Genomic DNA, 70,812 nt, shown 5'->3' on the forward strand with positions numbered 1-70,812 from the left:
AAAAAAATCATTTAATGTCTCAAGAGACATTGTTCACCATGGTAATTGTTTGAATACGAGGCAAGTGATGTTCGTGACGTAATTTATGAAAAGGTCTATCACGCCCACACTACCCCCCTCGAGAAGGCGGACGACTGAAGAGCGTACGTCATCAGAAAGGAAAATTGTAACAACAAAAATGAACAATTAGATTTACAATTATAAAATCAATTATAACACACTACCCATCAGGGAATTCCAAAGTTAAAAATCTGTTCAAATAATTATAAGCAAAAACTGTCAATATCTTTATATTGGATTTGATATGATGAAAAAAATGGATGACAAAACAGGATTGATCTGATTTTTTCGCCTATTTTGTAGATTCATATATTTTATGTCAAGTCTTGTGAAATTTATTTCACTTTCCACTTGATGTATTTAACAAAGTATCGATCAAGTTTTTGGTAGATGTGATATTTTCATTGTCAGAAAAATTACAAAGAAAAGGTAAGTACTAGGGTTTTTCTTTGAAATGAATTCCTTTGATTTATACTGTTGGTATAGTATGACGAGAAGTCATCAAATTCAGGCCATTAATAGGGACCACAATGGAAACTGTTTCATCAATCATCTGAAAAAGTAGCTCATTTCAAGACATTAAAAGAAAGAAAATGAGATGTTTTTCGTGGACAAAACCAACCGAAGACCGTTTTTGAGAAACCTTTAAACTGCTGAAAATTGGACATCTTCATTTGAACAGTACAAAACTTTCTCTAGTGATTAATTTTATGATAGAATCATCGAAATAATATCATGTATGTATGTTGTGTTTTCGATATACCACGGCCACAATATTAGGATTTTGTTTCTGATCGAAAGCGAGCTCGATATTTATCGTTTGTCTCAATAAAGAATCCAAAAAAAATTACTAAGCTCGTTAAACTTAGTTTTCAGACATCGTTCAAAGAAAAGCACTTAAAATATATTGGATTTACGAATTTTTGACCTCAAAAAGATGCGATTAACCTAAAATTTCCTCAACTTTCTCTTTTGGAATCTTTATTTCGTGAGAAGCTTGTGTGTTTTGCTTCGTCAGGTCTCGTGCAGGTTTGCAAAACTTTGTTATGATAACAGAACAGAGGCGTCTACAAAATGAAGAGGTCCTGGTTGGTCTACTGAATTTATGTAGATTTTTTTGACACTAGATCTTTTAGTAGATAGATAGAGCTCGGCTTATGTGAAAAATATCAGTATAATCCTGATTACAATACGTAATAATCAATAAAAATTAGGAAGTTGGGACATAAGTGAAACCTAGAAGATTAACCAAGAAGTCTTTGGTTCAACAATTAGCTTTTGGAAATATTTTTGACATATTGACAAGTATGGCTGCAAAGTCAATTAGTGACAAACCAGTTCACACACAGCGTTGTTTGGGCGTTGATTCAACGTTTTATGGATGGTAAATGAACGTTGAAAAAGCTCGAAAGACGATTACTGATAGATTCAAATATAATTGGATACAAATTATACAGTTTTGACCATTTAAAGTGGATTTAGAATTATAGGCAATCACTTTTTTTATCTATTTCTGATCACCCAAAAAAGTATGGTAATTTTATGATAGAAGTGGTGGAACATATTTAGACTTATGGCGACTTTTACTAGGCTGGTAGCTTTCTAGTCTGAGTGCTTATGAAACTTGGTGTGATTTGTTCATCCAAAATAAAAATTTGGTTTCAGCTCAAGGTTCTTTATTCAAAATGGTCTTTCCTGTGAAAGATAAAACTAGTTACCTGATTTTCAGGAGGCGACAAAGCTGTTCAAAAATCATGAAATTTCAATTTTCTTTTTTAGGGTTGTATTGGGACGTCATCCGAATTACGTCGAATACATGATGGCAAAATTTCGTGAATCGGCTTACGTCAATGATTTCGTTATGTTCCGTAACGCATGTGAAGAGCGTAAGCTGAAGTATACGTTATCACATATCGAACGTTTAAAGTCTACATACAACAAACAACAAGATAAAGAGAAATTATTTTTCGCCGTCCAACATCTCTCTGTACCGTCACAACGTAAACAAAAACCCGTTGCTATAGGTGATCAATCGGCTGCCGTTAAAAAAGTCAAAGTAAGATCTCTATCGGCGCCGTCATTATTGGATGAAGTTACGGCAGACGAAAATAATGATGTTACCGTGACGACAGATGAGGAAGCAACAGAATCAAAAGACGATGGAAAATTGTTAAATAAACGCAGAAGTATGACTGTTTCTGATATGAAACCAATGTCATGCGAAATTCAAGTGTATCCCACAAGGAGTAGACTGGACTCACCAAAATCACAATCTAAACGAACCAGTATTTGTTCATTAAACTTAGAGTCTAGTAAAGGAAATATTGATAAAACAAGCAGTTCAAATTTTCAAAATGGCGACACTACAGAAGCAAAATTTGAGAAAAAAAGTTTGTTAACTGTTGAGCGAGTTTCGAAATTCAATAAGAAGGAACCAATCAAGAGAGGTTGCTCATCCAACTCCACACGGAGTAGTTTTTCCGAGACCAGTCGATTTAGTATGATTTCCAACGCTACACGGACATATTTGGAAGATAAAGAACGAAAAGAAAAAGAATTATTAAGTGAACTAATAAATAAACGGAAATCAAAGGAAACCGATGAAACCCATAAAAACCCGAAATCGGGATTATCACAACTTCCATCTAAAGAAGAATGGGAACGACAAATCAATTGTATGAAACGAGCCAATCAGGATTTGACACGTCGACAACAACAAGAGATCGAACGTAAAGCGCGCGATCGTTGGCGACAATCGTTTGAGAATATGAAAATGAATCGATTAGCTGTCTACCAGTCTAAGATTTATAAATCTGGCGCGGAAGAAAGTAATACAACTTTTGTGAAATTTTTACCGAAAAGCCAACAAGCTTTTTATATCAAGGACGTACAATTTGCCCAGAAATTTTTGTAATTTGTTTTGTTTATATGTCAAAGTCTAAGTGCGAACCTAATATGATTCACTTTGTATGTGTAAATGCATTGTTCTGAATCGAGTTCCATGGTTAAACAAAAGTTAACCGAATTCTTTTTTCATTGGTTTTGCTATTGGTATTTAACGATATTCCATAAGTCACCCCCAAACCCATTTTTAAAAGAGATCATAAAAAATTTTCTAGGCATACCTTTATAGCCTTCTGAATAAGCTTTTGCGATATCAGAAAATTTGGATTGGTAATTTTTATAATCATCCAACTGCTTTGCAGTGATTGGTTTATTAGCTGAAAAGAAAAATATGCAAAAAAATTAATGGCTTGGGGACACGAGAAGTTTTTTTCGCGCTGGTGCAATGTATTATAATGTGCTCCATCCCACCAACACAAGAAAAAAGTGCATGTCCCATGGTTTCTTTTTTTTTGTTTCATGGGACAGTGCTGATTTTGTTCCTGGGACAAAGGAGCAAAATTGATTCGAATCAATTTTGCTCCATTGTCCCAAGGACAAAAGTGAGAGAAGTACAAATGTTATTAAAAGAAAAGTGGGGTGGAGACACGAGAAAGCGTTTCAATTTGGTGGGATGAAGCATGTTGCATTGCACCAACGCGAAAAAAACTTCTCGTGTCCCCAAGCCTTTAGGCTTTGGTAATTTTCTGAGAACGAATTGGAATCATGATATTTTTTATGCGAAGAATTTTTTAAGAAAACAAAAGGTAAGCCCTACAAACGAAATAAGTACACGCCAATGGTCAGCAAATGCCTGTAAATTAATCTGCTGACTTTAAACTCCTTGGAGCCAATACATGAAGTACACATTTTCTATATTCAACTCCAATTTTCGATTCAGGTTACTTTAGCATTCTAGCTCATTTTCTAAAAAAAATTGCTTTGACCATCCCAGATATTATTTATGCTAATTAGGTAAAGGGCTATCGTTTGTCATGTTTAGATTACCTAAAAACCTTTTAATTTACGATACGAGATAGCGAAAAAATGACTAATTTCAGGGCTGGAGCCTTGGCAAGTTGGTAGCTTATAAAGAAAAAATATGTGCACACTCTTCATCTATAAGAACAATGAAGCTGTTGGGCAAATTTAAGAACCAAATGGACAGGTGCCGCCTCTGTCTCCATATAACCACGCTACTTCGAGATGCCTTGGAGTTTTTACAAGATACTTCACTAATTGGTCATTTAAAGTGATAGAGATGACGCGTTCTTTAGAAAAAGTAATAAGATTCTTTTATTACATATTAACGACCAACCAAATCAAATAAGAGCTTATAAAAACTCCAGCTTGTCCCACTACTTGAGAAAGGGAGAGTTTTTAAATATGAAAGCGTATTCTTACATTTTGGATAGAATCTTGATTTCTTGGAAATTTCTGCATAACTTTGCATGTCACCACCTAGATAATGCGCACTTCCTATAAAATGAAGTATATAAAGTTACAAAATTTGGTGAAAATGTTCAGCCTCAATGTTGAATTGAGGCCCTTGAGACTTTTAAGAGGTATAATGAATAAAAAAATTTATCACATTAACGTTTTCCATAGTGAAAAACAGACAGTACCCTAGTGTATAATCTACCCTACTAGAATTTGATTTCTGAATTTGACCAATATACCTGATTTCAATATCTTCTAATTTTATTCAAGATTTTCGAATTAAGCGAATGGGGAAGGACGCAAGGCCACGTCCATTCTGTCAGTAATGACGTCCATTAGCATTAGCAATTTTCCATATTAGAAAGATTGTCTTACTAGAATCTCTCATCTCAGTGATAGTCAAGGAAAGTTTCTACATGTAGATTACGGGGGTTAAAATAAAATACTGAAATCAATCGTACCTGCGTGAGATAGGTGAAGTAATGACAAAGAACTCAATGCCAGTAGAACCAACATGTTTTTCTCGTAAAAAAACTCCTCAAATGCTCAATTTGATTTAATTAAAAAAATTTTGAGATGTTAAATTTTCTAATCTTTAAATTCTGCTAATTTTGATTTCCGACATGCTAAATGTGCGCGCTCTATTGTTTACAAATTTCAAATGAAGATGGTCGTTCCGGTTGGTTGATTTTCATGTTAATTATTTTGTTTATTATCAGTTTTAGTTTGCTTTGTTTTGTCAAACAACAACACCGTTTTGTTGTTTTGTTTGAAACAGTTTGATCGTATCTACTGTTAATTATTCAGTTTATATCTGCTAGGTTATCATTGAGTTCAAAACCCGAAGGGCTACGTTCTTTATGAGAACATCCAAAAATTTGAAGCCTTTGGATTTATCGATTTGCAAGGCTAAAAATATAATATAATATAATATAATATAATTATAACATGTTCTTATATTCACCATTTTGTGAGCATTTTTGCCCATTTTCCTAAGAAATTGGAAGATGTTCTTAACTGGTTCTTAACATTTTTACCATCAAAGCCTTATGTTCTCATATTGTTTGTTCTTATAAAAAAACCGTGTAAATTGGAATCTTCAATCTTTCCTGAACAAGAAAGAGTGAAACCTGAAAATCTTTGTCACACTTGGAATTACTGATTGAATCTAGCGCATTGTTTATCATTATTCATAGAATTATGTTGCACAGGTCTATTGGCCTCTACGAAATAATGTTGCTGAGATTTCTAACATACACGCTTTTTTTATACCGGGTGCGCCACAAAAAAGTTTCTCTCTTTGAAACCAATTTTCTCGAAATCTAAAAATTTTAAAAGAACCATTCCCATTTCATTGGAAAGAAGAAAGATAAACTTAAATTTTGTTGGGTCATTTATTAAATTCGATTCATTAGATCAAAAGGTATGCTTAATTGAATGAAAAAGTTACTTTCAGAAAGTGCTCGAAATCGTTAAAAATCGACCTATCAACTTTTTATTTTAAAATTGGCAATCACAATAGCCTTTGCATGATTAAGAGCATTTTTCAGTAACTAAACACATAAATTTTGAAACTGAAGGGTCAAGAGCGTTTAAAATCTACAACAAAATTACTTTAATTTACTTTTACCGAAATTTTCCTCATATTTTTGGTTCTAGACTGGATAAAGTCTACGTAAGGCTGGATTTACCTCGAAACCCGTTTTTGATGTATTTTCATGAATTTTACCAGATTCTTTTGCCTTTTTCGATGAATTTTCTTCATTTCATTGAAATTCAACCTTCCTTTATTCAACAATAGGTCATTTAGACAGCTAATTATCATCTTTAATGACCGAAATGAAAATACTGATATATCATGTAATGATGCTTCTGTTTGATTTAAGTCTATCTTTCTTCTTTTCAATGAAATAGAAATGGTTCTTTTAAAATTTTTAGATTTCGAGAAAATTAGTTTCAAAGAGAGAAACTTTTTTTGTGGCGCACCCGGTATAAGAATGGTGTTTTTCATTTCATCATGGATATTCTTAACTTTTTGGCAAAAATCATCCAAAAATATTCTTACGGTATTCTTAGGTTAAGATCGAAATTGGCAACCTACAGAAATGCATTAAAAATGACATTCTTAGGTTCAGTTGCTAAATTCCATGATGGTGATATTCTTAGCATTATTCTTAATTTTTTGGCCATTTTCATCATGGACATTCTTATAAAGTGTATTCTTATATAAAAAAAAGCGTGTATACAGGTTGTCCGGAAAAAAAGTTCGAACATGATTCTGATTAGAAGGTTGTTGCGTGTGTCTAACAAAATGTAAGAAAGTATATACCAACACAATTGTTGTTTTTACAACATTCATTATGATTAAAAAGAATTAACTTTCTTTACAATTTTCACGACGTTAAAGTTATTGAGAATTGTTTTTTTTTGTAAAAGTTATTCATGAATGATATCTCGTGAAAATTAATACGACACAGGGAGAAACTTTGATAAACATTGCAAATTTAGTGAAACACACANGAGTGTAAGAGTTGTGAAAGAATAGTTTTCTTCAAAAGAAAATTTTCAAATTGAAAATAAATCAGCAATCCACAATTCATTCAATTCAAAACAAAAACATTTACCTGGAAGAAGAAAAAGAAAGAAGAAAGAAAAATAATAAAGGAAATCTATTTAAAATGAATCGAAAAATAAGCCAAGTCATTCAAAGGAAAAAATCTGTATTCGGGAACGGACGGAATAATTTAGCGCACGCGCAAACTAAAATGGTGATTTCAATTTTATCAACGAATGCTGCAGTAAATAATAATATGCAAACTATTGCGTTTCGTTATGGTGAACAAAAGTACGCATGCGCACTGGATGAGAATTGTCCAATGAGATTTAACGATATGGAAACACAGTCTCGACATCATGCACAAATACATTCGTCCGAAAAACCTTTTGTGTGTCCGATTTGTTTTCATGGAAGGAAAAACAATATATTGGTTTCTTTTGAAACACTAGCAGACTTGCGAAGACATGAAAGAAAAGTTCATGAGGTGGTTAAAAATAAACGAGACAGTTAACAATATGGTTGCACAAATAGAATCGATTTAAAGGTATTACTTTTAAATGAGAGTGAATATCGTTTGCTTACTCATCAATTTTAATTCACAAGCCTTTTGATATTGAATTGACACAGGTGTGAAGTAAGATTGGTCAGAAAGACATATTTTTGCTTATATCAGCACAATATAACAAAAGGCAGACACTCTCCTGATATGAAACATGTGCCTGATGTGAAACGGGAACACTTATGCAAAAATAAAACCTTTAATAATACGGTGTATAGGAAGAATCTGTTTACTTATTGGTATAATGTATTACCGACCATGTTATTATTTATATCAACAGTAAATACGAGCAACCGTGAACAATCTTAAAATTACATTACTGTAAGAGTATTAATTTTGTTGGTTAACCAAAATGAGAATGGTTTTAATTTACCGAATAGGGAAAATGTAGACACAAATGTAAAACACATGAAAACTGCTACCGTCGTTTTAAGATTCCCACTTCCGTACTAAGATTCTTGTCACTTTTCCGGAATCTTTCCGCTGTTTTGAGCGGTATAACCGGCATGGGATTGGAAAAGGTTTGTTTCTAAATGTACGGAAAATCTTGTGTTTACTGACGAAACTTCCTAATTTCCCGAAGCTTATTTTTCAATTTCAACTACCCGAAGTCCTTGTCTTCTTTCTGGTAGTAAAGTGGCAAAGGAATCTTAGTGTGAAAATGGGAATCTTATACAAAACGACGGTATAAAGTACAGTATAATATGAATAATTATTATGAGCACGATGAACATAATACCTGTAATGGGCCTGTAACCTCTTTCGATCTACGGGCAGTTATTGCACTGCACAAGGTGTACACACACGGGACACACACTGTGAGAGTAGATTTTTCCAACCAATTACAAGTAAACTTGATTTCAATTTTCATGAATGGATTGAAAGAGTCTGGATACATCTTACTTTTGTTGGCAATGATTTCTAGCTTCGTTTTCATCTCGTTGTTTCGTCATTGTTGTACCCAGAGAACCACTTCTTGATATTGAAAAACAAAATGATGAAAACAGCAATACTCATAATTCTGCTTGATTCCGTGAAAGAAGAAATTGAAACATGAAATTTGAATATAATATATACACACACCTTGACGTTGGTCCTTCCGCCAGCTTAATATTTTTCATAAAGCGATTTTTTGACATTTTGACGATCGTTTTACCTATAACTTGTTGTTTGTTTAATTAGACTTAAAGGGACATAACAGTACTTGCGAAATTTGTAAACAAACTGTATGTAGCGGATAAAAAATCAAAACTAATGTCACATGTCAAAATAAAAAATCAAACCAAATATGGCTAATTTTGATTGTTCAATTGTTTTACATAAGTTTGTTTTGGACACGTGATTTTAATTGTTCTTTTTAATGACACGTGGTTCGCGCAATGTTTATATTTTACTACTTTAATGTCCCTTTAATCTTCGTCTTATATTATGATTATTCATCATAAATTGAATTCTGAGTAACTGATGGACACGACGTTTCATAATATTAGAGAGGATCTTTTATACATACCTTATATTATAACTTTACAATATATTAGTATCTTCAGTCCGAAAAAGTGGTTTCCGTTGTCCGGATTGATGGTAACTCAGTATACCCTAAAAAATATCTGTGCTAACTTTCAGTTTGATGGCAATTCTGTCCAGGTCTCAGGCTAATTCTACCTGACTATTATAAATTTACAATATATTAGTATTTTCAGGAGTGCTCCGAGTTAAGTCAAAGTTTAGCCATACGAAATTTGAAATCGATAGCACGATTAGACGTCAATATTTGAAACTTATGGAAGCTTTGTTTGGACCGACCGGTATAAATAACTGTAGTTTATATTATTCCTTGAATCCAAAATGTTACAACGATTAAATGTGAGATTGTAATGTTGATGATAACATTGATATACTCGTTATCAAAGTGAGTGACCAGAAAACGACAATGACTAGCATAAGTTGAACATTTATGAAGTCTCACGTTTATAAGCAAATCAAAGCTGAAATGTTTGAGAAAAACTAAACATTGCCTTAATAAAGTGTGACTGAGTTCTTCTAAAAAAAAGAATGTATTAAAGAGTGTGTTCATGGTGATATTTAAGAATATACTACAGTAAGACATTGCCATCGTAAATAAAGTCAATGGATGAGATGAGAAGAGAAAAGACAAAGACAATCTAGCTTTATTACGATAATGTTAGATCTTCTGATTTCTGACAAAGTTTTTCAATAAGCAATTTTGGGTCTGACTCACAAACAATAATGTCCATAGCTTCTTTATAAATGAATCCTTCGTTCTTTGAATGGTCAATCTGGAAGTAATAAATGTACGGTTAAGATTATAAAAGGTTTGCAATTGCATTGATCAACCCTCGTACATATGCAGCACAAAAAATGGGGGGGGGGGGGGGTGAAGATTGAAGAGGCCCAACTTCAAACTGTCAAATCTGAAAAACGCAAGAAGTTAATTGAGTACCGTTTAAAAGAGGACGAAATCTCTATCGTAACGAGATAGGCCTATTAGCCCATTAAGTGCCAGCATTGCTATCATATGAAATCGCTTAATATTTTTTGTCCTGTACGAGTAGGTCTGGACCTAGAAGCGCTACAATCCATGGCGCCCGTTTTTTGAGTAGATCGAGATTAGCATTTGATTGTAAGCATATTTGAGATAAAAAATCTTTGGAAGTGGGGGAGTGGTGGCATTTAATGGGTTAAGGGTGTTACACCCACACTTATTTTTCCGCCCGGAAGGAACAATATCAGTGGTGAATTGGGAAAGAAATTCACTTTTTTTTAATGTTTACTTACAAATTCTAAGAGCTTATCATAATATCCGTTAACATTTAAAATTCCAATTGGCTTTTTGTGAATCCCAAGATGGCGCCTGAAAAAAATAAATTTATTTTATATCAATATTTCACATTTTGCTGAATTAATTTCGTGTGCAGCTTTTTAGCTCCCCTTCATTCGTCCCGAAAACTTTTGTTAATCCAATTAAAATGTGCTTCAGCTCAAAATACCTAGGTTGTCTACCGTATTGAACAAGACACAAGATTTCAACCAGTATTTTACACTTTTTTGATGGCCAAATAACCAAAGAACAAGTTAAAAATATTTTAAGGCCTTGTACGGACTCAAAAAAAACCAATTTCTGAGCACAAAATGCTCACAAAATGGTAAAATTAAGAACATCATTATAAACATTTTTAGCTTTTAAAACTCAAAACTTCTTATGTTCTTATAAAAAAACGTGCGTGTTTAAAATAAGGAGCAGTTCTACTTTAATATCTCAAAGAAAATGATATATAGACACGGATCAAACAAGCTAGATGCTGAATGACCCAACCTGATGATGAAAATTAGATAGCAATAAGGAGAAAAATGTAAACCATTAGTTAGAAAATATAGCGTCTAGTGAAATTGCATAACGCATTAAATTTTATCATTGATTGTTGATTGGGGGAGAGGGAAGGGGAGTAGGGAAAAAAATAGAAAGTTCCGGTTGCAAAAATCAGTTTTATTGACAATTGAATCATGCTTGATGGTGGGCATTATTATCAATAATGTTTTTGTGTGAAAAAAAAGAAACAAGCGATACTTTTATGGACCTACCTGGTTGTGCATTTAACACATATATAATTGATATCTACGTGAGCGTGACCATTAAACAATAATTCAGAACACAAATAGTGACGATCTATTAAAATTAGTCGTTTGTTTCTTATAAAAAAACGTTTAGAAACCAAAATTTCATGCCCTTGAAATATTCTTTCTTATCGGCGATCCAAAAAATATCTGCAGTCTGATTGGTTAAAAAGAGTACAATATATCTTGTATTTTACATGTAAAAATATAAATTGACAAAAAGATGTTGTTGCATTGTAGCGGTAGCAGCAATCTAACGTCACTTTGCTACAAAAGTGCCCTGCGTTTTTTTCCAAAACAAAAAGCGCATTTTTTGGGTCACCGATAAACCAGTTATCAGACATTTGCTCGTACAATATGGAAATATTTCACTCATTCCAGATTTTCCGTATATTTTCCTCGCCTAAAGGCTCGTAAAATATTGTACGGGAAAATCGCGGAACTCGTAAAATATTTCCCATATTGTACTCGCAAATGTCTGATAACTATTACATATTCAAGACTTCGTGTTAATGATCCCGCTTTTTAGCCGTTTTTTGGCCCAAATTTGCCCCAAAGTTTTTTTTTCGAAAATCGGGCTCCGTCACATTTGAGGGTTTATAGTTAATCTTTGTGCAAAAAATCATAAAGAATCAAAGAGCCAATCTCGAGAAAAGCTAATACCTAACTATTGATAATGTGCTTATAAATAAATATCAATTTTGGCCAGTTTTTCTATAAAAACACGCCAAGCAACCAAAACGTCATGTCTAAACACACACATTCTTCAAAAGTAAGCCCTCATGAGCAAATAAAACATCTATCTCATAAAAAAATTGAGTAATTGAACTAAGAACATTGATGTATGCGTAATAATAGTGATTCTTATAGATAAACATGCGTTTTTTGAGCCAACAAAATTTTTTTGAAAAATCTGCTTGAGCCATATAATGGTACCCTACTTTCATGCAAAAAATCAGAAAAAGTTAATGATCCAATTTTTCACATAGTCCAAAAAAAACCGTTTTTTAGCTCTTTTTCGGCCCAAATTTGCCTAAAAGTTTTTTTTGCTGAAAATCGGGCGCCGTCACATTCGACGGTTTATGGTCATGCACCTTTGTGCCAAAAATCAGAAAAAACTAATGAGCCAATCTCGAGAAAAGCTGGTAACGAACGCACTAACTAACTAACTAACATGGGTTAATTTATAGGACCTCCACCGGGGTAGGTCCAAAAACTATGAGGAAAAAGTCCAATGAAAATCTGAAAAAAACGACGATTTCCGGCATATTTCTGGCATTTTCGGCCGGAAAAAAAATTTGCTCAAAAATCCGAATAGGCCATGTTTTGGGCATTGCTAATACGCATCTTTGTGCAAAAAATCTGAAAAAACTAATGATGTAATCTCGAGAAAGTGCCAAAAAAAACGGTTATTCCGGCATATTTCCGACATTCTCTGCGGGAAAATCTTTTCTTCGAAAATTGAGCTCCTTCACATTTTGGGAATCACCATTTAGCATCACTGTGCAAAAAAATCGGAAAAAACTAGGGATGAAAATTCGAGAAAATGTCAAAAAACCGGTTTTTTCGGCATATTTCCGGCATTTTCGGCAGGAAAAAAATGTTTTTCGAAAATCGGGCTCCGTCACATTTTAGGTATTGTCATTTTGCATCAGTGTGCAAAATTTCATTAAAAAATATAAAGTCCGGCGAAAATAGGTTGTTCCGGCGATTTTTAAATAGTTCCGGCTTCAAAAATCAATTTCATTGAAAATTTAAACATGCTTGATGGTGGGCATTGCTATTAATAATATTTTTGAATGAAAAAGCAACCAATTATAAGGAAAAAGTCCAATGAAAATCCAGAAAAACGGCGATTTCCGGCATATTTCCGGCATTTTCGGCCGGAAAAAATTTTTTCTCAAAAATCGGACTCGGCCATGTTTTGGGCATTGTTAATACGCATCTTTGAGCGAAAAATCAGAAAAAAACTAAGGATAAAATCTCGAGAAAAGCTGGTAACAGACTGACGGACGGACGGAAAGGTTAAATTAAAGGACCTCCGAGGTAGGTCCAAAAAGATTATGGCGTAGCCAAGTGAATCGAGGAAGAAAGTGAAAGTAAGTTGGACAGATTGAAAAGAAATCTATACTGTATTGGAAGTGAAGAAAAGTAACATACCAAGTGATGATCTCAAAAAGTTCTTCAAGTGTACCATAACCACCCGGTAGAGCGACAAATGCATCTGCCTGTAAAAAGAGATGAGTTGAATGATAATCGGATAGTGTCAAACAGAACAGGGATAACATCTTAGTAATTTTTTTTCTTATGTTTTGATTCAGAAGATCCTGAGGTAGAAAATTTGTAGATGCAAAGTCTCTTAACCCGTCGAGCATCTTGGGGGAGGGCAAAGAGGTCTCCTCGCACTTTAAGGGCATATTGGGAATATCAGCACTTGATCTTACCCTTTCAGCCATTGCAGCCTTTCTTGCATGCATTGTATCAATAACAATGATTTCACCATACCCCTCAATGGGACCTTCAAAACGTTCTAAAATGTTAAACAATCAATTATTTAACCAATTGAACAAATTTTCAAATATTTTTTGATTTTCAGAAAATTAAGAAAAAATGCTTATCAAGCGGGGTAAAAAAGTGGGCGGCATCTCGGTACTCCAAGTTGCCGGTACATGATAGAACATGTTGCCAGCTGCATTTAAAGGTTTTTATTACTTTTACATAAGTGTTCCCGTTTCATACCAGAAACATATTTCATATCAGGACAGTGTCTTCCTATTGTTATATTGTGCTAATATAAACAAAAAATGTTTTTCTTTTCCTCTTTCAGACCAATCTTGCTTCATATCCAGGTCAATCCAATGCGAAAAAACTAAAATAATTAAAATTGATGAGCAGACGATATCACTCTCATTTAAAAACAAAACCTCATAGATCATAAATATAGCTAAATTTTCAAATACTTGTTTAGTACAAACTTCAAGAATAGGTAAAAAACTCCTGCTTTGAGGTTATGTAAATTCACCTGTGAAAAACTTGGGTATAATCCCAGTGACTTGTCGACCACCATCGTGAACAGCTTTTGCAACACAACCCATCAGACCAGTTTTTCCTGAACCATAAATCAAATCAAGTTCTTTTTCAACCATTACTCCACCAAATTCTAAACAGTAGTTGAAATAAAAAAACATAAGCACATGTCCTTCTTTATATTCAGATACAGTTGAAACTCTCTAATTCGACGTTCTACTATTCGACAGGCTCCCTTATTCGATGAAATTTAAAGTACCCGTCAACAAATAACTCTCATAAACGACGCTCCCTTATTCGATAAGCTCACTTATTCGATGAAAATCCAATTCCCCTTGAAGATCGAATTAGAGAGCGTCAACTGTACCTCATATGGTGTTTTTTTTAATACATCAGAATAAAAATTGTGTTAACGATATTAATTTCATAAAGATACCAATCACAAACTTTGACAACTAAGCCTTGACGACCAGGGTTTACTACTATCATCTCCAATAAAAATTATCTCATCTTTACCGGGAAGGAATCATACTTACTAAAGGGAAAGAAGCCATAGAAATAAATGTTTATCTTACAGTATCAACAGTCAAAAGGTACAGACTTAGCCCTAGAAATCAGAGCCGGAAAATATCTAATATTAGGATACACGTTTTTTTCTAAAATTTTAGAAGCCTTCAAATGTTCTTAACCTTGTGACTTTTAAGCCTAAAAATGTTCTTAACATGTTCTTATTTTCACCATTCTTTGAGCAATTTTGTCCATTTTCATAAGAAATTGGGTATTTGAGAGTCCCCAAAGCCTTATAATGTTCTTAACTTATACTTAACATTTTGGCCATCGAAGCCTTATGTTCTTCTATAGTTTGTACTTATAAAAAAACGTGTAATCAAACAGCGAGACATACCAGCAGCTGCATCAAGGTAAACTTGGTTGATTTGACTACATGATCCACAATAAACCAGTATGTTCTTCATTCTGTTTCTTTTTAGTATTTGGTTTTTCAAATATACAATAATTTCTTTATTTTCATTTCTGTAATGATATCGAAAGAAAATACGATAAATTGCATGACAACACTTGGAAGTTCGAGAAATTTTAAATTCAATGTCAATTTTAAATGGAAAACATAAAAAAAGATCTCAGCTACAGATTCAAAAGATTTGACTTTTCTGTATTTCGAATCGTCAAATATTGAATCTTTGCTTTTAATCATTGATCAGTAAATTATCCAAAAAGGTGTAACGAAGCAAAAATAATAATCTTCTTAATTCATGAATAGAAAATACATTACAAAGCCTTAGTGTCTTCAAATAAATTCAAAGTAAAAGTTATATACAACTGAAAATATCTAAACCTATAAAAAATGCTGATAAAAATTATCGACCGCCGGAGGCGGTTTCTTTCATAGTGGTACGCTAATCTCGTTTTGCCTTGGCTCGTTACTTTGTCTGCCATTTACTTTCGGTTTTTTTAACTAGATAACCCAGGTGTTTCTCTTTTTTTCCCTGAATATGTCTTTGATTCGGAATTGAATAATCGAGACATGAAAAATGACTATATTGTAATCTGTTTTCAATGAATAATCTAAAATGTACTGGAGATGACATGTAGGCGTTAATAATGTGCGCGCGCTCTTTCGCGAGCGTGATGCGTGATGGAAGGCGGTCGTTTCAGTGTGGTTTAGATCCACACTGTGACCTAGTCTTTGATTCTCCACTTCTACAAAAATATAATACAAATATTTAAATGCCTTTTCTGTCATAAGTTTTTTGCAAATATCCTGCGAATGACGTTTACCCTTTAAGATATGAAGGACCCAGTGTTTTTGTTAATCAATTTCCATCAAAAACGCCTTTGGTTTCTAGTTTCTTCATGATAGTATTTAATTGTTCTTGTTCCTCTTGGCGATCTTCTATTAACCATTTCAGAACCATTGGTGTGAAATACGAAATTATGATATCCACTCCTACAAGAAGTAAAAATAGAGATTTAGCGATATTGGCGAGAGCAATGGAAACACTACAACCGTATTTACTTTATAAGCCTTATGCTAGGTCAGGAGGTACACATCGTTTCTTTAAACTTAATAAGTTAAGAACAAGGTGTCATGTGTATTTTAAAATAAGTGATTGTTTAATTTCCAAATTCGTTCATCTGTTTGGAGGGGAGTGAATAGATTGAGACATTTTTCAATTAAGTTTGGCGTTCACATATTTGGCTAACCCATAATCAGTTTTGGGGAAAATTTAGTCCCCTGCTAGTGATAAACTAACATAAACTAGAAACAGGGTTGCCGGCAACCAATATCTGTAGGGCGGGAGGGAGGTAAAAAATTTCTGAGACTTGAACACCGCCATCTTAAACCTTGTTTGTGCTTTGAGAGTATAGCCAATATCGCACGGAACCAAGTGAGAAGTAAGGCTACTTGCAGGCGTGACGCCCCTGTAGTACCGCAGGCGGAATAAGTGATTTAGACGATTTAAAATTAAACTACGATTTAACTACTTATTGTTAAATAAACATTTAATTTCCAAATTCGTTCATCTGTTTGGAGGGGAGTGAATAGATTGAGACATTTTTCAATTAAGTTTGGCGTTCACATATTTGGCTAACCCATAATCAGTTTTGGGGAAAATTTAGTCCCAACCGAAGGTATCCCCAAAACAAGACAATGGTTGCAGACTGACCAGACAACATAACAATAAAAAGGAGGAAATAACCAATAAAAAATAAACAGTTAAATATGATAAATCCTAAATATGATGAAATCTAAATTAATTAAACGACTATATACAACTATCTAGCCACTGGTAGTTCTATTGATATTCTTACTTGCCCATAACCTAGTACCATAAAAATGAAGCAGTTACAGAAAAAGAAAAACACAAAAAAAAAAATTTGTGCCTGCATCACGCCACCAAAGCACTGAGCGTTGTGAGAGGTAGTGACGAAAACTTGCCCTGTACCACGTGAGCCAAGCAACTACCTGTCATAGTCTATTAGAAAACGAACTCAGCCTGCGATACAATACAAACTATGATGATCTTGCCAGCTTTCCAGCCCACCATATTGAGGACTGAAACCCAACTACCACTTAGCTATCTGGGAACCAGGTACCCCTAAATTCCCTTAAAATTTCAATTAAATAATTCCAGTCTAAAGTAATACAATGAATGTAACTTAACTATAAAGCTTAGAAAAATCCCTAGGAAACGATAAAACCTACATCACACAATACACTCACACATCGATCTCAGAGTCACTTTTAGGGTTGAAACCAGACCGCCGTCAAGGTTTCTGAGAGAACCGAACCGCCGTTCGAAATTCCCTCAAAGAAGTGACTCCCCTTGAGTAGGACCCGACCTGAGACACTTTTAGGGTTGAAACCAGACCGCCGTCAAGGTTTCTGAGAGAACCGAACCGCCGTTCGAAATTCCCTCAAAGAAGTGACTCCCCTTGAGTAGGACCCGACCTGAGACACTTGTAGGGTTGAAACCAGACCGCCGTCAAGGTTTCTGAGAGAACCGAACCGCCGTTCGAAATTCCCTCAAAGAAGTGACTCCCCTTGAGTAGAACCCGACCTGAGACACTTTTAGGGTTGAAACCAGACCGCCGTCAAGGTTTCTGAGAGAACCGAACCGCCGTTCGAAATTCCCTCAAAGAAGTGACTCCCCTTGAGTAGGACCCGACCCGAGACACTTTTAGGGTTGAAACCAGACCGCCGTCAAGGTTTCTGAGAGAACCGAACCCGCCGTTCGAAATTCCCTCAAAGAAGTGACTCCCCTTGAGTAGGACCCGACCTGAGACACTTTTAGGGTTGAAACCAAGCCGCCGTCGAGGTAACCAGACCACCGTCAAGGTTACCAGACGGCCGTCGAAGTTTCTGAGAGAACCGAACCGCCGTTCGAAATTCCCTCAAGAAGTGACTCCCCTTAACTAGGACCCGACCTGAGACACTTTTAGGGTTGAAACCAAGCCGCCGTCGAGGTAACCAGACCACCGTCGAGGTTACCAGACGGCCGTCGAAGTTTCTGAGAGAACCGAACCGCCGTTCGAAATTCCCTCAAGAAGTGACTCCCCTTAACTAGGACCCGACCTGGGACATAAACACACATAACACACTCACAAAGCTCTCGTATTTATTGTAACATCTGGAGTGCCACTGGCCTAGCCTTTGAATTAACCAAGAACTTATTTCATCATTTTCCAAGATTCAATTTTACTGCAGAAAGAAGACTGATTTTGCAGGATGCGTAAATAAACGGAACTTTCCCTTAAACTTTCATTTTATGCCTGTTAATTTTGGTCGATGTTCTGTGTATACTTTGGTCTGGGATATTTCCAGAAAATTGTTAGCTCATCTTCTATGCCCAAGCTTTAAGTTGTCACCCTTAAAAACAAAAAACACTGATTTCCTAGTTTTCCATATGTTATTCTACTTGAGTTGTATTGGCTTTTGTCAATCTTCTGCCTTGACTCGCCTTCTGTACATTTAAACCAGCCTCTTCTGAAGAAGAAAAATCTAGTTGATCAACAAATACTCTAGATACACCCCAATTCATTACTTGTCTGTATAAAATTTTGATTACTTGTTGTTGACCCTTTATGTAAACTGCCTCTTCATTCTAGCCTCTAGATAGAAATTCATGACTATGCTTTACACTCAGTCAATATAGTTAGTTATAAATATAAATCAGAAACCAGCTAACATATAATCAAATAACTATAATAGTATATTATAAGTATAGTTTAACCTCTTAATGACCTTAATCCAAACCAAAAGGGGGCCTCAGTGCAAGATTATATTGTAAAATAGATGTAAAGGAGAGTATTTGAGCTCTGCCTGAGCCATGAATTCTTATCCTCTTGTCGAATCTCATAATAATATCCACCCATCTGAATTGAAGTTTCAAACATGTGTTTTTTTTTTTATGAGTACTTTGAAATATCTATTTCTCCTTACACAGGAACATTTGTCAAAATGTCAAAGTGAGCTTGCCATGCAATATTTGAGAATAAGTTAAGTGGTCAGGTGTGATAAGTTTAAGTTAGACCAAACAACCATGTAGTTCATCAGTTCCGTCTTCAAGACAACTATTTCTAAGTATACTCTCTTGAAACACCACCCCAGCGGCAATCACCTTGGCCAACATCCCAGCATATCCAGCGGCAATCACCTTGGCCAACATTCCAGCATATCCAGCGGCAATCACCTTGGCCAACATCCCAGCATATCCAGCGGCAATCACCTTGGCCAACATCTCAGCATCTCCAGCGACAATCTCCTAGGCCAACATCCCACCACGCCCAGCAGCGACAATCTCCCTAGCCATTTCAGCATGTCATTTGGCATCTCATTGGTTGGTGTCTCATGTTTTTCTAACAAAATTCCTTCTTTGACAAAAAATCCGTTACAACAGGACACCACAAAGCTCATACTCAACTCATTTCAACATGAATACGAGATTGTTAAAGCCCATTATACTGCACTACAAAACAGTGTCTTATTTTGCAAAGTAAACGGTCCAATGCACAAAATACTTTACTCTCTACGAACTTCCATGCTCAAAGTATCCACTGCTCTCAATAACATGATGTTTTCGAATCGATAGCGAAGGATATAATACGATTCTTGAGGCAGAATAAAAAATTTCTGAGACTTGAACACCGCCATCTTAAACCTTGTTTGTGCTTTGAGAGTATAGCCAATATCGCACGGAACCAAGTGAGAAGTAAGGCTACTTGCAGGCGTGACGCCCCTGTAGTACCGCAGGCGGAATAAGTGATTTAGACGATTTAAAATTAAACTACGATTTAACTACTTATTGTTAAATAAACAATATCTTGTTTTTTATTTTCCGAATCGAGCTCGGGGTAAATTTGCTGGATCACGCAATTTTGGGATAATTCATTTTTAAATAATGTAATTTGGTTTTTATAGGCTAACAACGGTCCTCTCGTCTTCTAACAATAGGTCATTGAAACGTGTCATTAATACCTTGAGGGAACTTATTTTGGCGGGAACTAATTTTGACGAGCGGCCAAAATCCTGAACATTTTTAATTTTGGCGAAAACTTATTTTGGCAATTGATGATTTTTTTTTAAATTTGGCGGGAACTAATTTTGGCGAATGACAGCATAATTCTGTTCTATTTTGCCTTATTTTGCAAACTCAAGAAGTTATTTAGGCAAAATACCAAAAAAATTAATTTTGCCGAGAACTTATTTTGGCGAGTGAGCAAAATATTTAATTTTAACGGGAACCAATTTTGGCCAATCCGTCTAAATTCGCCGAATGCGCCGAATTCGCCAAAATTAGTTCCCTTGGGGGAAGGTAGTACCGAATTTCGAGATAAATAAATAAAATGCCTATACCAGCTCTTTGCATACAAGTAAAATTTTCGTAGACCAATTTTTTCATTTGAAAGATTCCTTTCTCGACAGCTGCGTGCATCATTGCGTATTCACCAGATACCTCAAAAATGAAAGTGACATTACAAATCAATTATAAACACAAACTAGTTTACCCAATAAAAATCTGTTTGTTTATCGAAACCCGATAGACACTACGATGCTGGAAACAACATACATACACGTTTTTATAAGGACTAATTGTATGAGAACATAACGCTTCGACGGCCAAAATATTAAGAAAAAGTTAATGACTTGACATTTAAGGTTTCGGGGCCTCTAGAAGACCAAATTTCTAAGGAAACCACAAAAATATTCACAAAATGGTGAACAATTAAAACATTTTAATCAAGCCTAAAAACTAGAAAAAAGTTAAGAACATCCGAAAGTTGAAATGCTGTTGGATCTTCTTATAAAAAACTTGTAGTTATAAACCAGTAGCTTTGTTTGAATAAATAAAACAAGGATTCTTACCTGGTATGCAGCGATTGGATGGTGAGGGTGCTGTGGTAACAAGAAAGAAAACAATAGAAAGTAGTCTATTAAATACCAGACTTTGAATTGAGCCTTACTTAACATTCAGACCTATTGAAAAAGACAAATTGTAGTTTATACAATCTGATATTGGGCTATTCCAGAAATAGTCAGTACTCCCTATGTTGAGGAGGTGAGACGTCCAGGGGCCACCTTGAAAATGAAAAATCCATGGTGTACAATTAAAATGAAGTGGAAAATCAGTAAAACGGGGTGGTCCAAAAAATACGAAAGAAAATCCTAGGGGTGTCCTGAAAAATTGAAAAAAATCCAGGGTGGTCGTATTATCAATATAACACCGTTGTTACTGTAATCCAGGGTGGTCGTACTATCATTATAACACCGTTGTTACTGTAATCCAGGGTGGTCGTACTATCATTATAACACCGTTGTTACTGTAATCCAGGGTGGTCGTACTATCCTTATAACACCGTTGTTACTGTAATCCAGGGTGGTCGTACTATCATTATAACACCGTTGTTACTGTAATCCAGGGTCGTCGTACTATCATTATAACACCGTTTTGTTACTGTACTACAGGGTCGTCGTATTATCATTATAACACCGTTGTTACTGTACTACAGGGTCGTCGTACTATCATTATAACACCGTTGTTACTGTACTACAGGGTCGTCGTACTATCATTATAACACCGTTGTTACTGTACTACAGGGTCCGTACTATCATTATAACACCGTTGTTACTGTACTACAGGGTCGTCGTACTATCATTATAACACCGTTGTTACTGTACTACAGGGTCGTCGTACTATCATTATAACACCGTTGTTACTGTACTACAGGGTCGTCGTACATCATTATAACACCGTTGTTACTGTACTAGGGTCGTCGTACTATCATTATAACACCGTTGTTACTGTACTACAGGGTCGTCGTACTATCATTATAACACCGTTGTTACTGTACTACAGGGTCGTCGTACTATCATTATAACACCGTTGTTACTGTACTACAGGGTCGTCGTACTATCATTATAACACCGTTGTTACTGTACTACAGGGTGGTCGTACTATCATTATAACACCGTTGTTACTGTACTACAGGGTGGTCGTACTATCATTATAACACCGTTGTTACTGTACTACACAGACTATACAGAGGTTCTAAATTTCGAACGGAGATCCTATAATGATAAACAGAATAGCAGAGGGCCTATGAGATTAAAGGCTTACTGATAAAACATGCAAAAAGATTCCTTGTTTCACTTACCTTCTGTTTAATATCACGGACAATATCTAAATACATCATGGACGGTTTGACCATTACAATATCCGCATTCTCTACTATGTCACGATCCTATAAAAAAAGAAAAACAATAAATCTTGCCATAAGAACCCAAACAACAGCGAGTTTATGTATTTGCACTTTCGAGGAACCTAAAGTTATGGACACCTGAAGTCTTCAAAATTTTGGATGTTATTATAAAAAAACACGCTTAAATACGTAATTACGATTTTCATGGTATTATTGTTGTTTGATTCTTGATTCTTTTAAAGCTACTTTGAATATTAGTCAATTCATGATAATGCACCATTGCAATATCTTCAACGGACTCTACAGCTGATTGGTTGAAAGTGACGTATTGACTGTTTTTACGTCACTTACAACCAATCAGCTATTGGCGGTCCGTGATGTAATGTCAGAAGACATTGCAATTGTGCATATCATGAATAGTTAAATGGACTTACAACAGCTCTGTTTGCCAGACCAGAAGAAGCAGGGGGTAATTGACATCCATCACGATTGCCAGTTATCGGTGTCGAATCGCAAGCACCTCTGTCAAATTATGTAAAAAATGATAAAACCTTACAAATACGGAAACTGAGAAATTAAAAATCCTTTCCTTTCTACTTTCCCACGAAAGATGCAACGGATACTAAGGTTTGGTCCCGGCTATCAATATTATCTTTAATCTTTATAAAATGGGATAAAAATAACGGACTGAAACTCAATGAAGATCGATATTCCCATATTTTTTATGGTTTGGGATTTCAATTCTTTTGTTTTCAGAAGTCAGAAAATTCAACGGTGAAAGGAAAAATAGTAAATAATATTTTGCAGTGAGTATTGATTTATTTGATTATTTTCAGTGGAGACAAAACTTGGAGGATAATTTTCCACCGGCGGAGATATTTTGGCCAATATCCAGTCGGAAGGGGTCCCAGTGGGTCTGTGGGAAGGGGATGTTTAATGAGATAAAAAGATACCTGAATGGGCCATACATACAAGATGAGAACTTTGCAGAATAACTCATTATTGCACACTAGGGGAAAAAGAATAAGAAAAGTAAAAACAAATTGAATGAAAGAGAGATAAATTTCTTGTTACTTGTGTAACTCTTGAGACAGTAAAAATGTAGAACAAATTATCAGCTTAACCCTTTCCGTGCCCATGTCAAGTATATTTGACCTTTCCGGAAATTTCGACAGGCCCATGTCAAGTATATTTGACATTGCGAAATGTTTTTTAGAATCAATTGAGTAGCCGCACAAGTCATGTCCGGTATATTTGACATTAGGCCTGGCGGTTAACAACTAGTGAGGACAAATATACATGCCATCAGCTGCTCAAAATACTTTTTCATTTTCTCCCGCCGAAAACAACTGCATCGCATCGAAAATTTTTGTCGATTTGTTTTGCCATTTTTCCCCGTGGGCACGGAAAGGGTTAAGTGCAATCTAAAGGGTGAGTGTTACTAAATCAAAGACATGATATTTTGAGAAAGCGTAATTGTCAAACAGCGCCTCCTCCCCCGTTCAATACTGCAAAAGTATTCACTCAACCTTGACCGGGGAAAGGGGGGAGTGCAAAAGTTTGAAAAAGCAGTAATTATGGCAATCTTTTCAATATTTCAGTCCTTGATCGTAGAAATGACTTATGGGTTCTACATAGATAGTTGTTTGTATGAACCAATTGTGTTACCTTTCCACGTAGACATTTATCTTCAAGCACTTTGTCAATAGCACCTACGCGACCGTCATTCATGTCTGATGGTGCAACAATGTCAGCACCTAGAGAGAAAAAAAAGCTTAAAATTCTCTTGCTTTGATTTTACTTGCCTGCAGGAAATTTTACTTGAAGAACAAATGCATAGGTTTTTTGGTGAAGAGAGCTGATTTATGATATTCATGACGTGATGTTTTCTACGGAAAGACCCTGGTTTTTGTAAGTAGTGGCAAATTTTATACGGTTTTTGACAGTAGTGGCAAATTTTATACGACTTTTGTGTAGTTTAAATTTGCCACTACTGGCTAAAACCGGGGTATTGCCGTAGAAAACATTACGTCATGAATATCATGAATTACATGCTCTACATGGTTAAAGGTTGACGATCTCCTACAATTTGCTAAGACAGCATTTTTAAACAAAAGAAAGGAGAACTTTGAAAAATTCTTTTGTTTATAATAAACTTGGAAGAATATTTGGAAGTACAAAGGTCCTAGTTTCATGCGGAAAAAAGCTAAAAAGAATATACCGTGTTTAGCGTAAACCAAAGCTAAATTTGAGATGAATTGAAGTGTGCTTTTAGAATCGACAGCTTGCGAGTTTACATATAACGTCATCTTTTCTGTCTTTGAAAGAGTTTCATCTTTTTTATCATAGTTCGGTCTACGAACTGGTTCATCTGTTAATGTAACTAAAAGAGAAAGGTTGAACAAATAAAGGGAGTACGTTTTAAAAAAAAGGGTCATACCAGTCAAACATCTTGATTTACAAAGGGGATATTCCAGAAAAAAATGAATATGGGGGTGAAGGATATAACATTTTTTGGGAATTTATCCCCCGGACAAGCACATGTTGACCCCCGGACATTCAAAATTACCCCTAAACAGAGAAAGTTTGTCCCTAAAACAAGGCAAATTTTGCAGATTTTTTACTACCCCCAGGACAAAATATTCAATATCATATCCTCCACCCCCTCCCCATGTATAAAGAAGGGAAGAGCCCAATGTTTAAGTTAGTAAAATCTTTCTAATGTAATGGAAATACCCGAAAAAAGGCAGGATTCGACCGCTGTCTGTTAAAAAAGAAACATGATGGTCGAACTCGAAATCCAGCTTTGTTTCAGGTGCTACTGTAATAAAATATGACGTCATCTTGACTTACACATATCAAGAATTGAGAAGACCATTCTGGACAGGCTGATTTACACCTATAGATGGAATTTGTAACACAGAGGATTCTAAGGACTGTGTGTTTTCAGGAAATTTAATCATAAAATACAGTGGTATCTTTTTAACTTGAACCTCTGTAACTCGAATGTCTCCTTAACTCGAACAAATTTGTGTTCCCAGTGTATTAAGTAAAATAATCGTTTTAGAGAACGCTACGATCTTTTGAATAACTAATTACTCCAGCAGAATTTTTTAAGATGATAACGTCATAAATATAATTGATTTGTCTTTTATAACACAGCTGTTACCTAGGTATAAGATAATTTATCCCGTTTTACTGGCTGGAGTACCTTATCAGAGAAAACTTCGTCGGGGAAAATTTTCGTCGGGGAAAAATATTCGTCACTTGGCCAAAATTTCGTCACTTTTCCCCGACGAAGTTTTCCCCGATAGGTAATTTGTTTTTCAATAGACCGTCGCGTTCTGCCAAACGACTATAGACTACAAACAAAGGTATAACACTTACAACAAAGCCCAGACTCTACGAATCCACACAGACAAACGTCGCATGCTACAGTCACGTGACGGAAATGTTTCTTAATCAGCATGATAGCGTCAACTGCAGGATTTTCATCGGTATAATGTAAATGATAAAACACGTCAGTGTCATTCCTCTAGAAAAGAAATATCGCAATAACAGTGAGTTCGACTGACAATCCCTGCATTAATAACACGCATGCGTAATTTGTCGTTCTTTCGTTCTTTTAAACCACGTGTAGTTAATTCCCGTGATAAACAAAGAGGAATGAATCCGGTGTTACAGTAACTTTCGATCGGGGTTGTGGACGGCAAAATTTGTCGTTCTTTTTGTCTATTTTTAGTAATGCAAGATTTGTTTGTCTAATGTTTCTATGGACTGAAACCCAAGCTCTAGTTACTTAAAAGAAACAAAAACTTCACATTTTTAGATCAACAAAAGGCCCATTTGTACACAGTAGTCCAGAATACTCACTTTCTATAAAAACAATATAAGACAATAAGGCTTCGATGACCAAAATATTAAGAATAAGTTAAGAACGTTTTAAGGCTTTATGGACTATAAAACACCCAATTTCTTTAGGAGTTGCACAAAAATACTCACAAAGTGGTGAAATTCAGAACATTTTAAGAACATTTTAAGAACAATTTTAGGCTGAGATCTCAAAAAAATTACATCCGAAGGATTCAAAAATTTTTGATGTTCTTATAAAAAATAACGTGCACTCATGAGATCGAATACACTAACTGGGAAAGTTTGTTTAGTATACGATTCAATAGACCTTATCGGAGTTTTTGATTTTTCTAAAAAAGCAATGCATTGTGGGATTGTTTCGAGTGTATTACAATAGAATTCCCTTCAGGAATTCCTCTGAGAGATTTCTATTGTAATACACTCGCAACAATCCCACGATGCATCATATTTTTAGAAAAATAAAAAACTCCGATAAGGTCTATTCAAACTTATTCTACCTTCTCGACGTCTGTTGGGAATAATATAATTGATTTGAGTCCATTTTCAACCATAGGTTTCAAGTAAGCAAGCAACTTGTTTTTACCAACTCTGAAACAAACACAATACGATAAGATAGATGATAACTCAACTCATGTTAAGACTGCTCTGTTTTTTTCCAAATCTTGTCCAAGTCCAAGTAAAGAAAGTTGCGATCCATTACTTTCAAACCGTAGATGCAAGAAGACTATTTTTCTGCAGACGATTTTGAGAAGAAAACAATTTGTTTTTGAAGTTTGAGTTCGTTATGATTTGAGTGGTTTCGTACCTTCAAAATCTTTGGCGGTCTAGCACTACACACGTCTAGATGAATATGGGTTCAACATCAAATTCAAAATCAAATCCATTCAAATACCTTGATTCAAGACAAAACATTCATATTCATGAATTATAGCAAAAGTTACGCAGCAAGTCTTCATCAAGTATGATCTTAGTATAAATTGGGGACGATAAAATTATACTACCTACTTATATTGTCCTGGCAAAGTGGTGATTTCCTCCAATAGATCAGCCTCTGTACTAAAAACAAAAAAATATTTTTTGTGAACGAAAATGATGATCCATTATGTTGAGAGACCACATCCACTAAGCCTTTTAAAGAAATTCTTACGATTATTTCCACGAGTTCAACGGGGACGAGATGGAGTTTTTACAAGTTCTTATTTGATTTGGTTGGTCGCTAACCAGTAATAAAACAATTTTGTTACTTTTTCTAAAAAGAACGTGCCATTTTTATTACTTCAAATGACCAATTAATAAAGTATCTTATAAAACTCCATCTCATCTGGTTCAACGGTCAGTCGGCTTAGCTTTATTTGAGCAGAACAGAGCATAAGAAGGAAAGATGATTCGAACCACGATCCCCTAGTTTTAGGCGCTGGCGCCTCTTTGTTGACTTGTGAATCAATAGATTTAGAAAATTCTGAGGCGGATTAGGAAAATCAATGTGATGTTCTGTAGAAATTAGAAAGATAAGGCAAGTGGAGAGCTCCTAGTCTTTTTTCATTTATCTGCAGTGGACACTCGCTAATTCGAACTTCTTCTGTTCTAATCTTTCTATAATTCGAGCCTATTTTCATTCCCCATCAAGGCGATCCCTTTCGTAAATTGCTTTATTCATGACATGCATCATTGCAATGTCTTCAACGGACCCAACAGCTGATTGGTTGTAAGTGACGTAAAATCAGGCAACAGGTCATTTGCAACCAATCAGCTATTGGGTCAGTGATGTAATGTCAGAAGGACTTGCAATGGTGCATATCATGAATTTATTTAGAATCTTTCCGTAATTCAAAATAAGGAGATTTCCCGTTCGAGTTCTAAATATCGAGAGCTATCTGCATATCAATACATGGAATTGAAGATATAAAATATTTTTTAGAAAAAATAAGAAATTTCGTACCTCACAAAAACAGGGTACATCATACAATCAGGGGTAATGTTCTGACCACGCCCTTGCCATTTTCTCAATGTGTTGTCATGGAAACCGCCCTGCAGTCTTCTTACGTATTCATTAGACATCTTCAATCGATTTTGTTTTTAGTTTTATTTATGCTGAAAACAGGGTACAAGTAAAAAATGTTAACTGAACCACAAGCTTTTCTTAATAAAAACAATTTTATAAGAACATGATGCTAAAATTTGATCAAAACAGACAACTAAGTTAATGTTGGTTTCAACTTAAAGTCACTTCAATTCTTAAGTTAAATAAAAATTCAAAACAAAAAATTTCTGATAGTGATTAAATGCGTTATATTATGTCTTTCGATTGAATAAGTGTTTTCGGATTTTTTCATCAAAGTGAGGATGCTCTAAGATCTTAAAGAACCACTCAATTCGAATTCTATCAAAATTTACAGGCTCTTTTGTCTCGGATGCAGATTATTTTTTAAGACAGATTTTATATAACTTATAACAATTGCTATCCAATTCTATAATGAAATTTCTTACAGCCAGAAAAAAATATAAGTAATATTTTAATCAATCAAAATCAAAATCTAATGTTTGAACAGATAAATTCAGAAATGAATTTTAAAGATATTATTTTATAATGTGTATCATAGAGAATGTATTATTTACAATAATTAAAAGTAATTTATAAGGAAAACACAATAACAAAATAATTAAAAGTGAAATTGGCCAAGGTAAACAAAAACATTGAACCAACCTTGACATTATATCTTTTTAATTGAAAGGCTTTTATAGTTACTCGTACAGACTCGTAGTATGTGAAATGACTCAACAAATGGTTGAGACGGTCATCGATGAATTATTCTGAGAAGTTTTGGAGTTCCAATTGCCAAGAAGAACTAAAAAAATAATAAAATCTTACTGAAAACAACGAAGCTTAATTTTTACTTCAAAAAATTAAAACCGTCAATTAGAAAATACAAATTTAATGACACAAATCAAAAAGTCAACTCTTAAAGAAATTAAAAGAATATTTACAACAATATTTTACAACACTGAGACATGATGTTATATTACTTTCAGATATCATACATAATTATTTTAGATAAAAATCAAATAAATCGTAATAATTCATTTATAACAGAATAATTATCATAAAAGAGATCATTCCAATGAAATTAATACAGTATCACTAGTATTACCACTTGGAAACATTCAACTTATATATTCCCTAAAAATGAAAGAAATCACCTTTTACCTTCAAAAATATTGAAAGAATAAGAAGAAAGAATTTCACTGGACATCTTTGTTCTAAATCTTTCATCAAACTGATAAAGCAAATTAAAAAATGATTTTTTTTCAGTCAAAGTTTAATCTCACTTGATTTAGTGTATATACTCTTTATACCCTTATAACTATTATTTCATTTTAGGTATATCGCCAACTTGGAAAACAATAAATTATCCGTCCTTAATACTCGATACCATCATCAACATCATCAGCCTCGTTTTCAACTTGTAGATAATCATTATCCGGTAAATTATCACCGATCTCTACATTATGTATAATCCTTGCCGAATCTGATTGAAAACGTGATAAAAATGCTGATTTAATTTGACCCCAGGTCAACAATTTTTGAATCTCACCGTAAACTGCAAATGCTATAGCATTCATTGCTCCCACTAGTGGAGACATGATTACGCTGAAGATGAGTAAGGGGTAGGAGGGTAGCAGATGTGGATGTACTGCATCATCAATACGGTAGATCAGGGTCGGGATACCAGAAAGGAGGTAGATCAAGGGGAATGCAGCTAGAGGTTTCACCTCCCGAGCCAGCATCTGCTTATCATGTTCCTCTTCCTGATTAAAGGTGCCAGTCCAGCGTTCCTTACGTTTGAAAACGGACACAACGATGTAAATGTAGGCAACAAACATGGCAAAAATGGTGACAAAGATGGGGATATACCAAGTACCAAATCGTAAATAAGTTGCATCCCTTTTAATCCAGCACCAGACACCAGCTGGTCCATAACTATTGTGAAGGAACGGTAAACAGGCCCATAACAAAGGCAGGCCCCAACATACCAAATGGAATAATTTCTCGTAGCGAGCACTTTCCATTCCCTTTAGAACCATGATTAAATTAACAGTCATTGCCACTACCCAGAGAAGGGTAGCCCATCCAAAATACTGCATGATAAATGCTTGGAATTCACAAAGAAAATTATCTGTGTAGATATCACCAATGAGGAAAGATACACACTGTAAAGCTGCAGATACACTAAGGAATAAAATGAGCCTTTGTACAAAATATTTATACATGCGAAATAACCAGATCACCAATATGACAAATAAACATCCAATCAATGATATGGCAGAAAATGAGCGTTGTAATCCAAGAATCACTTCACACCTGCCAGGTTTATCAGGCCATAGTGGACATTCAACTGTAAAATTTGCTTTATTTATAATTGCCATCTTCATTTTATATTTTCTTTTTCTGTAAAAATAAAAGAAACATATTATGAAGTTAATGAAAATATATAAAGATATATCATAGATCATTTAAGAATTTCTAATGGATTTCCAATGGCTTAAACCTAGGGAAGGGGAACAACAGTTACTTCCAAGCCTGAAGGGCTAGACACAAAACTCCTGGATGGGAAATGAAGCCACTTATTACTCATCCAAAACACGTGACCCGCGTGGTTTTAACACAATTGCTAGATTGAAAGTAAAACATATCACCAGATTTCGAAAAATATGCCATGTGAAAACAAAGAAATTGCTAGATTCAATGGGCTGTTTCATTAAAAAACTATACAGGGTGTGGACGAACCTTTTCAAGTCAAAAAAAATTTTTTTTTTATGTGTGGATACCCCCTGGAAAATGGTAAAATTTCCTAAATTACCCTTGGAAAAGTTCTTTTCATACTTTAAAGTGAGGATGGACAAACTTAAATCAGTCTTTTACCCCCTGGAAATTTTAGAATAACTTTTTACCTCCTTTGAAAAATGGAAAAACACCCCCTGGAAATTTTTCTTGGATTACCCTCTGGAAATGTTCGTCCACTCCCCCCCCCTGTATGAATATAAAATGGAATAGCCCAATCCGTCACTAAAAATGCGTGCAAATCTTAAAGTTTCACTTTTTTCTTGCTTGAGAAAGGTTGAAGATTCATCTCTAGCCCTTTCGGGGCTTTAAACTCAATGGGGACATACAGCAAACAGGCAAAGTAGCAACAACACTGTTTTAAAATTGTTTTAGTAAAAAAAGTTATACAATTCTTAAAATAACACAAAATAAATGGGCACAAAAACATATAAAATATTGTTATAAAATATTTATAAAAAGGGATAAAAATACTTTAAAAATGAATACTAAAAAGTAACTAAAAAATTGATGTAAATAATATAAAAAATTCCTTTCCAGCAATTAAATGATACTGCATTAATCCCAATCAACTTAAAAAATTTAGCTTTATGCTACTTTGTAGTTTGTCAGTATAAGGTTGAAAATTTCAACAAGCACAATCACTACAACATTACCACAATAGGATAACTATTTAAAAACATTGGTCATCAGCAACTTGACAATTAGATGGAACCAATGTCAATTGAATATTATACATGGTCTGGAAGTCCCGGCTCAGAGGTTGGCCGATTTTTTATTTTGGTCACATGATTAATTTGTATGTGCAGATTGATGTATAATTCTAGTGACTATGATGGAACAGTCAAGAATACTTGCATAGTCATTGATATCTAACTTTCACCATCTACAACCTCATAGTTATGGACAATCCTAGTTGTTTCACCAGTGCAACAAAGAATATTCCTGAGTGCCGCTATTGAACATGAATCTTTCAACGTATCCTCAATAATACAGAAAGCAAAAGCATTGAAGGCACCAAGGAGTGGAGATGCAATGACACTCAAAACCATTAAAGTGTAATCAGGAACATCATCTGGGTGAACTGCATCATCTATCCGGTAAATCAACATTGGTAGATTCAATAGAAAATAGATGATTGGATACGCAATCAAGGGCCTTACTTCTGATTGGTGTCTGCTGCGGCTTTGTTGCTGCTCAAAGAAAGAACCACCCTCAGTGTAGGTGTATTCCTGCTCATATGAGGAAGAACAGCAAATCATGTAAAAACACATAGCCAACATTACAAAGATCACCAGCATTAAAGGGACATACCAGACACCAAACCGTACTGATGTGTGTTCCCGCTTGATCCAACACCAGCTTCCGGCTTGTCCATAAAAATGACCGAAAAATGGGATAACGCTCCAGAATAATGAAGTCAACCACACAAAAAGGTGAACTTTCTTTTCGTATTTTTGTAACTGGTATCCATGCATGACTAAAAAGATATTACCAGTGACAACGCAAACCCATAATAATTCAGTCCATGACATAAATTGATTCAGAAATCCTTGGAATATACAACTGCCAGGGCTAATTTTATCCACATGAACAAAGTATAATGCAGTATTCACCAGACTGCAACAACAAAGATATAAAATTAAACGTTGCACGAACAGTTTGTAGAGTTTGAACATAATTATCATGACTAGTAAACATAGTAAACATATGAATGATATGCTACTAAACAGGTATTGTAGTATGACTATGGTCTTGCATCTTGATGGGTTATCAGGCCAGAAGAAACAGTATGTTGAATTTTTCAACATCGTTGTAGAATCTTTAAATTATGCTGCTATCTTTATTTTTTTTAACTATATATAAGCCCTTAAAAACAAAATTGTATAATTTAGATCATTTTAATCAATGCAGATTCAATATTTATAAAAGGAAACAAACTTAAGTAATCCTTGCGATGCAATAAAACAAAAATGAAACATTTCACGGCTATTTATTTTCTTTTTTGATTGGTTTCAAAATAATTATAAAAATAATTGCTCTTAGATTCACACAAAATTACCTGCGATATAAAAATAAAGTACACATTCTATTTATCCAGAACTCTTTTAAAGATTACATATAAATGATCAAAATTTTACATTACATACATACATTTTACTAACAGCATTTTGGTGAAAACTTTGAATTATATACCAGAATATGGATCAGTGCTTTGTTGAAGAAGCTATTAAAAATATTATCTTTGAATTGAGACTAATTAAGAATAAAACTGACATACAAACTAGTACAAATTTTTAAAAGTGCATTCAATTCAAACGTTTAACTAAGTATAAAAGCTCTACTTAATATCCATTCAAATTGAAATTTTGTATTACTCAGACTTTGACCATGTATTCGCGATTACCTGATTGATCAAAAAGTTTATTTTGAAACACAAGAGGTCCTTTTCTCATGACGTTGGGGGACCTTGCAGCATCTTCATAATAGCTTGGCAGGTCAAAACCTCTGGTCACTTTGTATTTTTTACCAAAAATCTTTGTATGGAGAGCAGATTTGAACTTCCTGAATGTTAAGGCTCTGAATGTTCCATGGAAAAGGGCATAGGCTAAAGCATTGCAGGTGCCTATGGATGGACCAAGGATAACAGCCACTAGAACCAGAATAAATCTTTGTGAATCATCAGGATAGAAAGTCTCACGAATTCTCATAATGAAAATTGGTATGGTGAATAATATATAAATAAATGGAAATCCAATAAGGGGTTTAACTTCTTGTTTGTTTAAGCGCTTCTCTTCAGATTTATCAATACTATAAACGGTTGATGCTGACCGACTGACTTTCTTGTTATGGAAGAATATGTAGCAATAAACAACAATCATCAGCATGCAGACCAATAATAATGGAATATACCACACAGTGAATTTGAGTATTGGATGCTGGATAGTAATCCAACACCATATTTCAGTTTTTCCAAAATCACCGATAACTGCTGGTATAATGGTCCAAAATGCGGAATTCAACCAAACAAATAGGTGGTACCATCTTTCAGATTTCTCAGTATTCAATTGGCGTAAGATGAAAACCATGTTAATGGTAGTGCATATAACCCAGGAAAGAGTAGCCCAAGAAAAATAATGCATCGATAAAGCTTGCACAAAACAAAATGCATTATTATGATTAGTGTTGATATTACCTAAAAGAAATGTGATGCAAAGAACTGCAGAGCATAAAGAAATGTAAAGGATTAGTCTTTGAAGGAAAGAATGATATAATTTGAAGACCCAGATAATGAGTATAATGAACAAGGAAATAACAAGAAATAGACTTGCAGAAGAGATTTGGGCTATTTGTACGATCTTGCAATAGGCTTCATGTTCTGGCCATAAGAAACAACCACTGATATCTTTGTTGAGAGTTTCATTTCCATCATACTCTTGGGCCTAAATAATAAAAAAAACAATCCTGTAACTTTTTATAACTCTTAGTGGCCAAAAAATATCAGCAATTTCATTGGTTAAAAGGGTACAATGTATCCTGTATAATTTGAATGTAAAATGCTAATTGACGTGATAGCACTTTTTCTAATGTCCTTTTACTATAAAAAGGTATGTTGGTAAATAGTATTATGCAAGAGAATCTCGAAACTTATCGCAAAATCATTCCTTGTATTGCACTGCCAAGTGTCTGTTACCTATATATAAGTATTCATCAGCCTCTTTCTTAGGCATATTTACAAACATCTTTTTAAACCATTAATGATAGTCCACTAGCATCATATGAAATCGCTTAAATTACTTAATTTTTAGATTGCATTAGACGACTGTAGTTGAACAAACAAATGACTGAAAATGAAGGGTAATATGATGCATTTCTACCCTAGGGAGGGTAGGCTAATTTTCAATAATTTTTTGCGAATATGGATGGCTAAATTGGTTTTGAATAAATGTCTTTTCTAAAATACGACAATATTATACACAAACATTTTTAAAATTTACTGTATTCATGATATTACACACTGTCAAATTTCAAAAAGTAATAAAAAGGCGTCCTAAAATTTCAAGCATTGTCCTTTGTAAAGGGATGTAATATTTTGAGTAATGCTTTGTCGTACATGACTAGCATAAAACCAGCAAATGGTACATATAGTAGTCCTATACCAAGTATAACTCTTGTACTCCCTATCATATTATGCTTTGCATAATCTAAAGGCATTTCTGCAAGCACAGCACCTGTAGAAGCTGCCATGGCCCATTTGAACTGCGATGAGGTAGATTTTGGATCACGACAACCAAAATATACTCCAAATAATGTTGCTGCATATGGCACAGTTGACCCTGCTGATAAAACACGTTTCAACCCTGGTTCAACAACTCCAGAACGTACAAAGTCCAAAGGATATAAAGTCACAGATGCAGCCAGGCCTGCTAAACTGCCTGTCAAAACTGGATAGAACATGTTCAGTTTTTTGTCCACTGTTTGATTACCAATTCTCTCATGCCTTGGTGTTTGGCTGAGACCAAGACTTTGAACAGCAATAGAGAAAATACTATCATTAAATTTAAGTTTATTGTTGTTGTCAGGTATATCATCTTTGGTTTTTTGCTGACATAGCCAGACAGCACCACCTGTCATAATCATATGATAAACAAATGCAGTGACATAGTCTGCACAGAACATTCTAACTGTAATTATTTGATCCTAATTGATCTTGACTAAGAGAAAATATTTATTTTTGGGATACATTAACCAGAGGACTATGCAAAGTTTCATCTTTGTGCTAACTTTAGGCATGAGAGAAACTGGGTGTGCCACAAACTTAAATTTAAAACTTAAATTTTGATGGGTCATTTATTCAATTCGGTTAAATTAGATGATAAAAAGTTATGCTCAAAAGAATGAAAATGAAGGAAAAAACTTTAATCTGTCAATATCGAAGAGTATGCATAGGTATTATAGATTGAGGACACTGTAAAATTCCACACATTTCCTCATCAGAAACTTTTGAATTTATATCTGCTATTATTACTACAACATAACCAAACAGGTTATGTGTCGGAATTCCTATGGGAGTTCTTCTCCAAGATTTGTAAAATAGTTGCAAAAAAACTTTCCCGGGGTTTGAGGAAAAAACAGAACTGCCATATCATTTCTTTTTTATTTAGTCATTTAAATTTGCTCTATAAAAAGATTTAAAAAATGGATAAATTAATAATATTCAATATACCACTCTCAGAAAAACAAACACTTAGATAATGAATAAGAGAGGTGCGCTTAGCTAAGCCGTGCTCGCGGCCGATAAATTTATGTTTACTTATCTTGTATATTTTAGTGGTATTTATCCAATGAAAAGGATCTTGACAAAATATGCACTGCGCTGACAAAATATGCACGACATTGATTATGACATCATTAAATATGTCAATGTCGATTCAACGCCCGTTAAAGAAAATAATTTGTAGATAGTTCTTTTTATCTTGAAATTTAGAAATACGAACAAAAAAAGAATCAAATTTAATATTTTGTTTCCTATCTAGATTATATTAGTGTTAGAATATGGTAAATTTATACGAAAAATATTTCGCGATGGCGGTACGCCAATTGCGCCCACGGGAAAGTTCCAACTTTTAATTATCGGGAAATTAGGGAAACCGGTTCACCCCGTGGATAAAAAACACACGGAATGAAACCTGACAGAACGTTTTCAACCAGATTTATTCAGATAAAGCTATAAAGGTTCATTACTTATGGATTTTAAAACATACATAACCAAAAACGAAAGTTGTTGGGAAGGAAAGGTTAAACGCAAAAGGTTTGGTTGTGTTGATCAGGTATGTTTTTATTCTATCCGAACTAATGTTTTAAAAGACCAAGGAGGCCTTGACTGCTCTAAAGAAGGGTGTCGATATTAGATGAGGGATGTCAATATTCAGTTAGTCACACTAGGAAATAAAGCTTTCAGAAAAAACAACATGTCATTTACAGGATGTATTTGGAACAACAAGGATGAGAGTTATTTGAATCAAGTTCGCAAGAGAATTAATTAAAACTTGAAACAAAATAAAAAATGCATCAGCTAAAATCAACCAACCAAAATTTGTCATTCAATTCCCGAGATCCAGCACTTCGATTTTTAAGGCCTTGTTTATATGCTGAAGTAAAAACAATTCCACACATGTAAATGGGTCAGTGTTTGAGGTCCGGGGAAATAGCCTATCCGGCAGTGCGCGAATCTAGGTGGGTTCTGTCTCCCCCGTAGATCTTTTTTTTGGAAAGTTGATCTTCAAATTAGTTCTCACTGTTGGCTTGGCTCAAATTTTTTCATTTATGGCTCAAGTTTTAGGTTATTTCTCATGGTTTTTGAGAATATTAAAATTTCATTAAAAAGCGCCTATTTTTTCTTGAATCCCTTGAGAAGTTTTGCGGCACATTTTTTTGCTTGAGAGTCAGGTAAACGATATAGCGCTTTCGCAGCATTAATCTTTTATATGCATTTTGGCGGGACGCTAGTGTGACTAACTAATATTAGACCAACTTACGGTGGTACCCATAGTTGCCAACATATGAGAATGGAAATGCGACACAACGAGCGAGCGAAACGAGCGAGAAAAATTGAGCTGGGGGTTTGGGGGCGCTCTAAAAAGGGGCCTGAAATGACGTAGGAATGGCAAAAACAATAAAAAATTAGAAATAAAGCAAAATTTTCAACCAGCCTCGTACAGGAAAATCCTTTTCCCATGCTTGATCAAAGCTGGTCAATCTTTTTGCTTTCTTATTCGCTTCAGTCGTCATTTTAGAAATAAGCGATCAAAGAAAGAAACAATGTTGTGGAGCAATACCGTCTTTAGCCGCGAATCACGCGCATTAGCCTCAAAAAATATTAGGTGTACTGGACATGGTCCATGTCAGTTACATCAAAATGCCTCAAAAATGTCAATATGAAAATTGCATAATCAGAGAACGTATGTCTTGCTTATTATAAAAAGGCCGAGACAAACTTTCAATAATTGGATTGTAACATCGAGTTAAGTCTCTTTGTTAAGTCACCAGGGGGTAAATAAAACAGACCTTGATACATTTATCGTTCGTTTCAACTCGACGATTCATTTAAAACTCAGCCTCCTAAATATTTGGGGTAGGTAAAATATGTACAAAGAAATTCATACTTTTCCAACCCGGCGAATCTTTAAAAAAGAAGCGAACAATAAAATATAATTACCCTTTCCAAATAAACCTCTTCGGTGGCGAGCGTAGCAGAGCGTAGTCTACTCTGACGTAATTGTAAAATTTATGTGATGGGAGTTTGACATATGCTTGTACTCTCTGTGTATTTACATTCGTTGTAATGTAATGTTGTTTGTGGAATTATGAAGTTCTCTGGAATTTCGATTGCATTTATTCAGGTTGATTTTTTAAGACTTCTAATGGTACTTTTTCTAACGAGTTTGATTACTCTGTTCTCACACTTATGTCTTATTTTTTCGCGTCCTTTTCCGTGATTACTTTTATTTATATTTTTAAAGACAGGTAAGAAGGCATATTGATGTAACTGCATGTAGTACTATTACATCGCTGTCCAACGTGAGTGAGGTTGTGCTTGTGGAAACATATTTTTAGTAGTATTTCTATATTTTTTCCAAGAGTTCTACGAATTTATGAGTTTTCTCGAAAATGCGGGACATCTAAGGTATGCGGGTGGACATACTCGGGACAAAGAGCTTAAATGCGGGACTGTCCCGCTCAATGCGGGACGGTTGGCAACTATTAGTGAGGATATTATCGCGATTCTCAGATTTATGGAAAACACCAGCTTTTTGCTGATTTTTGCCTCAATTGCCCAAAACCCGTAACCTTTTTAGCTTGAGGGAAGAAAAAAATTAGAGTTTTTGGGTTTGTCAAAAAAACGCCTAGTCAAAATTACTTCATCTTCGCAGGATCCATTCCCAACCTCGAAATACATCTTTTTGTCTAGGGTTTTTTTTGGCAAGTTCTTCCTTCAAAGAATATTAATCACTTCCGTTTTCCCCTGAAGACTGCGCTCTCTAGGCGGGCGGCCATTTTATAATGACGTATAAGGTAGCGTAATTCATGCTAAAATAATAATAATCTTTTTGTTTTTATTTTCAGGTATGTCGCCAAACATTGACGTCATCGTGTATGGATTTAGCATGAACAATAGGACCAACAGACTCGACAAAAGGAACAAACAATAAGACGACCCGAGAATCTTACGATGAGGGCGTTTTGTCTCCGTCTGATATCACGCCCACAGACAGTCAGGCACATCCTGGCAAATGAACGGGGTATTTTTCACTTGTGACCATTGGCAAATGAACGGGGTCGAAAACGAAAGTGACGTAATAGCGCCGAATACCCAGTTTAATTTAACCGGGTTGGAAATATTTTGCTTCATTTCAAAGAACTGCATAGATGAAATTTTTTTCCATGGGTCAATTTTGTCTTCGAAGATTGAAGAAACTTTTAATGAAAAAATAAAGTTCCCAGTTTTCTTCCTTTTTTCCCTTTTTCAGTTTGAAGTTCATTTTTATTCATTTTCACGCTTTTAGCCTGAGACGTCCTATCTCATTTAGACTGGGTGACGCTGGGTGACGAATACCCCATGCAAATGCTCACCCCGTTCATTTGCCAGGATCTGCCTGACTGACAGAAGACGCTGTTTAAAAAGCGGGGGTAAAAATAGTAAGTAATAGCTTTTGTAAGTGTTTATTTCGCGAAATATATAACCATTTTCTAATATGGTCTACAAATTAGCATTTTTAGAATTTTAATAATGAAAACTTGAATATATAATGAAGTTGAAGAAAAAAACAAACCATTTCAATTTTTTTATACGTTTCACCCCCGGAAAAATTATGTATTACTTATTACGTAACTTTACATTTCCAGACTCGCTAACTCCCAGAGGAATTCCGATTGTAAACCCGATTGGTTAATTTCGGAACATCTTCATCATAATGGCAGATAATTTAGAAGTGTCTAGTGGAAAGGTTGTTTGAATTTTTTGATGTCAGTATTAATTTTGTTGGTTGATGGCTTGTTGAATCTGGCAAGAAAAAAGTAAACAGGTATAGCTTTTTCTAACCAAGTCCAAGGATCTGAAGGATTCGAGCCACACTGACTATGGACATGGGTACCCGACTTCATGGTAGTTAAAAATTTGTATTGAAATTTTGCTGCTTTGATTGGTCAGTCATTAGTGATGGCTATGCAAGTTTCCTTCCACATAATATTCTATTTACATGGCCTGAAAAAAACCAAACATTTCCAGTGTTCAAAAAGTAGCAAAACATTCTCTTTTGTTTCAGAGCCCGCCAAAAACTTTTATATAGGATTTTTGCCTCTGAAAACCTAGCCTGAAAACTCCTCCAAACATACCAGGCTTGTTTGGGACTTTAAAATGTTCAAAATTGCCAAGTGGCCTGAAAAAGTCCTAACAGCAGCAGGGGGGTCTGCTGATTAAAATAAAGGACGTATTAAAGGTTTAGCTAAATAATAATAGAAGAATAATACATACGTACCAGTGACATTATTTAAATTCACTGAGCATAAATGTTAACATAGAAATCATGATAACTATCAAAGTGATAAAATAAGATGACTTATTTTGACATAAAGTATACCTCTTGTTAAAAAACATGATGTAGCAATATATTACTGTCAGAATGCAACACAATTCCTAAATAAATAAACAAAAATCAACGCAGAAAATACAGAAAACTCGTTTCCATTCGCTAAATTTTGCACACAACAACGGCTACCATTTCGATATTATCTTCCGGTTTTATATAATCCGAACCCAAACTTTCCCGATTTCGGGATTTTCCCGCGTGATTGCTCCACAACAACTTTAAAAACAAAAAAGTCTCTGACGAAAATCTCCCATAGCGAGCCTCCTTGGACTCAAGTCTGCTTGATGTCTCTGTGATGCTTGAATTTACTTTTTTCGCGTTTTAGTTATTCGGGAGTCTTATTTTTTTACACAGCGAGTGATTGAATGTATTGAGGAATTATTCTGGCATCACACATTCGTACTACTTGTATGTAGCCATACTTTACTTTTTGCGTTCAGCCAGCCTCCTTATGCGTCTCTACCTCCGCCCCCCACCGCCCTTGAGGATCATATTTCGTTCAAGGATAAGAAGTTTAGGAAGGTTGGAATAATGGAGACTGATTTTTTCTGATATTTTCAACTTATTACATTTTAATTTCATATCACTTAAAAAATAATTGGCTCATCTGAGATTTCTCTCAAAAAGTTCTCTATCAAAACTTCTAAATGAGATTAATTATATTTTTGGTGAGTATGTTAAAAACATTACTCTTATGTTAATGAAATTTTGAAATATGTTATAAAGATATGAAAAGGGCACAAAACTTGGATAAGAGACATTGTAAATTTAAGTAATAATTAAAGAAAATAATTAAGTTTATATAGACAAGGAAAATATTCTATATAAGTACCCGAAGAATATAAATTTTGATTGAAATTTAAATTGAATATATACATGGACAGACCTGAAAGATTCAAGAACCTCACGAAAAATTTGATGAAAAGATCTTTGCTCTTATGTTTTGAAAAATGGACTTGACATTATCTTCTCTAAGAAGCAGCGCCACTGAAGAATTATTTGACACAATGGATAATTTTCCTTCAAATACCATCAGCATTGGTCGGAAGCAGAGAATCCACAGACTTGTAGACGAGGATGACAAAACATTTCGAGAGAAGTCGTTATCAACAAAAATTCATGATAAATACGTTCTGGGAAGTTTCAAACTAAGTATACCATTAGATGATGAAATATCAAGATTTTTGAAATTCTCACCACAAGAAAAATTGGAGATATCAAACAAAAGATTAACACAAAAACAATGGGTTTTAATTTTCACTGTTTTAAAAGAAGCTGATTTCTTGGTTGATATAAATTTATCATATTGCAATTTGAAATTGAATGCGTTAATATCATTATCAGTTTTACTACAGGATTCAGTAAATATCAAGAAGTTGGATTTATCTGGTATTGACATAAATCTAGTCAGCGCGAAAATATTCAACCGCCTGGAGGACACATATCTGGTTTCAGTATGTTTAGCCAATTGCAGGCTCGATGATAAAGACGTCAACAGTTTGTTGACATTCACCAAGGATAATGCAATATTGAAGAATTTAGATTTAAGTTCCAATATGATTGAGGGTAAACAAAGGATATTACGTGATCTGTTGTTTGAGAATACTATTCTGGAGACATTAGATTTGAGCTGGAATCATATTCGGAAAATTGGTTGTTCTTCATTAGTACTGGGCCTTATTAAGAACAATTCGTTATTGACTTTGAATCTATCTTTCAATGGTATCTCTGATGATGGTATTAAAGAGATAACACGTATGTTGGAGGTAAATCAAACATTAGAGTCACTAAACTTAAGAGATAACCGAATAACAAATCAAGGAGCTGAACGATTAGGATATGGGTTATCTGTCAATAACACTTTGAGGAAATTAGATATTAGTGGAAACATGATAACTGCTGTTGGAATGCAATATATTTTAGTTGGTGTTATCAAATCTGGCAATCTACAAGAGTTGCATATGAAGCAAATCTCACCAGATACAGTCTGTATGAGAGCTATAAACCATTTACAGAAAGTCAGTAAAGACATATTGTTGACTTATGGTGTACCTATTTTATTACACAGTAAACTGTTTTTAAAGAATGAAGATGTGGTTATTCGTGAAGAGATTTTTACCGAGATTCGGAATTATTTGTTTACGCAACGTCTGCGGATGCTTGATCTGTTCAATATGTGGGATAAAAAGAAAACAGGTGCCTTGGATATGTTGAGCATTGGTGAAGGATTACAGGCTTGTGGTATACCAGTCACGAAGGCTATCTTAGAGAAATTGTTTGGTCTTTTGGATCATGATGAGAATAGGACTATCAGCTATTCCGAATTCACCAATATTGCTAAATTGACTGACTGAGAATATGTATGAGAAATTTACGACGTTAAATAAGCGCAAAACCTAAGTTTTAACATCAGGAAGGTGTGTGCCAAATTTCAGCTCCGTAAACCAATTATTCCGCTCTCTACGCTGCCCCAAAGTTTGTGGACAAACAAACTCACAAACAAACATTCTGAGATTCTAGCTCAACTGAAGTTGAGAATATACATTTTATAAGAATTGTCAATGTCATTTTTTAGTCTTTGGAGAATTTTTTTCTAATATTAAGGTAATCAACTAAGAAAATTTGTATGATGCTGAAACACATTTCTTCCAAGATTTTATATCGGAAATGGCTCAAAAGTAATTAGGTTTATAATAGTCTATCAAGTGACATTAAGTGGCTTTTATGAGTGGGTGGTTTGATCGATTGCAATTTGAGCCATTTCGGAAAGAAGAATTTTACCCCAAACTCGAACCCAGTCTTTTTGTTCGCTTTTTTGTGGTTCTAATAGCACTCAAGAAAGGTTGTATCATGTCCATCAGTTTTTTGAGTTTAAAGCTTAAAATGTTCATAAAATGTTCTTACTTTCACCATTTTGTAAGTATTTTTACCCATTTTCCTAAGAAATTGGATGTTTTCGAGTCTGCAAACCCTTAAAACTTTTCTGACTTGTTCTTAATATTTTGGTCAACGAAAGCTTATGTTCTTATTTAGTTTGTTCTTATAAAAAAACGTATACCCCATGCGTAGGAGGTCGTGATGCATTGCAGGTGGGTATTTTCAGTATTCCTATTCACGAAAATGAAAAAGATTCCCAATATCTAAAATCACACAAATTCACTTTTATAAATCACTAGAGTGAAAAGCAGTCCCGGTGGAAGCGGAGAGACTGGCGAGAATTCAGCCTCAGTACTTTCGAGCAAATAAATTTTTTTTCTCAAATTCCTAGCGAGTTTCATCTCATTTTGTGCCTTCAGCCTCCCCCACTTTTACGGTTGTTCCGCCGGGCCTCAACAGAGATCGGGATTGTCCCAAAATTTAAAGAAGGGAGCTTTTGCTTATCTTTTTATATGTTGGGTTAGATTTTAGTGGGAGAAGGGGTTTTCAAATCAACAAAAGTAACTCAATGAGATACTGCTGTGAAAAACACCTTCTTAAGACAATAAGAATAAAAAAACTTTCTCATTCCTTTTCAAGACAATATCAATAAAATTCTTATTTCGTACACAGAGAAATCATGAATTTTAAATGAAAGTGAAGGACTGGCGAGAGATTATCACGGAGAAGTTGAACTGAAATATTCTAGAAAATAATAATAAAATGGAAACTGAAATAGCAAGAAGTTATTTGCTTTTGAGCGAGAAAAACACGCTAAGGAGAGGGTAAAGAAAATTTATCTTTTCCGTTTGTGATTATTCAGGGGTGAGTGAGTTTTATAAGCTCTTAAAGGTTTTGTTTAAAAAAAGAGTGATATCGTTTGCCTACTCATCAATTCTAATGGGATTCTAATTCACAAGCTTTTTCATGTTGGATTGACACGGATGTGGAGCAAGATTGTTCAGAAAGAGGAATAGAAAAACATTTCTTTGCTTATATCAGCATAATATAACAATAGGCAGACACTGTTATAGTATGAAATATGTGTCTGATATGAAACTTATGTAAAAATAAAACCTTTAAGTCGTTAACAGAAACATAATTTGAAAAAATAATTTGTAATTCACATTTTCAGTGAGTTTCAACTTTTTGACATGCCATGTGGTCGCCCTACTTTAAACTTAATTGTTATGTGCCTTTAAGATACGCGATTTTGTGTAAGAACATCCAAATCTTTTATAACACCCCTGTCTCACAGCCCCGGTGGAAGCTTTTTCCTCAGTCGGGATAAAAATCCCTATTTAAATCCCAATGGGGATAGAAATTCTTTTGTATCAATCCAATGGGGATGGTTTTGGAGTGCAATTTTTATACATGAAATTTCGAGTGGAGATGAAATCAAAGTCATTTTTCCCTGTCATTTTCAAGGGTACTTTTCCACCGAGGACGAAACTGTTGCTAAATCTACCATTGGGGGACCCCGCGGGTTTGTGACACAGGGGTGTTTTTGTAGCCTTCGGATAACTTTTTGCGTCTGAAGAATTTAAAGATTTAAAAAAAAATTGTTTCTTAATTTCACCATTTTTTGTGAGAACGTTTCTACAATTTTCTAAGAAATTTTTAATGTTCTTATAGCTTGTTTCTAATAATATGGCCATCGAAACCTTATGTTCATATATAGTTTGTTCTTATTAATAAAAATGTTTACCATAAGCTCGCCAGGACAAAATAACAGCTAGTGCCCGAGGGTTTTCCACGATGGTAAGTGGGCGTGGTGGGTATTTACCGTATTTGGGATCAATTTCCCGGGTCGGCAATTATTTAAGAGTGTAATTGTCTTGTCAGTGTAAGAAATGAGTGAGAATACAGCTAGGACACATTCTGATACACTTGCTTTCTTGCTATCTCTATAAAGGGCTACATAAACTACTCAATATAGGTTGATAATATATTGCTGAGTGCCGGCAATATATTGAAAAGGTGTCAGCAATATATTGTCAGCTCGATTTGCAATATTCTAATAATATAGGGGGATTGTTTACAGAAAGAAAATTCCTTTTTAAAATAGAGCACTTGTTATTTTCTTCGTACATTACGATCCGCAAACTATACTGTCGAATATTGCTCACCTATATATTGTGTAGTCTAATTAGCCCTTAAGATACTTTAGAATCTCTCAAGAGAGCAGAAAAACCGTTCGAAATGCAAAGATGTTCGATTTTTGATGATTTGTGTTTGATTTAATTCTTTTCGTGCACCTGGTATCACTGCTGCCACAGCGTCTTCAAGAATAATAAACAGTCGAAACAATAGAAAATAAACAAAAAACATTTTCAAATTGTTTGTTTAAACATGTTTCGAATTTCTTCTGTTCGAATGTGAGAAATATCTTACATTCCCAAGTATATGAGTATATTAAAAATTTGTCGATTCAGAAGCTTACATTTCATTAAAAATCGTATATCATTATAACTTAAATTCTTGAATTATTGATTCTAGGGAGTTCAGTTCTATACCTTAAAATAATATTTCAAATCAGATCTAATATTGATGCGTCTGTTGATACATTGCATAGCGGCTAGCTAGTTTTGTTTTCACAAACATTCAAAAGCCTCCAATTCAGTATGATTTTGAATGCAGCTTTCGAAGAACTCTCCACCTCTGGGTGGAATTCAGCCAGTACGGGAGTCGAAGTTTTAAGCAGGAAATTATAACGTTGTTGGTTACAATTGACTAAACTGGCTATGTTAAAATCAAAGATACTGAAGGTTAAAATCTATGTATATTAGAATGTTTTCATATAAATGTGAAGGAGGGTGACCAAATTAAACAAAAAGACGCTGTGATTTTGTTCGAATAAACGCGACCACAATACTGTGCTATTGGACTCCCTCAAATTCCATAATATGATAGATTTTGAAGGGCATCATTCGTCTCAGGTGAAGAGACAATTTTGTGATTAAACCAGTCAGAAAAATTGTGATATTACGTGTGTAAATACAATAGTCATGTTGGAGGGTACTGAAATACCGTTTTGACTTATTCTACTGAGAGTTATTTACATTTCAATTTTTGAAGTCATAAAAGAATCTCAAATTGGTAAGGTTTCTTTTTCTTTTTTAAGGGAGACACTTTACTTCTAGCATCTAGGGCATCTTTATCACGGGGTTACTTCTCACTTTCCTTAAAACTGTATTTAATACTTTGTAACACAATTCTTCAAGAATTAGATTTCTTATTCTTAAATTTTAATCTTCAATTACAATCCAATTAGTATTATAAAGTAGATATAGAGGTATCATAGTGGATGGATACGATGGCCCAGAAGGGCCAAAACAGTTCTTATAAATTTGTGAACTAGAACTGTCTAGGGTCAATGGCCCAGAAGGCTCAAGTGACACTGCGCACTTCTGACTTTTTGTCAGGGCGGAAATTTCCAAGCGAGCGGCCCGCGCGATGAAATTTTTTTCGGTCTTTAAAATGAATGTCGAGTTACGCAAAATGAGTTAACATTTCTGAGTTGCTCATATCAAGAGTTCCATTTAAAATTTCTGAGTTAAGATCTGGTCAGCAAAATCCCCCCCCCCCCAGTGGCATAAATCGGGGAAGCTAAAAGTGAACAAATATCAACTTTGTTTTTTTTTGCCTCCACGCCGCTAGCATTTTCCGCCATTGGACCACCCTAGTGCATGAAAACTAGAAAGTGTGTGGGTGTGTTTTGATTTTTCTGCTGTGAACGCCAGAATCGAGAATCTGAGAATCTACAGGAAGGAAAATAACTCGAAAATTTAAAAGAAACGAAACCGAGTAAAAAAACGAGAAATGATTCGAAAATTTAAATTAGTTAAGATACCATCAGAGATAACTCGAGATTTTAAATTCACGGGAAAAAAACGACCTACAAAATTGAGAATGACGTCATATAGAAGGTACAAAATGACGTCAAAATTTCCGAAAAATGACGTCATAACTCGGTTTTTTCGTAACTTGGTTTTTTTTAACTCGAGAAAAATAGCTCGGGATTTCCGAGCCTCTTTGTTATTATCATTAACTCATTTATTACAACTCGGTATCTATTTTGTTGACCAGAACGGCTATCTTTCGAGGGGGACTTTTGCGTCTCTAAAATATTTTTAGAAGTGCGTAGTGTCGTCACAAAAAAACTCGGAAGTGCGCAGTGTCTTGTGAGCCTTCTGGGCCATGACCCTAGACAGTTCTAGTTCACAAATTTTATAAGAACTGGAAGTGCGTGGTGAGCCTTAGGGGCCATCGTAGATGGAGGCTTGTCGTATCTTGGATCGCGAGATTTACGTTTGGCTACGTTTCAAGAGATTCTTCTCCCATCCCAACATCGCTTTATTTCACTCACAATTTTATTAACGCAACACTAAGTTTACTCTATGAATTTGATTGGATGTTGAAGGTTTAATTATCACACTACATTTTTATAATACATCCAATTTTTGAAGCCTTCGGATGTTCTTAACGTTTTGAGTTTTAAGCCTAAAAATGTTCTTAACATGTTCTTATTTTGACCAATTATTGAGTATTTTTGCTCATCTTCCTAAGAAATTGGGTGTTTTAGAGTCTGCAAAGCTTTAAAATGTTCTTAACTTGTTCTTAACATTTTGGCCGTGGAAGTCTTATGTTCTTATAAAGTTTATAAAGTTTTTATAAAAACCAGGCCGCCAGCATCCTTCAGATTTTTTGTTATAAGGATGCGAATCGGCGTCACGACCGCTTATTTTTGCCAAGCAAGTTTTTTTAAATGACAGAAATTGTTGACCTCCTTAAACTTTCAGGAAGAAGCATATCACACGTTTTTTATAAGAACAAACTATTTTAAACATAAGGTTTCGATGGGCAAAATATTAAGAACAAGTTAAGAACATTTAAAGGGTTTATAGGCTCTAAAACACCCAATTTCTTAGTGAAATGGACAAAGATTCTTAAAAAATGGCGAAAATCAGAACATATTAAGAACATTTTTAGACTTAAAACTTAAAAAGTTAAGAACATTCGAACGTAAATCTTCAGAGATGCGCGAAGCCTACCAGGAGGCTTCCTGTTGAAGCTCGCTTGTTCTTATTTCAAAAGCAAAATTATTTTAGATTTAATTGCAATCACCTTTAGTGTGCTCATAATTAAGGCAGTTTTTAATTAAGAAAAAATAATGACTCAAAATAAGTTGCCAAGTAAGCAAATGGCAATTTTGCTGAATATCATTATGTAGCATTTTTTCCTCGACAATTTGCCTTTTATTTTGCTTAAATGTAAACACGTTTTTTTTATTAGAACACCTAAAATTTGGCTGAGCCTGGATGTGCTTATTTTTTTAGCAATTTTCAGCCTAAAATGTTCTTAAATGCGTTCTTAATTTTTCAGACTACTCTAAATCGACTAACAAGGAAAGTTCATTTACTCTAAAGCTCTTTTATCAGGGTTTGTTTTATAAACAAGAGGCTTGAAAATAACTTAGGGTTTGGAAAAATTTGACCAACATGGATTCTTTGCCGGGATCGGGTTTTGACTGGTAAAATATTTCTTAAAATGGGCTCTTCCAGAAAAAATCCGTTCATGGGGGGTGGAGGATGAATTGTCCAGGGGTATTGAAAAAATACCAAAAAATTGCAATGTCCAGGGGGTAAATTCCAATGTCCAGGGGTATTTTTTTGTGTCCACGGGGTTGATTTGATGTTTGTCCAGGGGTATAACCCATGTCCAGGGGGTTAAAAATCAAAATGTCCAGGGGTAATTCATGAAAAAAATAATATATCCTCCACCCCCCATGAACGGATTTTTTCTGGAAGAGCCCAATTAATATATTGGGCAAAGTAAAAATTGGACTGGAAAAAAATCGAAGATAGATATTATGTAGTGGTTCGGTTATGATGCAAAAAGGTTTTGAAATAAAATATTTAAACGGACATTGGTGTGAACTCTGATACTTGTTAAAACACTTCAATGTAAACTCGAAAGGGCTGTTATTATATTATGCATCTGCGAGTAACATACATGATCTTTCTCTAATGGAGGGCATTTTTTCATACTTTTTTATGTCAGCAAGTTTTTTAAATGTATAATATAATAAAATCCATAAAAATGATCCGGCGATTCTTTCAGTATTGTTTGAATTCTTTATTTCAGAAAAAATCAGACGACCAGCAGGATGGAGAACGAAGATGCATTTAAGGCATTCCGACGGGCGGTACAAAACGCCCACCACAAAGAAGACCCAATGTTTATCCCTATACAAAGTCCGCCCTTTAGTAGAATTCCACTAAATGAAGAAACGCCACCACGCCCTCATTTCTTGCACTTAGTACTCGTGCTTAACTACAGAGACGTTTTAAAGATTTTAACATTTTTGTTGGTCATGTTATCTTTAATTCCGCTAATAATGCGTTTCCGTAAGCGACTCAGACATGAGCGTATGTATAAAGTACGAAAAGCCATACAAACAATATTCGCTTTCTTGAATGTTATATGGATCATTGGGTGCGTTTGTTTACTGATAATGAGTGCTCATATTTTCTTATCAAATTACCAAGACAAAGTTGAGAGAATCGAGAAAACATTTCCGTGGTATATTATAACGATCATTTTATGTTGTATAATCGAGATTGTTGAATCCATTTTTGGTCTCAGTGAGCCAGTTATAACTGTACTATCAACAGAGAAAACAGTGATTGATCTGAAACACGGAAACAAATGTAGCCCCTTGACCAGAGCTGACGGTAACAATAATGGATGCAATAAGAAAGCAGATGATGAGAAATTGTTATTGGCTTAATTGCGTGGTAACATGTGAAGAACCTATCATTTGCGGACACTCCCTCGTTAACGGACACTAGATCCGGACAATCTTTCACTTCAAGGAAGAAAATTTTCATTAACAGATATATACGCGTTCTTTCATTTGGTTATTTGAGTTGTGTAGTTATTGGCGAGCCATCATTCTTAGCAGAATACTTTTCTTAAAGCCTCAATTAGTCTTAATGCTGTAATAGGCTCATTTGCAGATTGCATTTTGTTGTCTGGGAGAAGGGAGATTTATTCCTTTGAAATTTCATAAATCGATACTTAGCAATAGTGCTTAGGGATGAAATTATAACTTTTTCCAGAGTCGCCTGTGTATTAATACTGGAGCACTTTTTAAAGTGTTTGGGTAAACACACTAATATACCCCTATCAACCCTAAGTGGTACAGTCGTCTTTCGAGGGGATTGGTAATGAATTTACAGGGAAAATTTGCGACTTTTAGCCATTAGCTCAACCAAGTTGACATTGACACTTATCACTTGTAAGGAAGGGTATTTTACATTTTCCACAAGAATGGAACTCTTTTCTTTACCACTTTTGCCAGTATAATAAACAAGTTCGAGCAAATAAAACCTTCGAAGAACGGTAACGGTAACGGTATAAGTTTGCCCGAATCTACGGTTAATTTCAGATGAACTTGGGGTTTTTATTTTGACTCATTTACTAGGTAGGTAAAAACAACCCTGCTAATGTATCGTACTGTCTGGCGTGAAAACCAGAGAAATACTTATGTTTCCCAGTGTGGAAATCAGCGAATTCTTAGCAATTAACACAGTTTTTGACACCAGAGATGCCCAAGGATGGAAAAGCCAATTTGGTTCTTAACATAATCAAAAGACTTTCAGTCTCATTGAAAGTCTTATTGATTTCTTAGCTTTTATTACTTTTTTTTACGTTCTAAATCTATAATTTGTAATTAATTTGTATATAGATTTTTTCCAAATAAGATAAAAATATTAAATAAGTCCAGTCTTATCAAAAGAGACCTGTAAGACAAAACTTTCCTTGAGATCATTGAAATCGCGTATAATAAAAGATTGAAACGGTCATCGTAAAGTCTACGTTATTCTTAATACACCTTCTCGACCATAGTAGCACGGTCAGTAGCCCGGGGCCACTTATAGCTTTTTGATAGACTGGATGGCGCTGATAAGTGGCCTGGCGTAAATTGGCAGGCTTCATATTTTGGCTTTGCTTGAGGTGGTAGCAAATACATGCCACTAGATCCAGTCCCTTTTTGGAGAAAAACAAACAGAAAACCATGTCCAATAGACCAATTCTTTTCAAATTTTGGGGTTATTTTATGTTTTTTTATAGTTTCATAAACATTGATGGATTTTAGTATATATTTCATAGTTTTGTTGTTTTCGTATAACTTCACTATGGACTCAGCGCCACCAAAATCATCAAAAAGCAAAGTTCAGTCAGAAGTAGACTCTAGTCTACGCCGTCAGGTGCGTGCCACTTTACTATTTAATTTGCCACCCTGAACTGGATCCAATCTTTTTTTTACACGTTTTCTATTATCTTTAGGCGTGAAAAAAAGACTGGGACGGTTTTAGGGGGGTAACACGGACAAGAAAAATCCCGCGCGGTAATTGGCGGCTACGGTCGTTATCTGGTACCAGATGTGGAAATATGCTATGACACGCTTTGCTCTGAAGGTCGGGCATATTTTAACATCTGGAAGGTTTGCATTACGGAATTTGACTTGACTGCGTTTTAAAATTTTTCTAGGTAGGAGCTTGGAAACGATCAATAGCAAGCTATCGTCTGATTCCAATTTGGATGCGGGTGCTAGGCAGAAAATATAACAAATCTGATTCGCATCAGATTTGTTATATTTTCTGGGCTAGCACCATATTCGAATATGGTTTGGAATCATGTGCTAGCTTGCTCATGTAAACAAACATAAACAATCCCTAATTTAGCTTCATTTACATGAAAATACAACATAAAACATGAATTTCTTGCTTTTTCCTACTTACCTAGACATACTCGATAAATATTACACTAACCTTCATAGTTTTCAGGACCTCAAAAGTGAATTTTCAATGTGCTCTGTAAAATTAGAAAATCGGGCTGTTGTGCTGGTACACAAAAAGTGAAGTTAATCGTTAAATAAGATACAAACTACCTATATATTGTAAAAAGGTCCACCAAACAAACCAAAAAACAACCAAAATCTAACAAAAGTTCTTCACTGTACTTGCCCTTCTTGAATCCGAAATTTGCTTTGTCATTGAAGCGCCAAAACTATATAAATAAAATTAGTTTTTGACGGTCGGTGCAGCAGGCATTTTCATGCTAAATTCAGTCGGGACGAACAAAATTCTTAAGCAAGCGAAGATATAGCCATTGAACCCGACTTTTGTCGGCACATCAAAGGGCCACTACTAAACCTTTCCGATGGTTTAGATACCTTTAGAGCTTTAGCGTGAGCGGCCGCCAATACGCCATCAGAATATTAGATAACTACGGTCGAAAAGGTGTGTTATAAGGCCGATACCCATTGTTCCTATATACATTTTGATAGAAAGAGACGAAATAGTTATATTTTGATGAGTACATTAAGTACTTTTTTTAATTATGTAGATTAGCCGATTAGCGTCGATTTCATTTGAGGAAGAAAGACAATTCCGTGAATAATTATTTTTCACATTTTCCTATTACAAGAACAATCAGGAAAGACGTCTTCAGAACAATTACTCTCTTTTATTTAGAACAGTAAAAACCTCAGAGGAACCTAAGGGTTGGTACTAAGGAAGTTTTGATTCTTATAAAAAAACCTGACCTGTTGTATATTGTTTATAGAAAAAACAATGTATTGTAATTTCATGCCACAACAAGTTTTCTATTATCCATTTTGACTAATTGTACATCTCGTATCTGTTTTAAGTAGCTCCTTCAATCATTTGTAAAAATATAGGCTTTCAGCAAGGTAAGGCTGCAGAAGAGAGGAGCACATTTTTCACTTGTTTTTTATTTGCTTGAGAAATTTGTGGTCATTTTTTTGGATTCCAAAATGGCACCCAATAATGAAACATCTACAGGTATGTAAGAGAAGTCTTTGTATATTAACTTATTGAATTATTTATTTATCAAAACACTACCTTCTAACAGACCCACTGGGAACCCTTCCCACTGGTAAAATCGAGGGTAAAATATCGTCCCGGTGGAAAATTATCCTCCAATTTTTGCCGCCACTGAAAATAATCAAATAAACCAATCCTCACTGCAAAATATCATTCTATTTTTCCCATCCCCACTGAATTTTCTGACTTGAAAACGAAAAAATTGAAATCCCCAGCCATAGAAAATACGGGAATATCAAACCCATCGAGTTTCTGTGCGTTATTTCTATCCCCACTTGCTGGAAAAATTCTACCGGGTTTGTGAGAAGGTGGTGTATCAAAGCATTTTTGAAAAGGTTCGCTGACTATTTTTCCAGATATGTTGAACTTTATTTCTACAAAAAAACGTGTATTTATGCTTATTAGGTCAATCAGGGCTATCGTTTGCCATGGTTAGATTATCTAAACAGTTTTCTTTTTCTCTACGAGATAGCGAAAAAAATGCTTATAAAAAAAAATGTGTGCCAGCTTGTAGTTTTTGATTGAGACGGCTTCCGATCACAATTATTTGATTACTGTGGTGCTGATTACAGCAAAAGGGTAGATAGGGTGGTTGAAGGAAGGCATTTTATAAATTACATCACTAACAAGTCTCGTTTGTGGATCGGGGTGGGGGACACTCATATAGTCCGAACCATGGCATGTGCCGCCCTCAAGGGTAGGTTTTTGGAGATCCTCGAAATGTACTGTAAGGGTCTTCTTTTAGCTGGATTCAGTGTAAGGGTGTGTTGGGACTGCTGAATCGCAAGTCTAAACAGTAATGGAGGTAATAAGAAATAGATGGAGAATAAATGACTTTTATTTCATTGTACCTAATCATCGGAAGCAAACGGCTCCTTGGTTGCAATGGGAAAAAGTGATTAATTTTGTGTGCACTCATGGGAATATTTAAGTTCATAAAAAACTGAATAAAAAGGTGTTGGATTTTTAACAGCTCTATTGTGAGATAATAGCTTTGTTGATCAAAATGAGAAAAAGCTTGCCGGAACAAGCACAAAATCCTATATTTTTAAGGGCCCCCTCTCATAAAATCATCGATGGATTTAAAAAAAAATCTATATTACGATTAGGTAACCTTTAAACTAATCATCCATCAGAATTTGAAAGCCCCCTCCCTTTTAGACGTAAAGATTTCTAATGAAGAAATTTTCAAGGAAGATGTGCTGAAACTCTCAAAATTAGCAATATGTTCGCCCAAAAATACATCGATATGAAATCATAGAACTATTGTAACCTTACTACGAGAAAATTATTTTTGTATCGCGTTTGAACAAGAACTTTTTGCATAAAATGTTTATTTCAATCAGGATAACATTCTCACTTCTGTTCTTATAAATTTACATTTCGGATTTTTTTGCTTCCAATGATAGTAAATCAAAGAAAACCGATTTGAATGAAAATATAAACCAGCTGAGGCTGGAAGGTCAGCCAATAGAGCTTAGCTAAGTAGCTTTAATAAGTGGGTTAACAGATGTAAGAGATGTACAGAAACAGAGTAGACTAAAAATGTTGAATAATGTACAAAATGTGAAACACTCGATAACTTGATTTAAAATTATTCAAAACAAGCCTGAGAGCTCCTCCAGCCCCCCCCCCCACGGAAGATCAAAGTATGGAGACAATATCCATATGTCAGATATTCAAAGTGTTATCTAGTAGAAATAAATAAGAAAATTGCCAAAAAGTCAGAACCAAAATAAAGATATCCATCAAATATACATAGAAAACTGTACTTTTGTTTTACTTGATAAAACTCCAATAACACTTTAAACTAACAAGCTACAAACTTTAAGTCACAAAGCGCAAACTCCAGAAAAACACAATTTGCATCAAAATCTTGGTAAAACGTAGTTCATTTTTATAACATTTCAACAGGAACTGTATTTTGGTAGACTTGGTCAAATTACAGAAACCATTTGTCAGTTGTCTGCAAGGCCAATGAGGTACGTAAAAACTGACTGCTATTCAGTGAAAGCCAAAATTTGGCAAGGTCAGAAAAACATAATTTACATCCAGTCTTCGTAAATAAATTTTGTAGTTTAGTACCGTCAAGTTACACAACATGCACACAACCAAATTTTATATTTCTTTATAGTTATGATTTGTTTTGTACATTGTGTCGACACCTGAGGCTCATTTCAGGTGGCTTTAGCATAATAAGATGTGAAATCAAACTACAAATAAAGTTAGGTAAAATCCACTGTAAGGGAATCTTTTCACTGCTCAAGGGCTGCACTGCAAGGGTCTGATTTTGAAAGTTTTTTTTTTAATCATGAAAAATGATATCGCATATTATGGACATTCCAGTCGCAATGCATTGTGGGATAGAATATTAATTCCTATGAATCTTTTAATCTATAAAACACACTTTACATGGAGCGCCATTTTAGCTGATTTTTAGTTTTGAAGTTTTCGGCAAGCGACAAAAAGTTGACTTAAAAGACAGGACCATTTTCCTCAGATGTTAGTTTTTAGCGATCTTTAGAGCTTCAGCGTGTCGCGTTAAGAACACATCTGTTATCAGGTTAGCTCACACTCGGTATGCAAAAAAATGAGTCTGGGTGGAAACACGGAACTTGAAAGACATATACCGCTAACCAATACATATGTTTTTATTAGCACCAACAAAAAAAAACTTGTTAAGCTCGCAAGGAATCGAATTACGCCTCATTTCAAATATTGCCACATCCCTCTTAATAGCTTGGCATTCATCCAAAGTTATTTTTAGAGTAAAAACAGAGAGCTTTGCATGTTTCGAATCTGCATCCAGTTTTTTTTTAAGGATAAGATTGCTTCTGGAATTATCTATGAACGATACATTTCCCGGGGGATAAAACTTGCGATATAAATAAGGTGGTTTTTGACAGTCAATTTAATTAAGTTCAAAATAATTTTCGTCCTATGTAGAAAAAGTATGCCCGAAAAAGTAAATTAGGGGATACATTCAGATGAGTGAAACAGGACATTTAAAAATTGTCCCGCTTTCTTTATAATAACATTTGAAACCACTCTAGGTCAGATGACTCTCTGATGAACATGATACAGTTACTTATTTTTTTGATAAGAACAAATTTAAAAAAACAACCAACAAGGCTCAAAAACGTCAAAAAAAACTTTAAGAATAAAGCTGAGCCTGGTATAGCAGACTTTTTGGTAATTTAAGGGACCCAAATTGGTTAAACACATCCCTGTGTCACAGACCCGCTAGAACCCCAGCCCCACTGGAAAATCTGGTAAAAATTTATTCCCCGTTTGGAAACTACCCTGGAATTTCAGCTCCACTAGGAAACCGATATTGATTTCATTCCCACTCGAAATTCAATGTTTAAAAATTGTACTCCAAAACTACCCCACTGGACTTTTTTAACCTTGGAAGAATAGAATTTCCATCCCCATTGGAATTTCAATAGGAATTTTTATCCCAACTGAGGAAAGAATTTCCACCGGGGCTGTGAGACAGGGGTGTCTAAAATATGTCATATAAAGTATAAGAACTAGCTGACGCTTAAATTTCCGAAAAATAGCAACAGCTCAGCCTCAACAAAAATTTATGGGTTCTTGTAAAAGAGTGTAATCTCTTCCTTTTGCACACGAACCTCGTAGACACTCATGCCTTGTATAGTGATTTAAATACAGATCTTTCCATTTATTTAACAAAAATCTTATTTGATGCAAGTATATAACAAGATTACTGGGATAAAATCAGACATTAAATTCCTTTACAGCGATAAGCAATAACTTAAAGCATTCACCAAATTGAATTTGACCTTATTTTCAAAGCTAGCTTCTGATATTATCTTTTAATCTATATCACAGAGAAACACAATTCTAGTAAGTAAAGGATTTAGCAGCCTATTTTAGTAAAGCATTTGAATTTCTGTGATCCTCCGTGAATATAACAACAACAGTGTAGTCTCTTTAAATCGAACCAGTGTCTCCTTAACTCGAATAAGTTTTATGGCCTCTGCCTCATAAACCTTACTCCATACCTCGAAATTTCCTTGACTCGAACAAGTTTGTGTTCCCCTGTGAAATTTCGAGCTATGAAGACTCGACTGTATCAATCACCCTATAACACTAAGGGAGAAACTTATCAACTCTTAGAAAGGATATCAATTCCTCGTAAATTTAGGAAGAAAATCTCTCAGATATAAGTACCGACTCTTCCTTTTCTCATCTCAATTTCTTATATTTATAGCATCATGTGGCAAGTGCGGACCCGGTTATGCTACACCACTTGAAGCTACCAAAGGACCTAGAGAAAAATTGTTATATTTCCCATGCATTCCATCAGATGCTACTAAAAGGAACTACTTGTGTACCGTAGATGCCGACCCTGAATCCAAGGATTATGCAACGGTAAGTTCCTTAATCAACCTTATGTACTAAGGGGAAGTTTGTCCGCTGGGGAAACTAATGTTAATAGCTCCAGAAATAATAAAGCTTTTGACATGAAGTTTTCTAAAAATGCCTAACATTTATTTAGCTTCAGAATAAATAATTTTGGACACCTAAAATTTTTCACACCTTGAGCATAATGACATTTCTGACAATTGTCAATTTTCAATGCAAGTTTATTTTTTATTCAAAATGTATATTTAAAAATAAGTCTTTAAATTTTAGCAAAATTTCCCAAATTCGCCAAAGTTAGTTCCCTTAGGGTACGCTAGATATAGGCCGTGAAAGGATCTGGGTTTACTTAACCAAGGTTAATAAGGTAGGCAAATCGCAATAACCAGGTCATTTGACGTTATAGAGAGAATTAAGATCGGTCATGAATTGCAAGGGCGCCAACTTAAACAAAAATATATTACGAACATACAAGCTTATACCAAAAAGCTTCTTTACAGAAGATTAGTTACTTAACATACAATCTTTCAGTATTCGGATTAGCTTTAGACGTAGGTAGCTTGTCGGCTCTACGGTCTCCATAAAATGGGACTTTCTGCACTTATTTGAATGGGCTTTTCAAGAAAAAAACCGTATACCCCCTGTTGAGGAGGTCCATTTCCGTTCCAAGGGGGTAAGATTTGATATGTGGCGGAATTCAATAGGGAGATACAAAAATCTGTCAAAAATAACTGGAATTCCATGGGGGTAGCCTTTTAAATCCTACTAAAATTCATGATTCCAGAGGGGTTTAAGCCTGAAATTGCCTGGAATTCCAGGGGGTTGCAGCATTTCCAGCCACAAAATGATGGACCTCCTCAACAGGGGGTATACGGTTTTTTTCTGGAAAAGCCCAATATTCCATCTTTATGTTATCGATACATTTGAAGCTTCTCATTCCAGGGGAAATCATTCTTATCACAACTTTACAACGGGAAAAAGATCAAAACTCTACGTAGGTGAAAAACAGCTTGCAGTAGTTACTTTGTTCATAGGAGTTGCCCCTCTTTTTATACAGCAGGACAACTAAAAACACAGTGTTGCTGGTGAAAACAAAAAAACGATCCCGGAAATAGACCAGGAGATATTCTTGGTGATGAATAAAGAGATCTTAGTCTTTTTATCACTTTTTCTATAATCTTCTTTAAAGGTAATTCATCGAACATACATCGAAGCGGGAAATGGGGACGAGATACATCACAGTGGATGGAATGCTTGCAGCAGGTATCTTATAATGTTTGAGTGAAGCCAAAACTCATGTGAGAAAGATTGCGACCTGAAGGCACCTCTTTCGATAACTATCTACCTAAAATCAAAGACATATGTTTGAGAAAATCGAGGGGTAAATCACTCGAAAAATTATCGTAAACCTCTACAAAAAGTCAAAAAAAAGTCAAAAAAGTCAAAGAAAAAGTCAAAGTCAAAAATAAAGTCAAAAATTCTTAGAAAAAAGTCAAAAAGTCAGATAAAAGTAAAAAAAAGTCTTGAAAAAGTCAAAAAGTTTCTTGAATGGGCGGATGGGTGTAGCAAAATTTATGGGTGGTTGGCGTTTTTGGACAGATTTGGGCGGAAAATGTTGGGCGCCCGAAGGTGGTGGGCGTTTTTGTCGGGAAAAAGTCAAAATGAAAGTTTGAAAAAAGTCAAAAAAAAGTCAAAAAGTCAAATGAAAATTAAAAAAGTCAAAAAGTATCCTACACCTTTTTTCAAGTGATCTACCCCTCGGAGAAAATCACTTGAAATTACTGATAAAACATTGGATAAAGGTCCTCCTCTCCCCACCAAGAGCAATGTTCATTTTGTACGGCTGTCTCATCGTTCATTGAATATTGTCATTGGGGGAAGGGGGAGATTTCTTAGAAGGGGGGCTACTAATTTGCCTCTGTCCTGTCTGTCTCAACATTTTTGTCCTTAATTGTAGTGATAGGGGAGAGTGCAACTGTTGCTCCCTGGGTTACTCCAGTCTTCTCTCCAATTTAAGAGAAGAAGCAAATGTGAGTGAGGTAATCCAGAGAGAAACTGAGAGGTCGCTGAGTATTTATGTATAGAGGCATCAAAGTATCATTTTTAGCGACCGTAGTGCAGTGATAGAGGATCCAGCTATGGTTCACAAGGTTGTGGATTCAACCCTCAGCTGGTTCAAACCAAAGATTCTCAAAATGGTACTTGATGCCTCTCTGCTTGATATGCTCAGCAATTAAGAAACGGATCAAGGGTAAGTGGAGAAATCCAATGAGAAAGAATGACATCCCCCTCTACCTTCAGGTATCGGTCGCAGACATATTTACTTACTTACTAGTACTTATCATTTTGGAGTCTTTGGGAGTTATTTTGGGATGACCATGTGTTAGAGGAATTAAAGCAGGCAGGCCTGAATGAATGATAGAAAAGTGCCCAGTGGTAAAACTTCAAATTAATTTGCTGGAGGACATATTCAAGTACAGCAGGGCTAAATTTGGAGGCTCTTGGATCACTCGTTGACCAAAAATGGTCAAAAAACGGTCAAAATCTTAAAAAAGTGAATTTTTGACAAAATCTTTGCATTTTTTGACTTTTTGGCTTAACCCTATTCAACCTAGGCTTTTAGGGGCGGTTCAGAACTAGGGGGGGCTTTTCCTGTACCACCCCTTAACTTTTGATCTAGTGGGTCTTTTTGGATGAAATTTGGCACACAAGATCCTTGTCACGTAAGGTAACTTTTGACAAAAAAATTTTTTTGATGACGTCACTCATCATGCCCAAAGTAAGCAAAAACCGGAAATTTCCTTTGTTCTTATAAATAACTATTGTATTCTAACAAAAGCTTTAGAAAAAAGTTGCCTGAGTTTAAAATGCTTATTTTATCCTAAATATTCAATAAATTATGGTTTGAACGATATATTTGATATTAAAAATAAATTTGTATTGGAAAAGCGTCAATTTTTGTGACACCTTACTGTCAGAAATGTCATCATGCTCAAGGTGTGAAAATCTTTAGGTGTCAAATTTTTTTTATTTTGAAGCTGAATAAAAGTTAGGAATTTACAGAAAATTTCAAGGCAAAAGCTCTATTATTTCAGGAGCTATTACCAATAGTTTGACCTCCGAACAGAAAGAGCCCCCCCCTAGTTCGAATAGGGTTAAAATCTCGCTGGAAAGACTCACTTTGATTTTTTTTTTGCTTGACCATGAAGGCTAATCCAATTTCTACGCGTTAGAGCAAAAATGACGGAGGAATTCGCCGTCCTACATAGCCCATGTCTGATATATACGATATTGGCACTTAAAGGGTTAAGAACAAGATAATAATATTATAATAATAGATAAAGAAAATTTGCCGACTCTTAAACATCCAATTTATCAGTTAATTGCAAAACAATACTCGCAAATGGCGAGGATTAGAACATTTTTAAAAATTATAGGATTAAAACTCTAGAATTAAGAATTCTGAAGGCTCCAAAGATTTAGAATGCGTTCTTATAAAAAACGTGTATCATAGTGCTGTTACTAATCTTTCTAGATAATCTGTTTGAGCATAAATTATAGAATCGATGCAAGATCGATCGCATCGTTTAATAAAATAAATAATTACCTAATTGTCGGTGTTGTTTATCTTATCAGTTGCCATGGTGATCCAAACAGACAGCGAAATTTGTTGGTTTTACCGTCAATCACATCAGCCAGTGTCTTTTTCTTTGACGTAGCAACTGACCCAAGGAAACCAACACTGAAACATGTAAGTGAAAATTAGGGATGAAAGTCTATTAAGGAAGCTTTTAACTACCTACATTCTGAAAATGAAGTTTATAGCACAAAAGGATAGAAAGTCCATTTTGTTCTTCTTCATTTTTCATCTTCATTCTTAGCCCCGGCCCCCTAATAATTTTCTTCGTCGCATAGTGGGCCAACTCATTTTACACGCTTTTTTTATAAGAACAAACTATATAAGAACATAAGGGTTCGATGGCAAAAATGTTAAGAACAAGTTAAGAACATTTTAAGGCTTGCCGGACTCGAAAAAGCCAATTTCTTAGGAAAATGGGCAAAATGGTCATAAAGAATGGGAAAGTAAGAACATGTTAAGAAAGTTTTTAGGCTTGGAACTCAAAGTTAAGAACATCCGAAGGCTTCAAAAATCTTGGATGCTCTTATGAAGAAAACGTGTATTGACTGGATTTTTACACCTTTGTGCTACTCTACCAGGTCATCAACAACGATGAGATGTTGGAATCAGCGAAAATACAAAACCTCCATACAGCTCACTGTCTTGGTAATGGGAACATAATGATCAGTGGTATGGGAAATGTGGATGGTGATGGCAAAGGTGGTTTCGCATTGGTTGATGGGAAAACATTGAAAGTTACTGGTTAGTATCTGCATATGAAAGCAATATCAAGGTTTTCTGAATAGAAAGGCTACTTGCAGACACAAAATTTAGCTTGAATAGTAAATTTGAAAAAAATGTGATCAGGCCAAGGCAGTGGGGGGGGGCTGCCGCGGCACCTGTACGCTACCGAAAGATACGTCTAACTTTTATCTTTTACCTTGGAAATTTAAAAGTCATTTTTTCTCTTACAGGAACATGGGAGAAAGAAGGTCAAGCAGCACCAATGGGTTATGATTTCTGGTATCAACCACGACATAACGTGATGGTCAGTTCAGAGTGGGGATCACCTAAAGCTTTCTTGACTGGATTTAACCCTGCCCATGTTGAACAAGGTTTGTTAAGAAACCTAAAAAATCTTATAGCAAATTATTTAATATTGGGGATCGCTACCCAGCTGATCAGATGTGTTGCTGAACTAGTAAAGCGTCCTAGCGTTGGAATAACACTTTTCTGATTCAAATTTTCATACGCAACCTTACCTTAGACTTTATCTTCATTTCGGAATCTTTTGAAAAATTTTAAAAGGTTATAAAATCATCTGTTTAACATTACCGAGTTTATGTATGTGTGTTTTTCAGCGACGGAGACGGTAAGGTTCTAATTTGGCTAGATCCTGACCAGCTGAGGACGACGGTAAATCAGCACTTTTACCGTCCTCGATTTTGCGGGTCAGAACTGCGGGTTATTCCAAATCGCTTCAGTCACTCTACCGTCCTCAAAAGTGCAAATACATAAACTCGCTATTACCTTTTCCACAGTGCAATTTTTTGGAACAGACTTACAGTAGAAAACATTGATTATTTTTATTTCCGTTTTTTCTCAAAGGAATGTACGGAAACAATTTACACATTTGGAAATGGAATGAAAAAGAATACGTGAAGAAAATTGATCTTGGTCCAAATGGTTTGATTCCATTGGAATTGAGATTCTTACATCATCCTGATGAAAGCGAAGGTTACGTTGGATGTGCATTGAGTAGCACCTTATTCAGAATCTACAAAGATGAAGTGAGCAACTATGTCGTTGTTATATTTTCTCTCATAAGCTGTTATTTACTTTACAAGTCTGATTCACAGATTTCTGTAAAGCCCAAAGAGCTAGCTAGATGGGGTGCTTTCAGCTTTTCTAAGCAAAAAAAGTAAGTATCGCAAAGAATATTGTTGCTTTTGCTTTCGAAAACCCGCGAAGCTCCTGATTGGTCAAGTACTGAAATTCCATTGTAATGTCACGTGACCTAGATAGGATTTCCTACCTACCTACTACTTTTCAGCCAAAGCACTCTATCTAGCCCTTGGGACTTAATATAAATCTGTCGTTCTGATCCAACCCTAAAATCTGTAAAAAAAAACACAGAAGTTTGTCCGAATTTCAATATATTTTCCAAGTTTCTGAAACATCTGTATACCCTTTTACTGTCTGTTAATTTTCTATTTCAAAAGGAGGCAAAAAGAGGGTTTGGGTATGTACCTGCCCTAAAGGTCCCCTTTTTGGATCTTCAAAATCCCACTAAGGGTCGTAAAAATCACATAATTCAATTCCAGTCTCCCCTAAGGGTTGTAAAAACAGCTAAAATTCCATAATTGTGACCCTCAAAAGCCTAATTTTCCATAACATAGTCACAATAAGGGTCACAAAATCAAACAAAAATTCGGGTTTTTCTTCATTTAAGTCCCTCTAGGGATCCGTTTTGATCCCTATAAGAGCCCGACCGCTAAAAGTCGGGCGGTAAAAACCCGTCATCCCGTAAACCTTGTACCCCCTCCCCCGGGTTGAGGTTTACCTAAATTTGTTTTTAGTGAAACTCCATTTTGAATTGATTGCCTGTAAAACAACAAATAGATTTCGTTGGTCTCGAAAGTTTTTAGGGATCGTTAGAGAATTTTTAATTGCTTTTCAAATGCTTTTCAAATGAGTAGATTTTTAACCACTTCCTCCGCTTTTCCGCTAAAATAATGAATGTCATATCCGAAAAAAAACTTGTAATTACAGTAAACTAATAGACTCGTTATATTAATTTAGGACCACAAATTAAATTTCCCTATTAAAAAAAGATGATACATATCTAAGTAATTAGACACATCACAATGTTCAGTTTACTATCCACTCGCTTGTATCAGAGTTATGGTACCCAATTCCCCTCACATGATATAGCTCGACCCAGGTAAAGGCACGTCCACTTGCCAAGTGAACCATAGTATGGGAGGTCGAACTAGGGCCTACTTACGGAAGGCAATTTTGACTACGACAATACCACTTCACCCATCAAAACTATTATGGCATGATAAACATTCTCTGTTAGCTAACTATGCGAACTACTAGTCGAAAAAACTCCTTGAAGAATGTGGGCAAGGAAAGGAAGATTGACGATTTTCTCTAGAGGTAGACAAAAGTTGAGTGTTGTTTGATAGGTGGTTATTTTCCTAAATGGGGAGTAGCGAAATCTTGGCAATGGAAACTTCAAGGTTAATATACGATAAGGACCCTTGGAACCACTGAGTTTCAAGCCCGAAGGGCTAGAGGGGAGACTCCTGGATGGGAAATGAAACCACTTATTTCCCATCCAGAACGCCCGCCCGTAGTTTTTACACAAACACCAGATTGAAACTAAAATTTATCGCAAGATTTCAAAAAATGTAGTCCTTAAAAACAAAAGAAAAGCTAGATATAATCCCTCGTCATGATTACGGTGCGTTCTATGCGCGTTTTGGATTGGAAATAAGTGCCTTCAATTTCTCTTGCCTGAGAAGGGTTAAAGTTTCGCCTCTAGCCCTTCAGGCTTGAAACTCAATGCTTGGAACATGCATTTATTCTATCTATTCCTTTCACACAGGCTGAGGAGTGGCAAGCTGAACAGGTTGCTCAAGTTGAACCATTAGATGTGGAGGGTTGGGTACTACCCACAATGCCCGGTTTAATCACTGATATCTTAATCTCATTGGACGATCGATTCTTGTATTTGAGCAACTGGCTTCATGGAGATGTTCGACAATATGATATCACTGATCGACGAAAGCCCAAGCTTGTCGGACAAGTAAGTTAATAGTTAGACAACCCTGTCTCATAACTCTATATACATTTCAAAACTAAAGTTAAAGATTTTGTTTTTGAATAAGAGTGATATCGTTTACTTACTCATCAATTTAATTCACAACCTTTTTCACGTTGGATTCTGATATGAAATATGTGTCTGGTATGAAACGGGAACACTTATCTCAAAATAAAACCTTAAAGTCTCCATAACTCGAACACGCAAGGTGAACAAAAACTTGTTTGAGTTAAGGAAATCTTGATCATATAGCATAAAGCTTACAAGGCATGAAGGGACGGGAAAACTTGTTCAAATTAAAGGAGATTCTACTGAATTATAAGCTCTGGGATCCCGTTTTCGTGAACAAATGACGCACATTTTTATAAATGCTGTTTCAGAAAATAGATGGAAGATTCGATCCGTGCCTGTAAGAGTATTGACTTTTCGAATCATACATAGTTTTCTGAAGGTTGCTAACTACAATCATGGTCGAAATATATTGACATTATTGGTTGTTTTAACGTTTTTCAGAATTTAAAGTTCGGGCGAGAATGGCGATTTCCGCATTTCCACTTTAGTTCACTGGATATTTCAATTTTGGAGGGCTTTAGTGGCTTCCAAGCTATATTCTCAGCCTTGATGGAACTTTTTTGAGCTTTTGGATCCTGAGATCCTAAGGTCTTAAGTCTGATGTTAAAACTCAGAGTTAAAACTCTACTTCCCGGCCCTAATTTATGGCACTTAATAATCACTTGCGGTTTTAAGATTTTGAGGGAATTTTCCTTTTATTTCAAATATTATGGCCAGCATTGTAGAGGAAAAAAAAGATAAAATATTTAGCGCAGATTAAGATGCTGGAAGCAATTTTAGTGGCAAATAAAGTAGATTTTGGATGGTTCGGTCTTTATTCGGTCTCGATGACGTCACAGAAACTAGATAAGCAATATTCATGATATTCATGATGTAATTTTTTATACGGAAGCACACAAAATAATCCGGAACAAGTGGCAAAATTTGCAACTAGTCTTTTGTTATTTTGCCACTAGTTCCGGGTTATCTCGGGTGCTTCCGTATAAAAGATTACGTCATGAATATCATAAATTTTGGATTATCAAATCATTATCAATTTCTGTATAGGTTTGGATCGGTGGTTCCATCTCTAAAGGAAGTGGTGTCAAAGTCTTGAAAGAAGGATATGAACAACCGGAGCCGACCATTTTGAATGGAAAGAAAGTTGAAGGAGCAACACAAATGATTCAATTAAGTTTAGACGGAAAACGTTTATACGTTACGACATCACTGTTCTCAGCATGGGACAAACAATTCTACCCTGATCTTGCTAAGTAAGTATTATGATCATAGATTTATAAAGCCCAAAGGGCTAGATGTCGGGCTTTGAGCCATCGCAGGCAAAAAAAATTGAATATTGGAAAAGTTATTGTTGCTATTGTTTTCGAAAACCCACGAAGCTTCTGATTGGTCAAGCGCTAAAATTCCATTGTAATGTCACGTGACTTAGGTAGGATTTCCTACATAACCACGGCACACTTTTCAGCAAAAGTTTTACATCTAGCCCTTCTATGATTATGACCCCCCTTCTCACAGACCCACGGGGAACCCTTCCAGCTGGAAAAATTGGCCAAAATATCGTCCCCTAAAGAAAATTTTCTTCCATTTTTTGTCCCCATTGAAAATATTCAAATTAGCCAAACCTCGATGTAAACTATTTATTCAATCCCAACTGAATTTTCTGACTTGAAAACAAAATAATTGAATTCCCAGCCATGAAAAATATGGAAATATCAATCCTCATCGAGATTCAGTTCGTTAATTTTATTCCCATTGGTTAGAAAAATTCTACCGGGTCTGTGAGAAGGGGATGTTTTACGAAAACTGAGATAGGTTTTCTCTTCAAAATAACGTGTTTCTGGGCCCACGAAACCGGGGGGTCATGGCCCCTTCATTTTATTTAAATAGAAAGTCATTTTCAGTCCTAAAATAAGATTCTTCTATCGATTCCTTTCAATCGAAACCGTGAAAATTCATTCCGGTCTGATGCCTCTCGAAATATCAAAATGATGCGAATTTAGGATAAAATCATTTTTTAATTCAAAGTAATTTGAATAACAGATAGTAGTTCTTTGAGATACCGCTTTAATATCAAAAGAAAGATTGAAAAAGGATGATAATTCTACCCCCGTTTAGAAAAGGTTATTGGCTGACCTTGACTTCCGACAGGGACGTGCCACTGAGGATCGTAAAATAGACTCAACAAAACATTGACCCCGATGGATAAAATTCAGAACCTATCATCTACCTAATTTAATTTTCTCAGCTACATTCCCGTTCTCCATTTCCATCTATCTAACCATGACCTCTTGGTTATACTGCCAGGTGTACTTCTCCGTAGTAAATTTAATGCTCTAGATCTGAAATATTAATATATATCTTCTCAATATAGACATGGGTCATTCCTTCTCCAAGTTGATGTTGACAATGAAAAAGGAGGAATGAAAATCAATGAGAAATTCGCCATCGATTTTGGTACTGAGCCTGAAGGACCGGCCTTTGCTCATGAAGTTCGATATCCTGGTGGTGACTGCTCTTCTGATATCTGGGTTTAAAATTGAAACTTGAAACGAGGTTTAATAAATTCATTATTCTGAAAGCAGGTTTAGAATCCATGATTAGATTTTAAGGATCTGTCCTTTTCCGAATCCATTTCTTTTTTATTTCAAGAAAAATAGGCTCAAGGGGCTCTCAAGCTAAAATTGACGAAATCTTGGCTATAATGAATTCCCAATCTGATTTTAATTTTAGCAATACCCCCGTATTTGAGCACCCATTTTTGCCTAAGTACCCCCCCCCAGGACTTTAAGTAACGAATGTAATTTTTCAGTTAATGTTTTGTTGTCTTTCGATCGTAAATAATTTTGTTAGTTTTTCATTTCTTCTGTGAATTTATATATCATCCAATCTTTTTTTTAAATAAGCATATATTATAAACGAATGAATTTTATTGGAGAAATAGAAATCCATCAAACTTTTTAAAAGTTATTTGTAGTTTTTGTGATATTTGTTGACCAATTTTCAATTATTTGACCCTTTTTAGACCAAAGCAATCTTGGCGAAAAAATTATCAAGAGAACCTTCGGAGAGATATACTTTTATATGACAGATTATATTGTCTCCCAGGCCGAAAATACGTTGCTACGTTTCTGAACAAGCTGATTTCTTTTTGACAAAACATAAGGAAATTTTAAAAAAATTGATTATTTCGAAATTAGCTGAATAATAGGCTTATTACAAACTCTTAATTAAAGCATTAAAGGGCATGTCTCACCCAGGGGGGGGCACTAACCTTGACGGTCGACAGGGACGTGCCTCTGGACCCTGGACCCTGTCAGATATGAATCACTGGTAAATTTGGGACCCTGTCAGAAAGAAAAATCGACTTACACCCTGAAAAGTGACCAAAATGACTAAAAGTAGACGCAAAATTGAAAAAGTTTCTAATTTTCACCCTGACAATCCTACGATTAAAAAAGTTACGAATGATATTAATATGATATCAGGGGATCGGCAAAGGATTGAAGATTCCATTCCATTTTTCCCGAGCCTTCTAGAGAAACTAAACCAGTACTTATAACCTTTTAAAGTTAGGAGCACTTTAGGATTAAACGATTCCATAATGAAAATGGATTATGGATTCCATGGACAATAACTTCTGATCTAATGGGGCTTTAGAACTGAAATCTGTCAGGATGGAGTATTTATGTATTTTCTATTCCTAAATAAAAAATCTTCCAGCTGGGAGCAGTCTACTGGGATCACTTATTCCTAATTTTTCTTTGAGTTCAAGTCTTTTTAAATTGAGGATTAAAGTATGTTTATTTGATATTAAGTGTTCAAATTAAACAATCTGGAAGGTTTAGGCTCTTAAGAACACGAAAATACAGACTAGAATAGAGCATCTAAGGATTATCAAATCCTTCATTGAAAGTAACATACTTTGCCTTAGCCGAAATGAGCGTCTTAGTCTGGAATGAAATATCCTACTAGGCTCTAAACTGATTTTTTACGTTATGCATGATATGTCGTTACGTTAATGACCTAAAATAAGCTCAGATAGAGCCCCGAAGGATTAATAATTCCATTTTGCGACAAGTTGGGGTTGGGGTAGATTCACCACTTTAAAATGAAATTTTTATTCGCCCAGAACGCTCGCAAAACCGCACTTTTTGGTATCTAAGAATGTTTTAAATTAAGTGGAAGTGACTTTTGATTAATTCTAGATTGTGATCAGTACATTTTAACGATGAAATGCATCTTTTATAATTGTTCAAGTTCAGTGATGTTTTTCGGATGGAATCTCAGATCAAAAAGTGCTCTTCATCATTGTTTCATAAAATATAGAGAATATGTAGCAAGTTCAGACCATCAGAATCAATCCAAGAGCCACTTAACTCTCATAATTCCAAAACTCTTAAAATCTAATATTTTGGAATATTGGATCCTTCTTTGCTCCTGGGACCAAAACCAAAAGTTCTAAGCTCGTGTGTTACACCTTTTTGGAAGATTTCATCCCAAAATGCTCGTTCAAATTCATTTTATTCAAGAAAAACCGTTTTTTAGAAAATTTATTGTCACGTTTTTGCCAAAAGTGTAAAAAACACCGACATAGGTGAAATCTTATTGGCTCATTTAAGCGGTAGAAATTAGATGAGACGAGATTCATTGTTTCTGACATCAGTGTAAGAAAATATTCAAAATGTCTGTGACCAAGCTTTGGCAATTGATTTTGGTCAATTTGATGCAAAATTAAACACCTATTTTGACCACAAAATATGCCCATAACTTTTGATTTAGAGAAGTTGGGACTTTGATGTAATACATTTTTCTATCACGTAGTATAGGTCTTATTTGATTTTGAAGACCCCCCCCCAAAAAAAAAAAAAAGAAGCAAAAAATCGAAAATTACGCAAAAACTGCGGGTTTTCAAGCTTGGTAACATTTAAATTCAAAATCAGCACCCTTAAATTGGCCAAAATCAATTCTAAAAGCTTGGTCACGCACATTTTGAAAAAAAGTGAAGCGTTTTGGCCATGGTCTATGGCAATCCCTCGTCGAATAATAAAATTTTTCAATCAATGTTTTCTTTAAAGTGAACTCTATTGTTTGATACTTTCCTCCAAAATTCTCCAGCGACTTTATATCTACAAATTGAGTCTGAAATCGTTTGTGCTTATAAAAAACTTTTCATTTTCTGGCTGGAGAAAATATCTTTTCAAAACAAAAATGAACGGATAACAAAATGGAACATAAACTTGTTTCGTGGAAGAAGTTTTATCTAATTTTCGTATATTAAAAGGCTGCAATCCTCAATACTGATAATTAGAATGTTCAGAGCAAACTTGA

General features: G+C 35.0%; 9 protein-coding genes across 12 annotated transcripts in view; 3 read left to right on the top strand and 6 right to left on the bottom strand.

Annotated features, from left to right (window-relative positions):
- The window catches only part of LOC136815035 (uncharacterized), a 14,080-nt gene extending 9,074 nt beyond the window's left edge, over nucleotides 1-5,006 (bottom strand). The window contains exons 1-3 of one of the 2 annotated variants that reach the window (XM_067071468.1): nucleotides 4,845-5,006; nucleotides 4,348-4,422; nucleotides 3,186-3,281 (exon numbers count right to left, since the gene is read on the bottom strand). In XM_067071468.1, coding sequence (XP_066927569.1) covers nucleotides 3,186-3,281; nucleotides 4,348-4,422; nucleotides 4,845-4,899 — 226 coding nt within the window. In that variant the 5' untranslated portion in view covers nucleotides 4,900-5,006. The remainder of the gene's footprint in view (nucleotides 1-3,185; nucleotides 3,282-4,347; nucleotides 4,423-4,844) is intronic. The other variant, XM_067071469.1, reaches the window with a different exon arrangement.
- Nucleotides 323-3,075, top strand: LOC136815034 (uncharacterized G-patch domain protein DDB_G0278987-like). 2 transcript variants are annotated; one of them, XM_067071467.1, is made up of 2 exons: nucleotides 323-489; nucleotides 1,840-3,075. In XM_067071467.1, the coding sequence occupies exon 2, from the start codon at nucleotides 1,877-1,879 to the stop codon at nucleotides 2,972-2,974; it is 1,098 nt and encodes a 365-aa protein (XP_066927568.1). In that variant the 5' UTR covers nucleotides 323-489; nucleotides 1,840-1,876; the 3' UTR covers nucleotides 2,975-3,075. The 2 variants fall into 2 exon arrangements, with proteins under 2 accessions (XP_066927568.1, XP_066927567.1); XM_067071466.1 differs by lacking the exon at nucleotides 323-489 and adding an exon at nucleotides 777-797.
- A 4,656-nt stretch (nucleotides 5,007-9,662) lies between the features above and the next one.
- LOC136815037 (uncharacterized) lies at nucleotides 9,663-15,187 on the bottom strand. Its single transcript, XM_067071470.1, has 6 exons — nucleotides 15,064-15,187; nucleotides 14,155-14,292; nucleotides 13,577-13,662; nucleotides 13,293-13,360; nucleotides 10,296-10,371; nucleotides 9,663-9,796 (listed from the first exon to the last, which is right to left on the bottom strand). Exons 1-6 carry the CDS (start codon nucleotides 15,131-15,133, stop codon nucleotides 9,671-9,673), a joined length of 564 nt encoding a protein of 187 aa, XP_066927571.1. The 5' UTR covers nucleotides 15,134-15,187; the 3' UTR covers nucleotides 9,663-9,670.
- Nucleotides 15,188-15,911: 724 nt separating this feature from the next.
- Nucleotides 15,912-28,343, bottom strand: LOC136815038 (delta-aminolevulinic acid dehydratase-like). Its single transcript, XM_067071471.1, has 12 exons — nucleotides 28,192-28,343; nucleotides 27,258-27,308; nucleotides 26,750-26,840; nucleotides 25,767-25,914; nucleotides 24,601-24,762; nucleotides 24,048-24,136; nucleotides 23,333-23,388; nucleotides 22,814-22,901; nucleotides 22,335-22,421; nucleotides 21,046-21,075; nucleotides 20,536-20,635; nucleotides 15,912-16,125 (listed from the first exon to the last, which is right to left on the bottom strand). The coding sequence occupies exons 1-12, from the start codon at nucleotides 28,308-28,310 to the stop codon at nucleotides 15,992-15,994; spliced, it is 1,155 nt and encodes a 384-aa protein (XP_066927572.1). The 5' UTR covers nucleotides 28,311-28,343; the 3' UTR covers nucleotides 15,912-15,991.
- Nucleotides 28,344-29,427: 1,084 nt separating this feature from the next.
- LOC136815039 (cyclic AMP receptor-like protein A) lies at nucleotides 29,428-30,695 on the bottom strand. Its single transcript, XM_067071473.1, has one exon. It carries the CDS (start codon nucleotides 30,681-30,683, stop codon nucleotides 29,670-29,672), a length of 1,014 nt encoding a protein of 337 aa, XP_066927574.1. The 5' UTR covers nucleotides 30,684-30,695; the 3' UTR covers nucleotides 29,428-29,669.
- A 748-nt stretch (nucleotides 30,696-31,443) lies between these two features.
- Nucleotides 31,444-32,960, bottom strand: LOC136815041 (cyclic AMP receptor-like protein A). The gene has a single exon (XM_067071475.1). The coding sequence runs from the start codon at nucleotides 32,901-32,903 to the stop codon at nucleotides 31,965-31,967; it is 939 nt and encodes a 312-aa protein (XP_066927576.1). The 5' UTR covers nucleotides 32,904-32,960; the 3' UTR covers nucleotides 31,444-31,964.
- Nucleotides 32,961-33,179: 219 nt separating this feature from the next.
- Nucleotides 33,180-40,698, bottom strand: LOC136815040 (cyclic AMP receptor-like protein A). The gene is made up of 2 exons (XM_067071474.1): nucleotides 40,632-40,698; nucleotides 33,180-34,535 (listed from the first exon to the last, which is right to left on the bottom strand). The coding sequence occupies exons 1-2, from the start codon at nucleotides 40,638-40,640 to the stop codon at nucleotides 33,471-33,473; spliced, it is 1,074 nt and encodes a 357-aa protein (XP_066927575.1). The 5' UTR covers nucleotides 40,641-40,698; the 3' UTR covers nucleotides 33,180-33,470.
- Nucleotides 40,699-41,427: 729 nt separating this feature from the next.
- On the top strand, nucleotides 41,428-43,449 carry LOC136815042 (leucine-rich repeat-containing protein 74B-like). Its single transcript, XM_067071476.1, has one exon. The coding sequence runs from the start codon at nucleotides 41,693-41,695 to the stop codon at nucleotides 43,094-43,096; it is 1,404 nt and encodes a 467-aa protein (XP_066927577.1). The 5' UTR covers nucleotides 41,428-41,692; the 3' UTR covers nucleotides 43,097-43,449.
- A 9,931-nt stretch (nucleotides 43,450-53,380) lies between these two features.
- The window catches only part of LOC136815048 (methanethiol oxidase-like), a 137,258-nt gene continuing 119,826 nt past the window's right edge, over nucleotides 53,381-70,812 (top strand). Inside the window, exons 1-10 of one of the 2 annotated variants that reach the window (XM_067071486.1) lie at nucleotides 53,381-53,533; nucleotides 57,813-57,973; nucleotides 59,154-59,227; nucleotides 61,601-61,715; nucleotides 62,183-62,345; nucleotides 62,558-62,698; nucleotides 63,192-63,373; nucleotides 65,197-65,397; nucleotides 66,532-66,737; nucleotides 67,856-68,139. In XM_067071486.1, the coding sequence (XP_066927587.1) occupies nucleotides 53,506-53,533; nucleotides 57,813-57,973; nucleotides 59,154-59,227; nucleotides 61,601-61,715; nucleotides 62,183-62,345; nucleotides 62,558-62,698; nucleotides 63,192-63,373; nucleotides 65,197-65,397; nucleotides 66,532-66,737; nucleotides 67,856-68,018 (1,434 nt within the window). In that variant the 5' untranslated portion in view covers nucleotides 53,381-53,505 and the 3' untranslated portion in view covers nucleotides 68,019-68,139. Of the gene's footprint in view, nucleotides 53,534-57,812; nucleotides 57,974-59,153; nucleotides 59,228-61,600; nucleotides 61,716-62,182; nucleotides 62,346-62,557; nucleotides 62,699-63,191; nucleotides 63,374-65,196; nucleotides 65,398-66,531; nucleotides 66,738-67,855; nucleotides 68,140-70,812 lie in introns of those variants that run through there. The other variant, XM_067071485.1, reaches the window with a different exon arrangement.

The sequence above is a fragment of the Clytia hemisphaerica genome, unplaced genomic scaffold (assembly GCF_902728285.1).
Source record: "Clytia hemisphaerica strain Z4C2 unplaced genomic scaffold, Clytia hemisphaerica genome assembly, whole genome shotgun sequence".
NCBI lineage: Eukaryota > Metazoa > Cnidaria > Hydrozoa > Leptothecata > Clytiidae > Clytia > Clytia hemisphaerica.

Bases quoted from the DNA above. Each gene is read 5' to 3' on its own strand.
- LOC136815037 (XM_067071470.1), bottom strand. From the start codon at position 15,133: ATGAAGAACATACTGGTTTATTGTGGATCATGTAGTCAAATCAACCAA. The intron at 14,293-15,063 runs GTATGTCTCGCT...ACTACTGTTTAG, and splicing joins TTACCTTGATGCAGCTGCTG to AATTTGGTGGAGTAATGGTT. The intron at 13,361-13,576 runs GTAAGATCAAGT...CTCTTTTTACAG, and splicing joins AGGCTGCAATGGCTGAAAGG to GCAGATGCATTTGTCGCTCT.
- LOC136815038 (XM_067071471.1), bottom strand. From the start codon at position 28,310: ATGTCTAATGAATACGTAAGAAGACTGCAGGGCGGTTTCCATGACAAC. The intron at 27,309-28,191 runs GTACGAAATTTC...TTTTGTTTTTAG, and splicing joins ATGTACCCTGTTTTTGTGAG to TACAGAGGCTGATCTATTGG. The intron at 22,902-23,332 runs GTATCTTTTTAT...ATAATTTGACAG, and splicing joins TGTATGTATGGCCCATTCAG to AGGTGCTTGCGATTCGACAC.
- LOC136815039 (XM_067071473.1), bottom strand. From the start codon at position 30,683: ATGAAGATGGCAATTATAAATAAAGCAAATTTTACAGTTGAATGTCCA.
- LOC136815041 (XM_067071475.1), bottom strand. From the start codon at position 32,903: ATGTTGAAAAATTCAACATACTGTTTCTTCTGGCCTGATAACCCATCA.
- LOC136815042 (XM_067071476.1), top strand. From the start codon at position 41,693: ATGGACTTGACATTATCTTCTCTAAGAAGCAGCGCCACTGAAGAATTA.